The 66,809-nt window shown below is 43.4% G+C and overlaps 1 long non-coding RNA gene across 1 annotated transcript; it reads left to right on the top strand.

Moving 5' to 3' along the window:
- The first annotated feature begins 18,842 nt into the window (after window positions 1–18,842).
- Window positions 18,843–24,273, top strand: LOC116970664. The gene is made up of 3 exons (XR_004411246.1): window positions 18,843–19,066; window positions 23,170–23,173; window positions 24,119–24,273. It is a non-coding gene; the product is annotated as an uncharacterized LOC116970664 (long non-coding RNA).
- The last annotated feature ends 42,536 nt before the right edge of the window (window positions 24,274–66,809 follow it).

Here is a 66,809-nt window from a genome sequence, read left to right as displayed (position 1 = left end):
GCAGCCTTCGTGGATCTGGTCCATGTCTCCACCTGTAAGGTAAGTGGAAGGAATGCAGAGTCTCCTTACCTGCTGTTCCCGGCTTTCAAATTCTGCCGCTAAGGGGAACATCGTTCCCCCTGCTGTGACTCGTTGCAATGCGTGTAGCGATATGGCACGCATGCGTCCTGGCAGGGTTCTTCACGTAGTCACTCACGTGACTCCAAAGTTAAATGGAGTTTAAAGCAAGTAAGAGCATTTTGGAAAGTCAACCCAGGGTAGAAACTTCACAGTGAATGTCAGGACCCTGGGAGTAATCTCGGAGTGCAGGCATTGAAAGTGACATCACAGGTAGATTGGGTGGTCAAGATATAACATTTAAGGATGTTATATGAATTTAAAACAATTAAGTATTTTTATTTTTGTTAGTTTATCAAAAGTTTCTTGTTAGTTTGTGAAAAGTTTATGTGTGTTGTTTCTCTCTCTCTCTCTCTCTCTCTCTCTCTCTCTCTCTCTCTCTCCTCCCCTCTCCTCTCCTCTCCTCTCCTCTCCTCCCCTCCCCTCTCCTCTCCCTCTCCTCTCCTCTCCTCTCTCTCTCTCTCTCTCTCTCTCTCTCTCTCTCTCTCTCTCTCTCTCTCTCTCTCTCTCTACCTCCCTCCCTGTGGTGCAACCTTCAAGGAACTATGTATCTGCACTCCTAGATCCCTCTGCTCTGCAACACTTGCCAGAGCCCAACCATACATTGTGTGGGTCTTGCACTTGTTAGGCTTCCCAAAATGCAACACCTCACATTTATCTGTATTAAATTCCATCAACCATTCCTCAGTCCACCTGGCCAACGGGCCAACGGGCCATCATCCTGCTGCAAATTTTGACAGCCATCTTCACTATCTACTATATCACCCACTTTTGTATCATCCACAAATTTGCTATTCATACTTTCTATGTTCTCATCCAAATCATTGATATAGATGACAAATTGCAATAGGCCCAGCACCAAACCCTGTAGCACAACACTATAGTCACAGGCCTCCAGTTGAAAAAACAACCTTTCACAGTAACTCTTCGCTTCCTTCCATGAAGCCAAATTTTCTATCCAATCAGCTATCTTTTCTTGGATCCCACGCAATCTAATCTTGTCAAATGGCATGCTGAAATCCATACATACAACATCTACAGCTCTGTCCTCATCACCCTTTTTGCTCACACCTTCAAAAAACTCAATCAGATTTGTGAGAGACCATCTCCCATGTACTGGGAGAAACAATATACAAAGAAGAATTCACATCAGAGTTGGAGGGCAATTCACACCAGGAAGCACTGAGTCACATTTTTGGAGTGTTATGAAATGACCTGGAAAGTGGTCATCATCAAATTTCACTTTGTTCATTGTGAGTGCATGATTTTTAGCCCATAGTTCTGTTTCCTCAATCTAAAACTTCCCATCTTTGGGTTCTCTGTTCTTTCCCACTTGCAGATTTCATTCTGGTTGAACTGTTCCACGAATCACCTCACTCTGTATCATCTACCTTTCTAAATATTTTCCTTTGTCTGCCATCTTCTTTTCTACCTCATTCTTTTTTATTTTTCATCCGCTTCATTTGTTCATTTCTTTTTCATCTGTTCTGTTTTACTGTTCCACCTGTCACTGTCTCCGATTTGTTCCTGTCTCTCTCACCCTACCTCTAGTATGGATTTCTTTCTTTCTTTTCTTCACACTTACTTCATTTCCCACACCGATCAATTAAATTCCCCTCATTGTATTTGGAAGCATTTCCGCACAATATATTTGCATGTTCCAGCTAATAATAGCATTATAACACAAAGCCTGCCATGTGGAGAAATGTATGTGTTCCACTCGGCTTTCTAGTCCCCTCTGGTTATTCTATTTAACAACAAATGATTATAAAAGTCATAAAAGTTCTGTAAGAATTATCAAAAGAGAAACAATATATTTGGATCACGGTGAGCAAGGAAAGAAGACCAAGGTAAAATAAAAGAAACACCTTACATAGTTCATATGTCATGCTTTCCAAAGTGTCTGAAGTAATGTGTTTACTTCACTATTATTTAACTGCCAGAACAAGGTATATTGAGTCAAAAGCTAGATTTTTACAAGCATCTGCCAAACCTGTGCAGATTAAATCAAAGTGGCATTAAAATTTGCAGCAGTTCAAACTTGTTGGTATAAATTATCTTTGTTGCTTGTGAAGGGCTTTGAGATATTGTGGTAGGTTCTGAAGAAATGTGTGATGTGTCTGTATTTTTCAGTCAGTGAATCTCATTTATTCTTGCTGTTGAATAATGCCATGTATATTACCAATTATAATATAACATTCCTTCTAAAACTAAGCAGAATTTCCTGTTAAAAAACAATATTTAAATATCACTGCGTCCTCAAAAATGTCTTGAAATAGTTGCAGCTAATGAAGGATGACTAATTAATCTGTCTTCAGTGATGATGAGGAATAAATATTAGCCCAGTGAGAAGAAATATCATAACCTTTCAGGTTTTCATTTTGAAGGGAAACATGATTGATATATTCCAAATATGCACGGTTGCAACAGAGTTGCATGGATGACACAGGCACAACTGTAGAGTTGCTACTTAAGGGCCTGTCCCACCAGCATGCGATTGCATGCGTATAGCGCAACCAAACGTGGTGGCTTGAGCCGTAAGGCCTCGCAGGGCCGGTCCCAATTCCAACCGCGGAGACGTATGGAGTTGTGCGGGGCTGGTCCCGACATCATACTCACCAATCAGCTGGGCAGGAGGCGGGCCGACTGAATTTGGACATCACACAGTGTCGGGCGGTGACGTCATCACGCAACGGCACGCCGGGCGGTGACGTCATCGCGCAACGCCACACGCTAGGCGTACACCATCAAGATGCTGCGTACAACGTCGAGACGCTGCGTACACCCGTCGAGGCGCTGCGTACGGCCTCGATGCGGCTGCGGGCCGACAGGCCGTTGTCGCGCGGGATTTTCGGACAGTGCAAGATTTTTGGAGCCCCGTGCGATGTCGGGACCAGCCTCGCACAACTCCATACGCCTCCGCCGATCGAAGTGGGACCGGCCCTGCGAGGCCGTACGCCTCAAGCGTCCACGTTTGGTCGTGCTGGACGCATGCAGCCGCATGCTGGTGGGACAGGCCCTTTACAGTGTCAGAGACCCAGGTTTGATCCTAATTTGGGTGCTGTATGTACAGTGCTCTGGTTTCCTCCCACGTTCCAAAGATGTGCGGGTTTGTAGGTTAATTAGCTTTCTGCAAATTTTTGCCAGGATGTAGGACAGAACTAGTGTATGGGTGCTCATTGGTCAGTGTGGACTCAGTAGGGTGAGGGGCCAGTTTCACGCTGCATCTCAAAATTAAACTAAATTAAAAAAGTTAATAGGGAGAAGCCATTTGCTTGGCAGTAAGAAATGGGCACATGTTGAGATATCCAATGAAAGAATCAGAGAGAACAGGAAGCTGGAATGCATAATCCAAAAAGGTTGTAAAAGTAGATTCAATGGTAACATTTAAAAAAGAATAGAATACATGCAAAAATGTAAGATATAGGGGAAAGGACAGGCGAGATTTAATAATTCTGTACTTCTTTCAACCATGGCCATATTGACATTTTTCAGAGTTGTAAGACCCAAAGGATTCTAAGACCATTGTCAATGTATCTTCCATACGCATTTTACTGCTAAAATTGGGATTTCCTTCTACGTTCCTAACCCCTGGAGATATCAGCGTCATGAAAGAAAGAAAACCATTACCAAATAACACAAGGCAATGGCAATGATGTAAGGACAAGCAGCATATACTGTATGGAGGTAGGAGCTTCCCAGGATTCCTCCATATTCTAAATCTCAGCTTAATTGACAAAGGGGAAAGAGGGTTTTTTTTAACTCCACAATGCATTCAGTGGAATTTTCTGCTACAATGGCAGGGTTTGCTAGTGTTTGTCTTTTGCTGGCACCTGACACCAGATTTGTAAGTATCTTAGCATTCTCTTCCTTTATAAACAAGTTTCTGTGCAGAGAGACACACAGTACAAGCACGGAGAACATGCCAATACATCTTGGCAGGAGTGACACATTGAGAAATATTGTGAACAGTCATAAGACTCTGTGTTCTCTGAGTCAGGAAATATCAGAGCTTGGCTAATAAATAAAAGCTGTTCAAGCATCTGCAAATGCAGGCTTCTTGACCATAGTACTTGAGCTCCACTTATTCTTGATATATTAATGAAAATCATGATCTATGTCTACATAATTAAAGAATTAATGGTAATTGTAACCACCAGTTGTTCTTCGATGAAGTACAATAATCTTTTGCAATAGATACATTTATAACGGATCCACATGACATAACAAATAGACCAGTATGTTTGGCTTTTATCTTGGGCATAACCCAACTATCCTACAGCATTGTGGCCTCTGGCAACGTTTAACATAGTTTTTAGTGCCAACATATTCTTCCTGGCAGTTAAACCAAGGAAATATTGGTAATGATATCCTGTAAAATCCATTAACTGTGTGGAATGGTGGATTGTACAGTTAAATTATTTTAGAACCAACGAGATTATAATTTTTGATTTACTTAGCTATAACAATCCTCGGATTATCAATGTCACCAAGCAGATATAAAAATGATTAATTAGGATGTTCTTAATGAGGAATACCAGACAAGTTTTCCAAAATGTATCTGGTATCCATTATGTTACATAATTGGAATAATATAAAAACACATAATTCATTCTAATTAAAAGAACCATCTGTAGCACTAAATCTCCAGCAAAACACAAAATGCTGAGTAACTCAACAGGTCAGGCAGCATCTGTGAAGGGAACGAATAGGCGATGTTTGGCTCGGGACCCTCAGATGTCAACAAGTCAACTTTATATTATCATTGGAAACATATATGAAAGCAATGTTAAAGAGGCATTAAGACAGCCTCATGAACAGGCAGGGGGAGGAGAGATATCGACCATGTTTTTAAATTGGCATCATGGTCGGCACAGACATCATAGGCCAAAGCGGCTGTTTCTGTGCTGCACTGTCCTATGTTTTATGCTCTTTTCCATATTTTTATATATAAAATAAAATATTTTTCTCTCAGCCTAGAGAGTGTCTCAAATGAATGAACTGTAGTCAACTTCCTTTTATCAATAGGAACTGGAAGTCCATTTACACCTAAAATTAGCCCCTAACCAGGAGACAACTAGTCCTTGGAGAAACAAGGAAATGCAAATGCTGGTTACGAAATAAGACACTAATGGCTGGTTCTCACGGTGCGACCTGACGCAAGATGTCACCAGAGTGAAGTGGTCGTGGTCCAGCACGAGTTCCGCACGATATAAAGAGTTCCCACGGTACTCGGCAATTCTGTCATTTGTGCGAGTGACTTGTCCGTCTCCCGATCTTTCCCGTTAATCGTGAATGAACATCGTGGACTGTAGTGTAGTTAATCACGTGGCACAAATGATGTCACTTTTTTTCACACACTATATAAATATCCTCCGTTCGTAGAATTGGCTCATTTGCAGACATGCCTATACAAAGTTGGTTCGAGTACAGGCTGGTTGTTATTTTCATTGACGCGCTGTATGCATTAGCGCAACATGTGCATTGAAAACGCTTGCGTGAAGGCAGAAGGGTGAGATTAATTAAAAAGAGAATTAAGAGAAAGTCTCACTGGGTTAAGCCCATGTTTCAACGGAGACCTCAATTTGGACAATATGAGCAACTGCTTAATGTGCTGTGCGAAGAGGATAAAAGTGCATTCAAAAACTGACCCGAGCTCTTTAATGAGTTAAAGAATAATTTGGGACCTCTGCTGAAGAAGACTGACATTGTAATGAGAAAGGCACTGGAACCAGGGTTGCGCATAGCAATCACCCTCCGCTACTTGGCCTCAGGCGATTCTTATAAAAGTCTATCTTACAACTTTCTTGTCGCCACCAACAGCATCTGTGGTATTGTCTGAGAAACCTGTGAGGCGATCATCCAATTTTATTTACCTTGGGTGCGCTAGTCCTGGTCACTGCACGCACAATATGCCCTGATAGGAAACGCCACCTCTCCTCTATCCACCTATTCCTCTCTGTCTGTCTGTTTCCAGCTGACCCTGATCTGGTCCCAAGTGCGGTGATTTTTCCGTAAATGGTCCTCTGGTTAGCGAACCATTGCAAAAGTTGGTCATCTGCATTAAAGTATAGTGCTGGAATTAAATAGAACTTCAAGCATTGGATCTATTCCGTTAAATTAAAGTTTTGGTCAGTAAAGAGAGGCCTGTTTAAGAGCATGCCCTCCGCATTTAATGTGCTATTTATTGTTCTTCTTGGATAACAGAGCACAAGTTGGTAAATACAGATGGCCTTTTTGAAGACAAGCATTACAAGTGAAAATTGCCTGCCCTCATGCATAATTTATTTTATGGCTCTTAGAGACATGATTCCTACTTCAAACAAAGAGGGTGTAAAAGCTGTCTGCCACTACTTTTACATTGCAGCTGCAGGGAACAGACAGACTTATAAGATAAATTAAAGGTAACTGCAAAAACAGCACTTTTACATTTGTAGCATTGTATGTTTTTAAATCATGGATAACATTAAATTGTTCTCCTGTACATAAACTAATATATTGTTATAGATACTCACATGAGCACCCGGGATACTCCGCAGCCTTCGTCTCCAGCAGGTTGCGCTTTCTCTCCCTATTTCTATAATCCTCTCTGGATTTGTACTTCCGGTGGCGCTGGTGCCAGCAGCCTCCACCTTCAGCCTTTTGTTTTTTTGTTTTTTTTTGTTATGTTGAAGTGTGTTTTTTATGTTTTTTTTAATGTTTTAATGTGGGGGAAGAGGGCACGGTAAGGGGGATACCGTCCTTCAGTCACTTCCTGGAGAGGACGCGACTATTATTCGAGTCGCGTCCTCGCCCCCCCAGCGGCCTACCTACTGGATAGGCGCGGCCTTTCCTGCCTGGACCGACCAGAGCTTTAGCAGCGGCGGGACAGCGCTGATACATCGCGGGGCTGGCGATGCCTTACCAGGGATCGCCGTCTGGAGCCCGGAGTGCTGGGCCTGTGGCACCGACATCATGGAGCTGCGGTTTGCGGAGCTCCCAACGCGGGCGGCGCTGATCAACAACGCGGGGTCCTGCGACACTGCCCGGCTCGGCCGCTGCGGGCTCGGCCGCTGCGGACTCGGGAGCTGCGGACTCGGGAGCTGCGGACTCGGGAGCTGCGGACTCCGGCTGCGGGAGGCGGCTGATCAGGAGGTCCGGGCCGCTGAGGAGGAGGATGTTCACCGTCGGGGATCGGCGTCGGCGTTCCATCAGCCCGGCGAGATGGCCTGAACATCGGGCCGCCCGGGGTGGCGACTGCGGGTGCTCGGAAGGCCCAGACCATGGGTGAACATCTGGGAAGATCGGAGGGGAGGCTGGCTGGACTATGGTGCCTTCCTCACCAACTTTCTGTGTTTGTGCTTTTTTTTAAATTCTATTTTATTTTTAATATGTTTTATTATTTATTATTTATTTATTTATTTTTATGATACTGACTGTAAAGGGAAATTCATTTCGTTGTCTCTAATTGAGACAATGACAATACATTTGAATACAATACAATACAATACAATTTGTCATAGAGAATCTCATTGCATTGGTACCACTCCACCAGTTCCCCCTCTTGTTCCCTGTTGAAGTTATATGGCCTTACCTTCTGCCATTTTCCCTTTATGTTATCGTCTGCTGAGGCTATTGGGGAGGCAACAGCTACTGGGGAGGCAATCTCAAATCCACCTTGATCACCCTCTCCCTGCTCCAAGGAGCCCACAGGCAGTGGTATCTCTGGCATCTCCTCTTGCCTCTCCACCTGTCTCTCTTGCTGAGTCTCCTCCTCATTTACCTGCATGGCTAAAAACTTTCTGACTTTCTTTGACCCCTTTCTTTGCGCTTTTCTGAGAGGCATCTCTGCAAGTCTTACTGTGAAAAAGATTCTCAAACAATGACAATTAGGTGGGACGTCCTCGATGGACACATGGTCCATTGGCGATTTTGAGACCACCTTTTTTACTCACCTTATGTCCCCTCTGTCAAGCTTCCAGGTTTACCGTTCGCAGGAGTTCCCACGGTACCCGCAAGAGTCATTACGGATATCGCACGGATATCGCACTGGCATCTGCGTTCATACAATGTTGCAACGCTCACCAAAAAGTGCTCAAGTCACTCTTGGAGAAATTCAAAAATGTTTGAATTTTCTCCCGACCTTACAAAGTTACACGACTACCTGCCGTTAGCGCCACGGAGGTCCTCGGTGGTCCACGAATGCCGTACTGTTATCGCAGGAGGTTCCCACGATGTTAAACTCTTGTTAAGTCTTGCGTCAGGTCGCACCGTGAGAAAGCCCTTTAAGTACTAGAGTAACTCAATGGGTTAAGCAGCACCACTAGAGGACATAGATAGGTGACCCTATTTATTAGAGACAGACACAAAAAGCTGGAGTAACTCAGCGAGTCAAGCAGCATCTCTGGAGAAAAAAACTGATGTTTCGGGACGAGACACATCTTCAGACTCAATTCCGATTAGGCTGTCTGAAGAAGGGTTCCGGTTGTTTGGGGAGTCCAGAACCAGGGTCCCAGTTTTACAGTCTACCGTGGGAACTCTTTAACTCAGTAAAGTAAAGTAGCCTTTATTGTCATATCAGCGCACAGGCAGCAGTTGACTGTTGCTCTATTCAGTTTCCCAGGGGGTCGGGACGGACTGGAGTTGGGAGAGAAAGTTGGATTCGAGGGAGGAGGGGGAGACAGATGGGGGTGTCTTCATTTACTGACGGCGGGTGTCTGTCACTGAAACAGGCAGGTGAGATTTCACATCCACCTTGTGTGTGCCTCTCTCTCTCTCTCCCTCCCTCTTACACAGGCTGAGAGACTCTGCCTCTGTGAGTGTACGTCTCTTTCTCCCCTCTCCCACACACAGTAAGACCGAGGTACTGTGCTCAGTCCATCTGTGTCTCCCACATACACAGTAAAATATGTCTCCAAATGAGCCAATTCAACCAAGGGAGGATATATATAGTGTGTGAAAAAAAAAGTTACATCATTTGTGTCACGTGTAGTTCACGATGTTCATTCAAGATTTAACGGGAAAGGTCGGGAAACGGACAAGTCACTCGCACAAATAGCAGAAATGCCGAGTACCGTGGGAACTCTTTATCTACTGCCGTTATATCGTGCGAGACTCGTGCTGGACCACGACCTCTTCACTCTGGTGACATCTTGCGTCAACTCGCCCCATGAAAAGGCCGCTTAACACTATCCTACACAGACTAGGGACAGTTTACAATTTACAGAAGCCAATTAATTTACAAACTTGTACATCTTTGGAGGGTGGGAGGAACCCGGAACTCCCAGAGAAAACCCCCCACAGGTCATGGGGAGAAGCCGTGGTCAGGATGGAACCCGGGTCTCTGTCGCTGTAAGCAGCAACTCTACCACTGCACGATGATGTAGCAAAGCTAACATGATGCTGAGATCTTCTTCTACTTTCATACTGACACCTGGTCATTGAGTCATTGAATGATACAGTGTGGAACCAGGCCCTTCGGCCCAACTCGCCCGCACTGCCAACACTGCCCCAGCTACACTAGTCCCACTTGCCTGTGCTGGGTCCGTATCCCTCCAAACCTGTCCTATCCATGTACCTGTCTAACTGTTTCTTAAATGATGGGATAGTCCCTGCCACAACTACCTCCTGTGGCAACTTATTCCACACAACCACCACCCTTTGAGTGAAAAAGATATCCCTCGGATTCCTATTAAATCTTTTCCCCTTCAGGAATTTTCATCCCAAAAATAGACACTTTATGAATTTGGATATCTGCCCCTTGTCTTTTATCCTCTCAAATATATATAATTTGCTAAATGCCAGCATGAGAATGAGAAAAACTCAATTTTCCATTTCACTTAGATAGACACAAAGTGCTGGAGTAACTCAGCGGGTCATGCAGCATCTCTGGAGAAAAAGGATGGGTTCCGGGTCCAGACCTGAAAGTAGTGGGCGGTGGGGAGGAGGAGGGAGAGGTGAAGAGCTGGAGGCGAGGACAGGCTGGAAGTTAGTGGTAATGTTAATGAAATCACCGAGTTCTGCACAGTGCAGGAAGCAGCCTGATGCAATCGTCAATGTAATGGAGAACGAGGTGGCGATGATACCAGTATACATTTGGATTCATGACTGTTCGACATAACTGACAAAAAACCAGGCATAGCTGGTGCTCATGCTGGTACACCTTTAACTGGAGAAAGTGAGAGGTGTCGAAAGAAAAGTTTTGAGTTTGAGGACAAGTTCCACTAGGGCGGAGGAGAGTGTTAGTAGAGGGAAATTGATTGGTGTCTCTGTTGAAGGAAGAACTGGATGTCCTTGAGACCTTCCTGGTGTGGAACTGAGGTGTAAGGGACTGGGCGTCTGTGGTGAAGATGATGCAATGGGGCATAGAAATTGAATGTTATTGAAGATGTGAATAGCATGTGAGATGACTTGATATAGATGGGAAAGGGACAGGACAAAAGGGGATAGGATGGAGTCAAGGTATTTGGAGATGAATTCCGTAGGGAAGGAAAAGGCAGAAACATGGTTTGCGTGGCAGTCCTATTTGTGAATTTTGGGGAGGAGAAAGAAGTGGTCAGTGGAAGGATGGTGAACGACAAGGTTAAAGGCTGTGGTGGGAAGATCACCAGAGGTGATGGCATCAGCAACCGTCTGGGAGATGATGACCTGGTGATCATGATGACCTCTCTTTTTTTCACCCATCTGTCCCCTGTGCCCCACCTAGACTGGCTCCTATTTCTCCCTCCCCCTCCACCCACAATCCTTCCTCTAGCTTCACAATTTGTAACTCTCCAATCCGTTCGCCTCACACATTCTGTCTTTCATCCCCTTTCAAACATCTGCCTATCAACCCCACCCACCCCAACCCCCCCACCCACCCCACCTGTATCTACTTTTCACTTGCCAGGCTTTTTCTGGTCCCCCCTCTCCTGAAGCTTTTCTTCCCCACCCCCCACAATTGGTCTGAAGAGTCCCACTTCAGAATGTCACCTAACCATTTTCTGCAGAGATGCTGCCTGCCATGAGTTACTCCAGAACTTTGTGTCTGTTTTCACATTATCTTTCAAAACCTGCCCCTTTTCTCCATCTTTCACACTGTTCAGAGTTGCAAGCCCGCCACCAGATGAAGCAGCAAATTCCCGTGCTTCACTATATTTTTGATGTTATTGTGTATTGGGAAATCAAACAAAAGATAGGCTTGCAGAGCACCTTCTGGCCACGAGATTAACCCCGAGGTTCCGGTTACCTGCCACTTTAATCCAAGGATCGACATCCCACTCCCAACCTGGTTGATTACAATCTTCATGGATGCACCATATTCAATAATTCCAGACACTATCCAATCCATTATTAGATCTGTACATTTCCAGCATTCAGCCACTTTGAAACTCAATTGGATAAGAATGTCCTTATTTTCTCATTTCTCCACAATTGTTAATGTATGCAGCAAGGCAGACTATTGCAATATTAATGACCATATACAAATCATCAATGCATGAACAATGCACACACAAAATGGCATCAAAATGTTAACCACAAAAACCTCTAGAAAATCTAGGATTCTATCAATAATGTTTTGTCACTGAAGCTGTGTAAATAATCATTCCCAAAATCATCTCACTTTTGTTTCATCTCCTTGGAGTCAAAACACTTCTATTAAATGTTCCTGGCCCCCAATGTTTATAGCTTCTATGCTTACCACAGATTTTATACTGAGTGTACAGAGTATACTTCCTTTTAATATATTTTTTCATGTTAATTTGAACTAGTAACGAGGAACTGGGGGAGATACAGCCACAGTCAATCTGCTGAAGGAATGCTAAGAGGAGCAGCTGGGAGGAATTCATTATTACTGTTAGGTAACAGCTCACTTCACCAGAAAATACAATTTATTTCATTGGCTTTGCAAGTTGTCATGACTTATTAAACCAATAGATAAGAATGATTGATTGTTCTATTGGACTGCTGAAGTTGATGCATTTCTCTACGGTAAATGATTATTTCTTTGGAGTTTGTTCCAAGAGAAACTGCAAGGAGCAAATAAACAGCTTTCCAAATTCTTAATTTTCCCAAATATTTTTTTGTGATCTTTTGTGGGTCTTGCCTCTTGTGAACCTGAGGACGAATTTCTTTAGCCAGAAGGAGGTCAATCTGTGGAATTTATTGCCACAGACACCAATGGAGGCCAAGTTATTGAGCATTTTTTAAAGCAGAGATTGATAGGTTCTTGATTAATAAAAGTATCAAAGGTTACAGGAAGAAGACAGGAGAATAGGATTGAGAGGGAAAAATATGTCAGCCATGATTGGTTGGCGGAGTAGACTCCAGAGGCCAAATGGCCAAATTCTGTTCTTATGTCTAATGGGGCTTTTTCACGGGGAGAGTTGACGCAAGATGTCACCAGAGTGAAGAGGTCGTGGTCCAGCACGAGTCTCGCACGATATAACGGGGGTAGATAAAGAGTTCCCACGGTAATCGGCATTTCTGTTATTTGTGCGAGTGACTTGTCTGTTTCCCGAGCTTTCGCGTTAAATCTTGAATGAACATCGTGAACTACACGTGACACAAATGATGTAACTCTTTTTTTTCACACACTATATATATCCTCCCTTGGTTGAATTGGCTCATTTGGAGACATATTTTACTGTGTATGTGGGAGACACAGATGGACTGAGCACAGTACCTCGGTCTTACTGTGTGTGGGAGAGGGGGAGAAAGAGACGTACACTCACAGAGGCAGAGTCTCTCAGCCTGTGTAAGAGGGAGGGAGAGAGAGAGAGAGGCACACACAAGGTGGATGTGAAATCTCACCTGCCTGTTTCAGTGACAGACACCCGCCGCCAGTAAATGAAGACACCCCCATCTGTCTCCCCCTCCTCTCCCTCGACTCCCCCACCTTTCCCTCCCAACTCCAGTCCCGTCCCGACCCCCTGGGAAACTGAATAGAGCAACAATATAGATATAGAAACTGAAACAATATAGAAACTGAATAGCGCAACATGGCAAAAACATCTCTGACACGCTTTACCCCCTTTCTTTGAGATTTTCTGGGAGCCATCTCTGCAAGTGTTCCTGTTAAAAAGATTATCCAACAATGACAATTAGGTGGGACGTCCTCGAAGGACACATGTTCCCTTGTCGATATTGAGACCACGTTTTTTACTCACCTTCTGTCCCCTCTGTCCAGCTTCCGGGTTTACTGTTCGCAGGAGTTCCCACGCGCTATATCTCTAAAATCTAAAGTTAGGTAATGTCTAAAGGAACTGCAGACGCTGGTTAATGCTGGTTAATACGCACAGAAGGACACAAAATGTTGGTGTAACTCAGCAGGTAAGTCAGATCTGGGAAGAAAAACATAAAAAACTGGAGTAAGTCAGCGGGTCAGGCAGCATCTCTGGAGAAAAAGAATAGGTGACGATTCGAATCGGAGCCCTTCTTCAGACAGCCTAATCGGAATTGAGTCTGAAGATGTGTCTCGTCCCGAAACATCAGCTTTTTTTCTCCAGAGATGCTGCTTGACTCGCTGAGTTACTCCAGCTTTTTGTGTCTGTCTTCGGTTTAAACCAGCATGTGCAGTTCACTCATTACACGGGTCTCTGTACAACATTGATTGGTAGCGTTCCGGACCCCTGGACCCGAGGACTCCGACCTGTATCTCTCAAAGAAGTACATGTGAAAAATTTCTCACAGACCATAAAAATGCGTAACCTTTCAGTAAAGTCCCTTTTAAAGTCCCTTTTAAAGATTATAGTTATTTTCTTGAATCTCATTAACATAACTCATGAATAAGTTGATGTCCATATGCGGATGCAAATCTTTATTTTTATTTATTTTTTTAATTCAATCCCACAGAAGATAATTTTAACTCACCTTCTGTCCCCTCTGTCCAGCTTCCGGGTTCACCGTTCGCAGGAGTTCCCACGGTACCCGCAAGAGTTATTACGGATATCGCACTGGCCACTACGTTCATATAATGTTGCAATACTCAACCACAAGTGTACAAGTCAATCTTGGAGAAATTCAAACTTTCTTGAATTTTCTCCCGAGTGACCAAGTTACACGATGACCTGCCGTTAGCGCTACGGTGGTCCACGGTGGTCCACGAATGCCGTACTGTTATCGCACGAGGTTCCCACGATGTTAAACTCCGGTTAACTCTTGCGTCAAGTCGCCCCGTGAAAAGGCCGCTTTAGGGTCTTTGGTCTTTTGGTCGAACCATTATTGTCATATTTCACCTTTTTGATGTCTCCAAGCACATTAGGTGTTTCCAAGTTCCCGGGTGCTACTGTCAATGCTGTCAGATACCAGAAATATAGCAGAAAATGTTGGAAGCGTTCTGTAGGTCAGACCAGCATCTTTGCAGACAGAAATAATCTTGATGTTAACGCTCTATAGATGCTGCCTGACCTGCTGAGTACATCCAGATTTTTCCCTGTGGGTTTCGATTTCCAGAAATTGATTTTGTTTTTAGATCCTGCAATTACCCAACACGAGCTAATCCAGTATTCACCCCTTTGTCATTTACTGTAGCTCCAGTCTACCATCTCATGGACAATGAAAAAAAAACCCCAGTTAAAACAAAAGATCAACTGTTTTTACAAATGTAAAACTGATCATTCTTTTATTGAATTTGTTGCAAAAAGACATGGGATATGAATAAAAAATGAACTTAGTCCCAGTAAATCAATGCTCAAGCATTCTACTTGTTAATGATATGGGCATTGTAATGGTGAATGCTGTTGCTTCTAGTCTCCAAGTGTGGGATTGTCCTTGTTGCCTATCCATAGTTGTTCACAAGGTGATGGTGAGCCCTCTTCTTAAAGTGTTGATGGAGCTGTCTTGATGAAGCTAGGTGAGGTATTTTCAGGATTGACCCAATGGTCATGAAGGAAAAGTAGTGCTTCCCAGCAAGATAATGCATGGAGCAACATGGAGGGAAGTTTGTAAACAAAGGCGTTCTCTAAGGATGAAACCAAAAAAATACTGGAAATGCTCAGCAGTCCGGTGGCATCTTTGGAAAGAGAAACAGAATTAACATTTACAGTTAGACAGAAATGCTGGAGAAACTCAGCAGGTGAGGCAGCATTTATAGAGCAAAGGAATAGGTGACGTTTTGGGTCGAGACCCTTCTTCAGACTGATGTGGGGGGGGGGGGGGGGGGGGGGAGAAGAAAGGAAGAGGCGGAGACAGTGGGAGAGCTGGGAAGGGGAGGGGAAGGAGGGAGAAAGCAAGGACTACCTGAAATTGGAGAAGTCAATGTTCATACCGCTGGGGTGTAAAGTACCCAAGCAAAATATGAGGTGCTGCTCCTCCAATTTGTGGTGGGACTCACTCTGGCCATGGAGGAGGCCCAGGACAGAAAGGTCGGATTTGGAACAGGAGGGGGGAGTTGAAGTGCTGAGCCACCGGGAGATCAGGTTGGTTAATGCGAACTGTGCGGAGGTGTTGGGCGAAGTGATCGCCAAGCCTGCACTTGGTCTCACCGATGTAGAGCAGTTCACATCTAGAACAGCAGATGCAATAGATGAGGTTGGAGGAGGTGCACGTGAACCTCTGCCTCACTTGGAAAGACTGCTTAGGTCCTTGGATGGAGTCAAGGGGGAGGTAAAGTGACAAGTTAACATTTACAGTTGATGACATTCACTGTTATTCTCTGGACATTGCTGTGCTTGTCCCTCTTGTTGCTAGAGATTATAGGTGGATATCATAATCCCTGTGAGCAGGTGGATTTGAGACCAGCTAAAAGGTTAAAGGCAAGAAACCCACTGATCTACTAATTTTGTCATTTGTCCAATGGGTCGGATTTTGTGAGGAGAGAAAGTTGCATTACAATTCATTTGAAGCAATATTGTAGGATTTGTGACTTTAACTTGGTGAGCAAAGTTTCCTGTAACTCCACAGTGAAAGGAAGGTGCGAGTACAGGAGCTGTATAAACAAGTAAATGTTGAAAAAACACAAGTAATATAAATGAAGTCACCTCACATCTGTTTCCTCTATTGATTCTGCCGCTTTCTTCTCAAATGTCGCATTTTGATTTTATTTGAGAAACCTCCTCCAAAGTTTTTGTCTGATTTCAGCTAAGAATGTGAACGTGACACTCTGGGGATCCCACTTTATGAAATGTTTTTTAATTCTCCATGGCCACATTAGCATGATGCTGATTGTGTTGTGAAAGTACGGGATCGAGAGAACATAATGAAAATGCTCACTGAGTTAGAGCCACAAATCCTACAATATTGCTTCAAATGAGTGGCATTGCAACTTTCTATCCTCACAACTCTCTTTCTTCTTTCCTACCCATTGGACAAATGTGGATTAGTGGATCAGTGAATAGTTTCTTGCCTTTAACCTTTTGTGGGATTGAGAGAACATAATAAAAAAATATGGGTTTGAGGTTCCTTAACAGCAGACAACTTTCAGTTGCCTGCAGAGGAGAGTGAGCATCAAAGTGGTCCAGTCTTCAAGAGGCTATTACTTGCCCACTAGATCTACATGCATTCCCGATCAACAGTATCTGAGGAGAATCGGGGTACTGATTGGGGATGATCAGCCATGATCACATTGAATGGAGGTGCTGGCTTGAAGGGCCGAATGGCCTACTCCTGCACCTATTGTCTAATGTCTATTGTGGCACTTGTTGGCAATCTATTGGAACATGGCCTGTTGTCTGACAGCCACAAACTCTCAGTTGTTGTTAAATTGACCAGTGCTTCTTCTCCTCAAGATGCCTGCAAAATTCTTCCTGAGTGGGAGGACGAGATAGATCAGCCATAATTGAATGGCGGAGTAGACTTGGTGGGCTGAATGGTCTAATTCTGCTCCTGTCACTTATGACCTTATGACCTTATGAGTCCGATACAGTATCTTATAGCTCACTGCACAACCACCAGGCAGGTAACTGATGTCTTATTTCCAGGACATTAAATCACACCCGCTTTGCTACTGATGGAGCCAGTCATTAACTAATGCTGGAGTTTGCACCACTGAATGGCTTCTCACAGGGAAGGGCGGCGCTGTGGCGCAGTGGTAGAGCTGTTGCCTTACAGCACCAGAGACCTGCGTTTGGTCATGACTAGGTGTGCTGTCTGTACGATGTTTGTACGTTCTCCCCGTGACCTGCGTGGGATTTCTCCGGGAGCTCTGGTTTCCTCCCACACTCCAAATATGTACACGTTTGTAGGCTAAGCCATAAGGTCATAAGTGATAGGAGCAGAATTAGGCCATTCGGCCATCAACTCTACTCCGCGATTCCATCATGGCTGATTTATCTCTCCCTCCTGACCCCATTCTCCTGGCTTCCCATAACCCCTGACACCAGCATTACTCAAGAATCTATCTGTGGAGGCAGAGGAACTGAAGGAAATCCACATTAGGCAGGAAATGGTGTTGGGTAGACTGATGGGACTGAAGGCTGATAAATCCCCAGGGCCTGATGGTCTGCATCCCAGGGTACATAAGAAAGTTGCTCTAGAAATCGTGGACGCTTTGGTGTTCATTTTCCAATGTTCTATAGATTCAGGATCAGTTCCTGTGGGTTGGAGGGTAGCTAATGTTATCCCACTTTTTAAGAAAGGTGTGAGAGTGAAAACAGGGAATTATAGACCAGTTAGCCTGGCATTGGTGGTGGAGTCCTAATTGATGAAATAGCGGCACATTTGGATAGCAGTAACAGGATCGGTCTGAGTCAGCATGGATTTATGAAGGGGAAATCATGCTTGACTATTCTTCTGGAATTTTTTGAAGATGTAACTAGGAAAATGGACACGAGGGAGCCAATTGATGTAATGTAACTGGACTTTCAGAAAGTATTTGATAAGGTCCCACGTGGGAGATTAGCGGGCAAAATTAAGGCACATCGTATTGGGGATAGAGTGCTGACACGGATAGAAAATTGGTTGGCAGACAGGAAACAAAGATTAGGGATTAACAGAATGGCAGGCAGTGACTAGTGGGGTACCACAAGGCTCGGTGCTGGGATCTCAGCTATTTACAATATACATCAATGATTTAGATGAAGGGATTCAAAGTAGATTTACAGATTTGCAGAAGACACAAAGCTGGGTGGCAGTGTGAACTGTGAGGAGGATGCTATGAGAATGCAGGGTAACTTGGACAGGTTGGGTGAGTGGGCAGATGCATGGCAGATGCAGTTTAATGTGGTAAATGTGAGGTTAAATGTGAGCAAAAACAGGAAGAGATTATTATCTAAATGGTGTCAAGTTGGGAAAAGGGGAAGTACAACGGGATCTGGGGGTCCTTGTTCATCAGTCAATGAAAGTAAGCATGCAGTTACAGCAGCCAGTGAAGAAAGCAAATGGCATGTTGGCCTTCATAACAAGAGTAGTTGAGTATAGGAGCAACAAGGTCCTTCTGCAGTTGTATAGGGCCCTAGCAAGACCACACCTGGAGTATTATGTGCAGTTTTGGTCCCCTAATTTGAGGAAGGACATTCCTGCTCTTGAGGGAGTGCAGCGTATGTTCACAAGGTTAGTTCCTGTGATGTCGGGACTGTCATATGCTGAGAGAATGGAATGGCTGGGCTTGTAATCTCTGCAATTTAGAAGGATGAGCGGGATTCTTATTGAAACATATAAGATTATTAAGGGTTTGGACATGCTAGAGGCAGGAAACATGTTCCTGATGTTGGGGGAGTCCAGAACCAGGGGCCACAGTTTAAGAATAAGGGGTAATAGCCCTGCTTCACGGTGCGAGTTGACCCACGAGTGACCCCGAGTGAAAGACTTGTGGTTGTGTACGAGATTCCAAGTTTATGATCAAGAGTTTAACCGAGTTCCCACGGGTATGACTAAGTTTGCCGTTTACTTGTAATTTCTGTGATGTTCCAAGTTCGTCTCCCGAGTTACTAAGTTCCTCTCCCGAGTTACTCTAGAGCCAACAACGTCTACCGACGTGTTGAAAAATCATCACATGGTAAAAATGACTTTGTTTTATTTAACTTTAAGTGTGGATTTATTTTTTCATTTTAGTGTAAAGCGGCTTTTTCACGGGGCGAGTTGACGCAAGATGTCACCAGAGTGAAGTGGTCGTGGTCCAGCACGAGTCTCGCACGATATAACGGGGGGTAGATAAAGAGTTCCCACGGTACTCGGCATTTCTGTTATTTGTGCGAGTGACTTGTCCGTCTCCCGAGCTTTCCCGTTAATCTTGAATGAACATCGTGAACTGTAGTGTTGTTAATCACGTGGCACAAATGATGTTACTTTGTTTTCACACACTATATTGGGTTTTTTCACACACTATATTCCTCCCTTGGTTGAATTGGCTCATTTGGAGACATGCCTATAGGGTGATTTCACGAAAGGTCACTGGAGCGTAGATCCGCACACACGTGACCGAAAATTTTAACTGGAGTACATGCGTCATTTCCGGTACAGTTCGTGAATGGGAAAACACGCACTTTCACACCCGTTAAAAACATCGAAAACGGCCCGTTTTTGAGCTGTAATTAACTGTACCGGTCGGGGGGGGGGGGGGGGGGGGCCGTGAGGAACAGCTACCTAAATTTACAGTCCAAAAAAAAGATAGAAACTAAAGTAAATTCAAGAGGGAGCTGAAGGTGTAAATACAGCGGAAGTGCTAGCGGACATTTGCCGTGGAGATTTAAAGATCGAAAATATCGGGAATTATCGCGTTTGCTCGCTGCATTTCATCAAAAGTAAGGCATTATTGACTTTTTATCTTTATTCATTTGTTATATGAAAAGTATTAAAAGTTAAAAATACTTCAGTAAAATTGCAAAATCGCCCATGGTTCTCAGGTGGGTTTTAACATGCAAAATGAAAACGCTTCTGAAGCTCCATTTACCATTTAAATAATCGTAAACTATCAATGCGTTTTGAAATAAATTTTACTGAGATGCAAGCTGTCAGCTGTTAGTTGGACAAAAGCAGGACATTTTATTATTTGCCAAAATATATTTCTCAATGTTTCTTGTTTAAAGCCTGCACAATCACCCAAACTACTTATTTATTTATTTATTTATCATCTAATAACAGACAAGCCTGCAGCATGGAATGATGTCAACAATCCTGATTGGGCACCCACTGTGAGCAGGATAGACAATGTGCACAAGAACGCCATCAACTTGCAGAGCTATAGATGCTTGAGCTGCGACCAAAACTGCTTTAATACTCTCTTGTTGCATGTGCATGGCGTTCTTGTGCACATTGTCTATCCTGCTCACAGTGGGTGCCCAATCAGGATTGTTGACATCATTCCATGCTGCAGGCTTGTCTGTTATTAGATGATAAATAAATAAATAAATAAGTAGTTTGGGTGATTGTGCAGGCTTTAAACAAGAAACATTGAGAAATATATTTTGGCAAATAATAAAATGTCCTGCTTTTGTCCAACTAACAGCTGACAGCTTGCATCTCAGTAAAATTTATTTCAAAACGCATTGATAGTTTACGATTATTTAAATGGTAAATGGAGCTTCAGAAGCGTTTTCATTTTGCATGTTAAAACCCACCTGAGAACCATGGGCGATTTTGCAATTTTACTGACGTATTTTTAACTTTTAATACTTTTCATATAACAAATGAATAAAGATAAAAAGTCAATAATGCCTTACTTTTGATGAAATGCAGCGAGCAAATGCGATAATTCCTGATATTTTCGATCTTTAAATCTCCACGGCAAATGCCCGCTAGCACTTCCGCTGTTTTGACACCTTCAGCTCCCTCTTGAATTTACCTTAGTTTCTATCTTGTTTTTGGACTGTAAATTTAGGTAGCTGTTCCTCACGGTCACCCCGACCGGTACAGTTAATTACAGCTCAAAAACGGGCCGTTTTCGATGTTTTTAACGGGTGTGAAAGTGCGTGTTTTCCCATTCACTAACATGTACCGGAAGTGACGCATGTACTCCAGTTAAAATTTTCGGTCACGTGGGTGCGGATCTACGCTCCAGTGACCTTTCGTGAAATCACCCTATACTAAGTATTTTCGAGTACATGATGGTGGTTATTTTCATTGACGCGCTGTATGCAGCAGCCCACTATGTGCATCGAGAACGCTTGCGTGAAGGCAGAAGGGTGAGATTAATTAAAAAGAGAATTAAGAGGAAGTCTCACTGGGTGAAGCCCATCTTTCAACGGAGACCTCAATTTGGACAATATGATCAACTGCTTAATGTGCTGTGCAAAGAGGATAAAAGTGCATTCACAAACTTTGTCAGAATTTCACCCGAGCTCTTTAATGAGCTGAAGAATAATCTGTTTTTTTTTAGACAAATGTTGTTTGGTGTGATGCACCTTCTCTCAATATGTGCAAGAAGTCGTCTTTTTATTTTGTCAAATAGGAATAAAGACTTTGTCTCACATTGACCGTGATGGTTGTCTTATTTTATTATCTACTGAGAGGTGAAACTTTCAAACGTTTAACCAGTCAGTAGACAGACAATAAATAGTAACAATCGAGCCATAAATGGTGTATACATGGTGAAGGGAACAACACTGTGTGCAAGATAATGTTTAAAATCATGCGAGGAATCGATCGGGTAGATGCACAGTCTCTTGCCCAGAGTAGGCGAATCGAGGACCAGATTACATAGGTTTAAGGTGAAGGGGAAATGATTTAATATGGATCTGATTAAATACTGTCAGTAGTAAACCCGATCAAAAACAACATCAGGACGTCTATTAAACACCAGAGATCCCAGTAAACACCCAGCCGAGACTTATTACAGGTCTAGTGGAAAGACACAAAGCGCTGGAGCAACTCAGCGGGTCAGGCAGCATCGCTAGACAACATGGATAGATGATGTTTCGGGTCGGGACTCTTCTTCAGCGCTGAGTTACTCCCGCATATTGTGTCTTTCCAATGCAGATTAGTGTTTGCGATTCTTTGCTCCTGCATTACGGGGTCTATCTCGATTCCCGATAAAGTCTAAAACCCATCCTCCAGAGTTCTCAGCCCAGGGCGCCCATAAACAAGCCCTTAACTCCACACTGGGGACAGAGGCTGAGAGGTGTACAAAACCATGAGACGAACAGGCAGGGAAATAGACAGAGTCCAGGGTAATATATATCCTTTGCCCACAGAGGGGATTCGAGGACCAGAGGGCATAGGTTCAAGGTGAGGGGGGAAGATCTAATAGGAATCTGAGTGAGGGGTAACATTTTTGCACAAAGGGTGGTGGGTGTATGGAACAAGCTGCCAGAGGAGGTAGTTGAGGCTGGGTCCATCCCTACATTTAAGAAAGATTTAGACAGGTACATGGATAAGACAGGTTGGGAGGGATATGGACCAGATGCAGGCAGATGGGACTAGTTTCGATGGGACATTTTGGCCGGTATGGGCAAGTTGAGCCGAAAGGCCGGTTTCCACACTGTAACTCGATAAAGCCAGTGAGTATACGATCTAAGATAGTCCGAGGGTCTCGAATGAGGTAGGTAGTAGTTCAGGAATGCTCTGTGGTTGGTGTTAGGATGGTTCAGTTACATAAGTGCTCAAATGTAGGCACCGTTTTCGCAGTGGAAGCTCCGAGACTGTGCAGCGGGCGATTGTCGTGTTGGCTGGGACTCCTGTTATCCATGCAGGGGATTGACCTCAGTCTGAAGAAGGCTCTCGACCCGAAACGCCACCCGTTCCTTCTCTCCAGAGTTGCTGCCTGTCCGGCTGAGTTGCTCCAAGCAACTGGTGTCTATCTTCAAAGGACTGACCACCGGGCTGGATGTCGGGGCTGGCGTGTTGCGTTTCACAGACCGAACTGTCCAATTAATGGTAACAGATGGGCACGGAGGGAAGTCCCCCCGCCCTCTCTGTTTATCTGCCCTTTCTTTAACTTTTGTGCCTCTATGCAAGTATCTCGCGAGCCATCCCAGACTGCCCATTTCTGCTCCCCCTCGTCTTTAATAACTACATTTCCCTAACAATTACTATCTTTGTTAGTTATAGGAGCAAAATTAGGCCATTCGGTCCATTAAGTCCACTCCGCCATTCAGTCGCGGCTGATCTATCTCTCCCTCTCAACCACATTCTCCTGCCTTCTCCCCATAACCTTCTGACAGCCGCACTAATCAGGAATGTATCTATCTCTGCCCCTATTCTTCACCCTTTTGACAGTAGTTTTGTTTTATTGGAGACGCGGGAAACAGCGGATGCTGGAATACTGAGCAAAACACGAAATGCTGGAGGAACTCGGTGCATTTGTGTTTAAGAAGGAACTGCAGATGCTGGTAAATCGAAGGTACACAATAATGCTGGAGAAACTCAGCGGGTGCAGCAGCATCTATGGAGCGAAGGAAGTAGGCAACGTTTCGGGCCAAAACGTTGCCTATTTCCTTCGTTCCATAGATGCTGCTGCACCCGCTGAGTTTCTCCAGCATTTGTGTGTGTGGGTGGGAGTAGGGGGGAGGGGGGGGGGGAGAGAGATAAGGCAGCCTGAAGAAAGGGTCGCCTGTCCATTTCCCTCCTTACATGCTGCCTGGCCCGCGGAGTTCCTACAGTCTTAGAAACTGCTTTAGACAAAAAGAGACACAAACTGCTGGAGTAAAATAGCTCAGCAAGTGAGGTACCTGAACACTCAAAAATGAAAAAGAATGAAAATGTGATTATTTCACCTCCCTTCAACTATTTTGTGTTTCAGCATGAGAGGGATTATAACATTAGAGACATTCATCTTGTAGTGATGTGTTAATGAAGAATTGCAGACATCAATCTGATAGTAAAAAATATATTTATTTAACAATGAGGTAAAACAAGCACTGACAATCAAACTGCTCAGTTACTCACCGTTCGCAGGAGTTCCCACGGTACCCGCAAGAGTTATTACGGATATCGCACGGATATCACACTGGCCACTATGTTCATACAATGTTGCAATGCTTACCCACAAGTGTACAAGTCACTCTTGGAGAAATTCAAACTTTCTTGAATTTTCTCACCGAGTGACCAAGATACACGATTACCTGCCGTTAGCGCCACGGTGGTCCACGAATGCCGTACTGTTATCGCACGAGGTTCCCACGATGTTAAACTCTGGTTCACTCTTGCGTCAAGTCGCCCCGTGAAAAAGCCACTTAATGAATTTCATTGCATCTGTCTTTTCTTTAAAAAGTGGTTATCATGCATCTGCTTATCTGATGGTAGATCTCAAAACATGCCATTGAGTGCATTGCATTGTCTATTTTATTGCCTGAATTTAGGCTTGTGCTCCATTTCTCAGCTGAATGAGAGTATGCACTGGAAATACTGGAACTACTTATTTGTGCTTCATTTGTTAATTTGCATGTTTGAGAAGCCCTTTTTCAGACCACTGTGTTGTTTGCTGTGGTGCTCCTTTTCTCAATATGTGCAAAAAAGCATTTTTTTATATTGAACAAGATGAATAAAGACTTTGTTTCACATTCACCGTGCTGTTTGTCTTATTTTCTGATCTACTGAGAGGGGACAATTTTTAACATTTAAAAAGCATATGAGGCACCTGAGTCCTTAACTCTCACAAATGATTGTGAGAATCAAGATGTGAATATATTGTGCCACTTCCTCAATTTTGTGTTGTATGATGAAAGGAATATTACATTCAAGTCATGAGACTTTGTACTGATATTAAAATGAAGACTTCCGGACATCAATTTGATCTTGATAACAAATAACTCTCTTTTATTGTCCCACGAGTTAACACGGTAGACTCAAGAGTCACTAAGTTTAACTCACGGGCCACCAAGTTCTTCCAACGAGTTTAAATGTTTCAATTTTTAACTTCAACAGTAAATTTGACTCGTGGAAAACTTTAAACATGTTTGAAATTTTTCAAGAATTATCAAGTTTCACGGGTACCTGCCATTAGCGCCACGAGTCGCTAAGTTGCGTCCACGAGATCCGACGTTCCCGCTACGTTAATTGTACGTGATTGCCACCAGTTAAATTTGTTTTAAACTTGGGGTCACTCGTGGGTCAACTCGCACCGTGAGACATGGGTTTAAGGCATTTAGAACGGAGATGAGGAAACACATTTTCACACAGAGAGTTGTGAGTCTGTGGAATTCTCTGCCTCAGTGGGCGGTGGAGGCCGCTTCTCCTGATACTTTCAAGAGAGAGCTTGATAGGGCTCTTAAAGATAGTGGAGTCAGGGTATACTGGGAGAAGGCGGGAACAGGGTACTGATTGTGGATGATCAGCCATGATCACATTGAATGGCGGTGCTGGGTCAAAGGGCTGAATGGCCTACTCTTGCACCTATTGTCTATTGTCTATTTTCTATCTCTGCCTTTAAAATATCCATTCACTTGACCTTCACAGCCTTCTGTGGCAAAAAAAGTCCACAGATTCACCACCCTCTGACTAAATAAATTCCTCCTCATCACCTTTCTAAAGGAATGTCATTTAATCCTGAGGCTCTGACCTCTAGTTCTAGACTCTCCCATTAGTGGAAACATACTCTCCACCTCCACTCTATCCAAGCCTTAATTGGCTTGGTATAATTGTAAATTGTCCCTTGGGTGTGTAGGGTAGTGTTTGTGTGTGGTGATCGCTGGTCAGCACGGACCCAGTGGGCCGAATGTTCTGTTTCCGTGCTGTATCTGTCATTGATAAATGATATACTGTCTGTACAGAGTTTGTATGTTCTCCCTGAGACCTCGTGGGTTTTCTCTGGGTGCTCTGGTTTCTTCCCACATCTCAAAGACCTGCAGGGTTATAGGTTAATTGGCTTCTGTAAATTGCCTCCAGTGTGTAGGGTAGAACAAGTGTACAGGTGATCATTGGTCGGTGCAGACTTGGTGGGCTGAAGGCCCTGTTCACACGATGTATCTCTAGACGAAACAAAACTAATCTAAACTAAGATGAAGTATTTAAGTGACAGTGCATGCATGTAAATCAAGGCATGCGTGTAACTGGAAAGGTTTCCCCCAGCAGTGGCAGTTGCTTTATAAGTAAACAAAGACCTGGGAACTGTTTATTGGGAAACAAGGGACATTGATTCAAAACATAGTTTGCAATCCCAATGACGAGCCTGAAAAGTGATGCCCGCAGCCACACGTAAACCAGAAATCTCACTGAACAAGGTATGGTTATCTCAAAAGTACAGTGAGGTCTCTCATCAAAGGTCTTTCACTTCTCTGCATTGACCTTGCTATCACCACTGTAGAGGCATCTTTCAATGTGCCACAGCCACGGTCTCGAAAGAGTGGGACTGCTCTGTTCTGTGAAATTTTGAGGAGAGCTGAGTGCTTGGAGTACAGTCTGGAGAGCACATAGCCCCTTAAGATAAAGAGGAAAAGGGGTCAGAAGAGGCAGAAGGGTGAGATTCAGACAGCAACACATGAAATATGCTTTGCTGCCAGGAAGGCCTTCTACCTGCGCAATCTTCTCCTGCAAACAGCCAGTCATTGTTTCCCAATCTCATTGCTCAACATCAAGCCATGTCTCATCACTCCATATGACTTAACAGTTTTCTGCACAGTCACTAACCACAAATGTTCCAGAGTAGAAGTTTAATAATCTTTATGAGAATCCAATGATTTCAGACTTAACGTTCTAATATTGTGTAAAGCACCCATGTGAATATCCTTGTGCAACCACCAAGATGCATTCTTCCTCTTAATGGAGCTTTCATGCAACTCCTGCAACGAGTGGAAGTTGAGGCAAGTTATTCAGCTCCTTATGCTGACAGCTAACAAGCTCGACCGACATCCTCTGGGCAATGGACCCTGTGAGTATTTTCCATTGTCTGTCACAAGGTCACTTGTAGAGAGGCGGTCCCAGCCACTGAGGCAGAAGGCAACATGAAGGCTATACCCTCAGGGGAATAAATTGAAAGACCTTTGATCAGAGATCCATTGCCACAGTCTACCTCCAACATGATTCTCTGCCCAAAACAAGTTTGCTAATGTCTTCACCACAGCTCAATGGGGCAGTGAATGGCCAAGTCTAAGGTATCAAGTGGACACCAAGTGGTGTTATTAATGAGGATGAGTGTGCTGAAAGTCTCCATCTGTTCCTGCGATTGCTGTGTTTGATGCGTGAAGGAGACCAGTGGGGTCAATACTCAACATGGACTCTTCTGAACTCTATGAGTGTATTGTGCACTGAATAGTTCCCAGAATCTCACAACCAGAAGCATTCGCTTCTTCAATGGCCCCCTGCCTTCAACTGACATTTGATGCCCTTTAGCTACAATCAAAGCCAACACAACTGCATCGTACATTAACTATATCTAAAATTTGAAGGTCCCTCTCAGTTGGCTAAAGTTGTAAGCGTTATTAAAACAGTGTACAATAATTCAGAATCCCTACCCATAGCTCACTACCTGCATGGTGAACTAACTCCACCTGCAGCACACACTTCCTACTGCTATCCCTGTCCCCTCAGCTCATGCTTATTTGTAATATGAGAATTGGCAGTGAAAGCACAACCCTTTCTTCGCAGCCACAGGAGATGGGCAAGGCCTTCAATGGATATTTCTCCTCTGTTTTTACTGTGGGGAAAGACATGAACACTAGAGAATTTGGGGAAAGTTATTGGAGATGCCTTGAGGACAGTCCATATTACAGTGGAGGAAGTGTTGGACAACCTAAGATGTATGAAGGTAGATAAATCACCTGAGCCTGATCAAATATATCCAAGGGCACTGCTTGAGAAGCTAGAGAAGAAATTGAAGGAGTCCTGGCTGAGATATATGAATCACAGTTGGACATGGGTGAGGTGCCTCTATTTAAGAAGGGCTGCAAAAAAATGATAGGAATTGTAGACCAGTAGGCTTAACATCTGTAGTAGGAAAGTTACTGGAGAGAATGCTGAAGGAAAAAGTACATATACAATTTCATATACATTGGGGAAGACTGGGGTTGATTAGGGATAGTGTCTATACGTAATTTGTATATTCTCTCCGTAACCTGCGTAGGTTTTCTCCGGGATCTCTAGTTTCCTCTCCAAACTACATACTCCAAAGGCATACAGGTTTGTAGGTTAATTGGTTTGGTAAAATTGCAAATTGTCTCTAGTGTTGTAGAATAGTGGTAGTGTGCGGTGATCGCTGGTTGGCATCGATTTGGTATGGGGCAAAGGACCTGTTTCCGCATTGTAAAAGAACATTCGAGATCTATCACCATCACACTCCTCTCTGAGATAACCAGTGATGCTTGAACCATACTTGAGTCATAGAACTGTACAGTATGGAAACCGGCCTTCCGGCCCACTTGTCCATAGACAAGTGGGCCAGTCCCATTTGCCTGCATTTGGTGCATAGCCCCCTAAATCCTTTCAATCCATACATTTGTCTAAATGCCTGTCATACCTCTTTACATGCCCTGACATCCACTTTAGTATCATGTACTGCCACATGCAGTATTTGGCAGCCCCAACTCACTCCATTTCACACATGGCACCTTAACAAAAAGCTAATTTGCCTCTTTCAGCTGTCAATGTTTGCCAGTCTCAACAGTTCTTGGAAACAAAAGCTCAACCCTTTAATTTGCTCTGACCTCATTCAAGCTCAATTCAACTGGAACAACAACACCTCATATTCTGCTTGGATAGCCTACAACCTAATGGTATAAACATTGAATTTTCCAACTTCAAGTAATATCCTCCTAGCTCCCCCACTCTTTCCCCAACCCTCGCCCCCACCAGGGGTGCACATATCTCTCCCACCATCTCCAAACACCCCAGTCACCCTGCTCCTTTCCCCTCCTCTACATGCTCATCTCCCACCCCTTCCACTCCTGAGTCCTTGGTTTCCATTTTATCCATCCTCTTTCCCTTATCCCTTGTCTCCTTCCACCCAAATCAATCCCTCCAGTATGGAGAGAAGGCAGGTACAGGATACTGAGTTGGATGATCAGCCATGATCATATTGAATGGTGGTGCAGGCTCGAAGGGCCGAATGGCCTACTCCTACACCTATTTTCTATGTTTCCATGTTTCTATATGTCACTCCCCCTGTTCTTTCCTTATCTGACGCTTTTGTCTCCATTTCACCTTTAGCCATTATTCCACCCATCTGCCATACACATCATATGTATCCACCTGCCACTTATTCCCCACTGATATCTCTATTTTCAATTTTTCTCTCCCTACTCCATCTTGAAGAAAGGTCCTGGCCCATGAACTAATCTGGCCATTCCCCCCCACAGATGCCTGACCTGCTGAGTTTCTCCAGCAATTGGTGTTTTTGATGATGATTCCAGCATCTACAGCTTCTTGGGTCGCGGTTCAATTTCATTTGTGTTTCCCCAATCAGTTCCTATCTTCTATCAACGCATCAGACCACTGCTTTATTGCCTTTATTCCACCAAAGGACTTTAAATAACAGGATGTTGGTCTCTTCTTCTTCTTTCAGCGCACTGGACTTGTGTTTGGTGAGGAATCCTTCCCTGTTTAGCAGTCATCGTGTTCCACCTTCAGAATTCCCAAATGTAAAGTCACAGTGTCATCGGGTCATAGAGTTGTACAGTACAGGCACAATTCATCCATGCTGGTCAAGTTGTCTTAATGAGCTCGTCCAATTTGCCTGCACTTGGCTCATATTCCCTCTAAACTTTTCCATGTACCTGTCCAAAATGTATTTTAAATGATTTAAGGTTTCACATCTTGTACAATTATATTTTAAGCAATATAAAGTGGCCACATATCTGTCTCTATTTGCACCACTGCATTCCATATTGGCAATATTATAGTTGCATAATATTGTATGATATATTGTTGTGTACATTCTTGGATACACCTTTCACTTAACAACAGAATTGTTTTCTGACATTAGCAATCATCACCATCACCAACCATTCAGCATACTGTTAACTAACACCCCTTCTATCTTCCCCACATCAAGGGGAAAGCTCCCCCAAGTTATGACAGCTTTGGAGATTCTGATTTTCCTTGGTTCTGTATATTAAAGTCCCATTTATTAACCATTGAGTAGCCTATCTGTATCTTCGGCTTTTGGTTTTGTCTCAGGCTTTAGGAATCTACCTGCTCTCTCTCAGTGCATCCTCTCTCACTGATCTCCTACCCTTTGGCAAGAGTCAAGAGTGTTTTATTGTCACATCTCCCGAAACAGAACAATTAAATTCTTACTTGCAGCAGCACAACAGATATGTAAACATAGCAATGCACTCTGTGAACGCCAGAAGAAACAACATCAAAAGAATGAAAATATATATTAAAAAAAAGAACCAATCAATAATAGTGCAAAGCCACAAATAATGCCCCCAAACCTATATAGATCGGAGCTTATTTGGAGGTTGTAGTTTTTAATTGCCTGATGCTGCTCCTGAACCTGGCAATTACAGTTTCAGGATCCTATTTCCGAGGTAGGAGTGAAATGAGTGTGCTGGCCCATCTTTTTGAGGCAGAGCCTCCTGCAGATTCCTTCGATGATGGGGGAGGTCTATACCAGTGATGGACTGGGCAGTGTTCACCGCTTTTTGCAATCTTCTTTGTTCCTGGGCGTTTAAGTTGCCAAACCAGGCCATGATGCAGGCATTCAATATGCTCCTCTCACTTGCCAGGCTTAGTCCTGCTCTCACCTCGCTTCCAGCTTTCTCTCCCACCCCCTCCCCTCCCGCCGCCTCCCATCACCATCAATCTGAAGAAGAATCCCACTCTGAAATAATTCCTATCCTTATTCTACAGATGCTGCCTGATCTGTTGAGTTACTCCAGCACTTTGTGTTTTTTTCTGTTCAACTTTGAATGGTTTATCAGAATTAATAAGATTACCAACAATGATCAACATTGTCTCACTTAATAATTTCTTGTGAGGCTAATCCTCCCATACCAGAAATCCACCTTGATTGCACTCCCACAAGGAAAAATCATTTCCTGGACAATGGGATTTGACATTTAATAAAGATGATGGAGACACAAGTAACTGCAGATGCTGGAATCTTGCATAGCAAACAAAGTGCTGGAGTAACTCAACGGGTCAGGCAGAATCTGCAGAAATTGAATTATCGTGCCTTAGAAATTGATAGGGACCAGAAATGATCTCAACCATAAAATACTGTTGAAGAGTAAAGACGCAGCCAATCTTCATCGTTCACTGACACTGACGCGGTCTGATGACAATTGCAGCACATTTTGAGAAATGAGACAGCTTATCTCTCTCTAATAATCTCAATTTGTATGAATATTTGGAATAAATATAGTTTTATATAATACTGAAAGCTAGAAATAATGAACGCTCTGCAAAGATATCAATAGCAGCTTGAAAGATAGGAAAGAATTAAAGCAAATGAGAAAAATAGCCCAAGAATGGAATACTGAATCGATTAATGTCAGAAAATATGAGAGAAGAATTTAAATCAAAGTTAAGAATCTGTGCTGTGAGGAATCCATTAATAAGAGAAGATTGGATTTTTTCAGTAATCTCATTAAATAAACTGAAATTATTTATCTTTTTGCTCCTGCGCTCCCATTTATCATAAAGATGAGCTTCAATCTGTTCCTTTAAAATGTCCTGAAATAAAAAAACATGGTGAAATTGATTTTTGTTACCATTTAAGCCTCTCTAAAAAGTGAGTTACAGGTAAGTATGTGTTGACTGTGACCTGTCAAGACTGTTGTGATCTTTATCTATGAGGTGATTGACTTGCAGGGTGAGTTGGAATGAGGACCAATCTCTGGGTTTTGTAATAGCTTTAATCTTCTAGGTGCTATTAGTCTGCCAAGGTGGCTGGTCAATTATTAATAGAGTCCTGGAGGACTGCCATGAATCAGGTTAATTTCCAATCTTTCACCATCAGAAAATGCTTCCCAGAAGCCAATTAACTAACAGATTTCAAAGAGATCAATGTTAATTATCGAGTTACGATTAAAACATGTAGCCTCAAGTTTGTCAAGGCAGGAATTGAGCGGGTTGATTGTTGTGTAGAAGGGAAACTGATGGCAGCAGAGGAGGTTGGAGATTCAACCATGATAAAGGCTGCAGACCGAACAACAACATTAATGAGATTATTTACTATGTTCAGAATCCAATGGAGTGTCATCTGAAACTTTGTTCATTTACTGATGGGAAACTTTGTTTGGGGCCTTTTCAATATTGTAGCAGAGGAGTAAATCTGAAAGGGGAAATGGTGATTGAACTACTGAAGTTCCATCTGGTGAAGGTCCTGGTGGACAGCTCCAATATTAAGAGAAAACATTGATGAAGGGATGGGGATATAATTGCAAGTCAAGATGGTTCGTGACTTAAAGGTAATACTGGAGAGGAGATCGTAAAGAGGAGATAGAAAGGAGTGAAGAGAATGGAAGAGATGGAGAGTGGAGACATGGGTAAGAAGGAACTGCCGATGCTGGTTTAAATCGAAGGTAGACACAAAATGCTGGAGTAACTCAGCGGGATAGGCAGCAGCTCTGGAGAGAAAGAATGGGTGTTTCGGGTCGAGATCCTTCTTCAGACCGTGGAGTCATGGGTTTGGCAGATGCTGTCAAAAACAGCTTGATGAGGTGCTTCAAGGCCTTGTATTGATGATCACACTGCCGTCACAGCAGTGGAGGGACTGAATGTTTAGCATGATGCAGGTTGCTTGAATGGTATCAAGTACCTTGAGTGTATTGAAACTGTGTTCAATCAGACGAGTGAAGAGTATATATTGATCTGTGTCTTGCAGAGGACGGAAAGCGTTAGAGAATCCAATGATTCTCTTGCCGCAAAATACATGACCGCTCCAACGATATGTCCAGGAAAAGATGACTTCCAGGCTATTAACGTTGAAGGACTCAATAATATCAATTCAAATAAATGTAAAAGTGTCAGGTGATAGTTATACTCTGGCATGTATGACACAATGTTAGATTTTACCAATCAGCTCATGTCAAAATGTTGTTAGATTTTGCTTCATACAAGCATGGCTTTGTTCATCATCAGAAGAGCTGCAAAAGGAATACAGCTTAGTGCAATCATTACATTAAATCTCAACCTCTTCTAAATGATCTGACCAAGGGCATTTATGTCATCTTTGTTTAAGTGTGCTTCATATATTGTACGCTTTCTTCCTGGAGGTTGACTGAAAGTTTTCAAACCCTCCAAACCAATCTGTCCAGTCTTACATTTAATTACCTAATCGTAGACCCAGGGTTTCAATCCTGACCTCGGGTGCTGTCTGTGTGGAGTTTGCACGTTCTTCCTGTGACCACATGGGTTTCCTCTGGGTGCTCCACATCCGCATCCTTCCACATCCCACATGTGTGGGTTTACAGGCATAACTGGCCTCTGTAAATTGTCCATAGTGTGTTGGGAGTGCATGAGAAAGTGGGATAGCATAGAACTAGTATGAACGGGTGATTGGTGATCAGTGTGGACTCAGTGGGCCAAAGGATCTGTGTCCATGCTGTATCTCTAAATTAAACTAAACTAAACTAAATTAACAATGTTGACAATTTAGTAAAAGTCAACATAATATTTCGTAGAAATGTCTTCCTGAACTGTTTTCAAATCATTATTCAGATTGTTGAATGCCATTCTGAAGGATCTAATATGCCAGATCATGCTAATACTTAGTCAATGGTTCTGTGATGAACAGACTAGCTGCAGTGCGCTTATCAGACGACACTGGATCTCAGTGTCTATGCACCAGTGCAGAAAGCTTTGATCTCTCAGCTGTATTCCAGTCATTGCTGGTACGTCTGTGATGCTCCCATTCATTGGAATGGTTCACTGGCTTTTATCAAAAATGAAGGTTAAGATAAGCTTTATGTTATACTTTATTTTAATCATTATTAATAGTTAAAATCAAATTTTGTTTAGTTTAGAGATACAGCAAGAAACAGGCTTCAGCCCACCGAATCCATGCCGACTAGCGATCCCCATACACTAACACTATCCTACACACTAGGGACAATTTACAATGTTTACCGAAGCCAATTAACCTACAAACCTGTATGTCTTTGGAATGTGGGAGGAAAAAAGATTGGAGCACCTGGAGAAAACCCATGTAGTCAGGATGGAACCCGTGTCTCTGCCGCTGTAAGGCAGCAACTCTACCGTTGCACCACTGTGCTGCCCATAGTTGTACCAGTAAAACCAATTTAAAGTATTTCTGTCATCGTGAGAGTCAGTAATTTTATTTATTCTTTAGGATGTGGGTTTGAATGACAAGACCAGCGTTTATTTCACATCCCTATTTAACCCCAGGAAGATAGCGGTAAGCCAGTACTCAAAACCAATGTAGTCCTTCTAGTGATGATTTTCCCACAATAAGATTTGATAATGAGTTCGCGGATTTAGACCCAGCATTTGATTGAGGAATGCTCCTTCAGCAAGGACAGCACGTTTCTGTTAGAGTGAAGGGCAAGGCTGGCAGGATTAGGGAATTTTGGTTGATCACACTCAATCACAATCACAATCACAATCATACTTTATTAGCCAAATATGTTTTGCAACATACAAGGAATTTGATTTGCCATAGTCATACTAATAAAAGCAACAGAACACACAAAATACATTTTAATATAAACATCCACGACAGTGACTCCTCCACATTCCTCACTGTGATGGAAGGTGAAAAAAAGTTCAATCTCTTCCCTTCTTTGTTCTCCCGCGGTCGGGGGCCTTGAGCCTTCCATTGACGGGATGATCTTGACTCCCATAGCCGGTGGCTGGCCCTCCGCATCGGGGTGATCAAGCTCCTGCATTGGGGGGGTCTCAGCTCCCCGCGCTGGGCAATCAACCCTGGGTTGGGGCTAGTCGACTTTGGGGCTCCCGATTCGGTCTCTCCCAAGACTGCGAGCTCCGCGGTGTTAAATTCCGCAGGCCATGTCGATCCCATGCAAGCAATTGGCTCTGATGGTAAGCCCACACCCTGCGGTGGGGCTCAAAGTCAGTCCAAGCAAGGCCTCCAGCTGCAAGATGTTAGGCCGCACAGCGACCAGAGGTACTGTACATATGCTGGGGTTTGGAAATGGCAGGCTTCTGTGAAAAAGGTCAAGCTTTGCTGAGGTGACAAAGGGATACCAGGTGCAGGAGTCCCATGTAATTAAATGTTGCCATCAAGTCTGGATTTCTAAAGAAGCTCACAACTGTTTCTATTCCTATGAAGCCCTAGGTGCCACTAAGTCTAGTTTTCTGTTAAACAGACGCTAAACCCAGGTCTGTGGTTGGGTAGTGAATTTTGTGTTTATACATAGTATGTGTGTTAAGTGTTTTTTTGTATATATTGTTTGTAAGTAAGCAAAGTAAATGCCTCTTAATGTGATCTCTTATGTGTAAGAAGTGATTGACATGTAAGGATGGCCATCCCATTGCATTTTCGCGCCTTTAGTGCCCCCGCCTCCGTTTAGGGGTATAACAGTGCATGTAAGTCATTTGGGCATGCCGTTGTCTCTTTCTTCTGTTCTGTTTACCCGGCTGGTGAGGGCTCGAGTGATTGGATCTGAGTCCAGCCCCACAATACCGTTTACAAATAAAGAAGAGTTTGGATTCCAGTGTTCATTTCAGTGATTGACTGAACCAGATTAAGGGGATAGTATTATATCCGGAATCAATAATATGACCTGGAAAACAATCGCATGTCCGGCTAGGTAAGTGATTGACAAAAATGTTTCCCCCTCCCCCACCACCGACTGAAAACAAACCAGAGAACATTAACACACTAAAAATACTAAAAAAAAGATGAAAGGACAGACAGACTGTTGGCGAGGCTGCCATCGCGGTGCCACCCGGAGGTAATTGGGCATTGGGCCACAGGTCGAGAAAAAGAAGGGGGTGAATGTCAGCTGTAGGCAGATAGGATCAAACAAGATATGTACAATAGTATACTTAAGAGGGAAACCATTATTTAAAAAGGCAAAGAGAGGACATATGTTGGTATGGTAGAAAAGGTAAAGGAAAAGCAATTCTACAAGTATATTAGGAACAGAATGAATACAAGGGAAAGAATAGGTTCTCGTAAGGATCAGTCTGGTTGTCTATATTTGGAGCAACAGGAGATGGATGCATTTGCCAATGAGAAGGTCATGGTGATGATATATTGGGACATATCCACATTACAGCAGATACCTCATCAGTCTGAAAAAGAGTCTCAACCCGAAATGTCACCTATTCCTTCGCTCCATAGATGCTGCCTCACCCGAGTTTCTCCAGCATTTTTGTCTACCTTCACATTACAGCAGAGGTGGCTTTGGTGAATTTAAAGAACATGATGGTGTGTAAATCCGCAGGGCCTAATCAAGTGCATCCATGGACATTGTGGGAAGATTGGCAGATTGGAGAGTGGCTTATGTTGTACATTTATTTAAGAAGGGCTGCAAGGATAAACTAGGGATTTACAGGTCAGTGAGCCTGACATCAGTGGTGGGAAAATTACTGGAAGGGATTCCGAGGGACAGTTTCGGCTTTGTAATCTCCATGTGAGTGCCCTTCACCATTCACAAACAATGTGGCAGGACAGCAGCTCTGTTGATATCATTAAAAAAGGACACAAATTGCTGGAATAACTCAGCGGGTCAAGCAGCATCACTGGACTACATGGATAGCTGCGTTTCAGGGTGAAACCCTTCTTCACTGATTTTAGGGGGGAGTGGGGAATAAAGGTGGAAGTAAGGAGGGGCAGGACAAAGCCTGGAAAGTAATAGGTCGAGACAGATGAGGAGGGGTTTGATAGGCAGTTGATGTTTCAAAGGTCAGAGATGAAAAGGCAGAAGGTGTGAGACAAAGGGATTGAAGAGATGTGAATTGTGAAGATAGAGGAAATAGATGTTGGAGGAAGAGAGGCAAATTAGGTGCAAATCCAGTTGTGGCATGAGAACGAGTGTGAAGAGTCGAAGGAGGGGTGGGGGGTGGGAGGAGAGGGAAGGGAGGGCAGTTGTAGTTACCTAAAACTGGAGAATTTATGGTTTGTTATTCTTACAGTTGGGTTGTAAGCTACCCAAGCCAAGGAAAGAGCGCTCTTGTCACGGCCCTGTTTCAACCAATCTTCCCACCACCACGCACAAGAAGCACAAGAAGCGACAAGACAGACACCATCGTATGCAGATGCCGAGAAGTGTGTTCAGCTCTGGTGAACAACTTCTAATCTTGTGAGTGGACTCGATAAGAACAAGAAGCTACCCAAGCAGAATATGATGTGTGACCTCACTCTGGCAATGGAGGAGGTCAGGACAGGGTCAGTGTGGGAATGGGGAGAGGAGTTAAAATGGTTAGCGACCGTGAGATCCAGTGGGCCTTGGCGGTCCGAGCGCTTCTTACTTCCATCAAGGGCGAACGTTGATTCATCAGCTGAGGTAACAGAAGTAATTGTCGTTAGGCTCATGTTTGACCAGATATCAGGAGACTTAATTAAATCTAGAGTCAATGTTAAGGTTCTCCTCTTGCCTTTGTACTTCTGTACTTGCTCCTTTGGTGGGTCTGTCCTATCTGTGGGACAAGATGTACCCATGGATTGTGGTGGAGAAATCTGGAAATGAGTTCATAGGATATGATTCTGTAAGTGTGACCACGTGCCACTGTTGCTTGAATAGTTTGTTGGACTGCCATTTCAATTTGAACACTGGATGCCAGATGTTTGTGAGGAGGATGTTAGGCCACATTGCTGCTTCTTAATTGGGTGCCTAGATCAATTCCAGATGTTGTACTCGTTTATTCTTATCCTGCTTTAAACAAACTTTCAATGGACCCGCTAGCTTGTGCTTTTCAATTGGCATTCAGAAGTCAATCACATTCCTATATCTGCAGTCACACCCAGGTGAGACCAGATTTCCTCTCGCAATGTGTTCCTGTTTATACCATGTCTGGGTGTTGCAGCAGGCACAGTTGAACTCTCAACCAGCTATGTCTCCTGTACTCCATCAGTCTGAAGAAGGGTCCTGACCTGAAATGTCATCTGTATATTTCCCTCCACAGATTCTGTTGGACCTGCTGAGTACCTTTAACACATTGTCTTTTGCTCAAAATTCCAGAATTTGCAGTTTCGCATGTCTTTCTTCTTTGGATTGTGTTCCGATGTTCAGACTCCTAGTTTGCTATCCCAGTAGTTTGGAGTAGTCCAGTAGTCCATTAGTCCACTACAAGAGAGCCGTATCTCTCATTGGAAAATTTGTAGATGAGACTTTACTTTATATATCCTATAGCTTAGTCTCCATAGGACGCAAACAATCCTCGCAAAATGTCTATCGTTTTGCTGGATGTCGTTTTGTTCATTTGACCCATGTTCCAGTCTGCCTTCTGAAATTACCCAATTTAATGACAGTGGCAGATCACAATGGCCTATGCTGCTACATATGATCAATGTGGTTGTAGGGCTAACACAGGAGGGGCGGGGGCAGTGTGGGGGTGTAATGGGGAGGAGCTGTGATTTGAAGGTCCAGGCTGTATCAAGTGTGATCAGGCCAAATACTCTCTCCAATATCTGCTTCACACTGCCCTTAATTTAGCATTGTGATGTCCTTCCAAATTGTCACTGGTCTATTCAACCTGTTTTTATTACTGCAGTTCTGAACATCACTGAAGTGTAACTCCTAGAATGCTGCCCCAAAACGTAGATGGTTACAGATGAATTGATGAACTCATAATATTGTTTTAATAGTTACAAGAGACTGCAGATGCTGGAATTTTAAGGAAAAGTGCTGAAGGAATCCAGCAGGTCAGCTAGCATCTGGGAAGGGAATGGACTGGCAAGGATTGTGGTTCATCAGTGATCAGAGTGGGGGGAGAAAGCTGGAAAAGAGAGGTTGGAGCGGGACAAAGCCTGGCAAGTGATACAGGTGAAGGGGTGATTGGCAGATGGGCTGAGGAAGTGACAAATGTTAGATGAGTTGTTAATGAAAAGGAGACACGAGTGTCAGATAAGGAGAGGAGAGGAAATGTGAAATGTACAATATATGGCAGATCTTTTTTGGAAACGGTGGACACAAGAATACTTGCCTCAAGAATGATAATGATGGCCAAGGGATAGAAGAAATTTTATTCCAGGTGATATCGTTTTGATTCAACTGCACCACGAGGTTCTTGGTTGATGGGAAGACTACTGAAGATCATGCCGGACGTTAAAGCTTTGATATCTTGTGCTCAGGCACAGAATACGAGTTGACTCACTGGTGACCGGAAATTGACTGCACAGTGTACTGAGGTTTATTCAATCATTTACAATCCTCCGACCAATGGAGGCGCTATTACAACTCCTCCCACCTTAATGAAAAAGTTATGAATTCAGAAGATTTTCTGTTACGACAGACAATAAAGTTTTCTGAATCTGAATCTGAATCTGAATCACCTTGTTAACATTTTTGAATATAACATTGTTGACATTTTTGAATATAATAAAATGGTATGAATTTATTACAATCTTGTCTGATAGTTTACTTGTACATAACCTGAATAAAACGAGGGCATCATGCATATATGTTGCATATACAATGATATGTGAATTTCACAAAATAAATTTCACAAATTAAACTTAACCACTGGGTTTCTCTTTCTTTCTGGATATCTTCCCTGACCAAAAGTTTCTGACTGTTTAGAATCACATGGATGCATTTTTGATCGAGTCAAGTCTTCCTTTTGACCTACATTCATGGTTCCAGTGCATCAGTCAATTTTGTTTGACCGTCAACCACATTTGAACCACATTTGAACCTCCATTTTCAGGCTGGTTCAAACTCTCACTATCTTATGTACCTTTTTGTACCATTTTGAGGTGTGTTTCGATATGTAATCAGAAAGTTAGCCAGTTTATGAGACAGAGACAACTGTCTTTTCTTTGGATTTGGATCTAGCAGTTGTTTGACTAATGTACGCTTCTCAATTTGCACTGTGCGTTCTGCTGCTCCATTTGAAGCGGGATGGTGTGGAGCGACGTGACTGTGTTTTATCCCATTCCCTTTCATGAATTGTGCAAACTTTTGTGAACAGAATTGAGGTCCGTTATCAGACACAATTTCCTCTGGAAATCCATAGGATGCAAACAATCCTCGCAAAATGTCTATCGTTTTGCTGGATGTCGTTTTGTTCATTGGACACATCAACCCACTTGGAGTGACTATCAATCACAAGGAACAATTGTTGTCCATCTAACTCTGATGGGGCTTTTTCACGGGGCGAGTTAACGCAAGATGTCACCAGAGTGAAGTGGTCGTGGTCCAGCACGAGTTTCGCGCGATATAACGGGGGGTAGATAAAGAGTTCCCACGGTACTCGGCATTTCTGTTATTTGTGCGAGTGACTTGTCCGTCTCCCGAGCTTACCCGTTAATCTTGAATGAACATCGTGAACTGTAGTGTTGTTAATCACGTGGCACAAATGATGTTACTTTGTTTTCACACACTATATTGGTTTTTTTCGCACACTATATTCCTCCCTTGGTTGAATTGGCTCATTTGGAGACATGCCTATACTAAGTATTTTCGAGTACAGGATGGTGGTTATTTTCATTGACGCGCTGTATGCAGCAGCCCACTATGTGCATCGAGAACGCTTGCGTGAAGGCAGAAGGGTGAGATTAATTAAAAAGAGAATTAAGAGGAAGTCTCACTGGGTGAAGCCCATCTTTCAACGGAGACCTCAATTTGGACAATATGATCAGCTGCTTAATGTGCTGTGCGAAGAGGATAAAAGTGCATTCACAAACTTTGTCAGAATTTCACCCGAGCTCTTTAATGAGCTGAAGAATAATCTGGGTTTTTTTAGACAAATGTTGTTTGGTGTGATGCACCTTCTCTCAATATGTGCAAGAAGTCGTCTTTTTATTTTGTCAAATAGGAATAAAGACTTTGTCTCACATTGACCGTGATGGTTGTCTTATTTTATTATCTACTGAGAGGTGAAACTTTCAAACGTTTAACCAGTCAGTAGACCGACAATAAATAGTAACAATCATAGAAACATAGAAACATAGAAAGTAGGTGCGAGAGTAGACCACCAGGTCCGTCGAGCCCGCACCGCCATTCGCTCATGGCTGAACACTAAACAGACACACTTACCCACAAACAGTAGACACAAGACAGAACACAAGACACTACCCTCCCCTTTATACCGCTATTACCCCTCTCCACCCCAAGAACCTCGTGATCTCCTGGGGGAGGCAAAAAAACGGATAAAAACCCAGGTCCAATTCGGGAAAAAAATCCGGGAAATTCCTCTCCGACCCCAATCCAGGCGATCGACACTTGTCCAGGAGATCACTCAGGTCTTACTATACTAACCATACCTAGGTCCATATCCCTGCCCTCTCCCCGTAGCCCCTTATCCCCTTGGCAGCTAAAAAAACATCTATTTTAGTCTTAAATATATTTAACGTTTCTGCTTCCACTGCTCCCTGGGGCAGTGAATTCCATAAATTAACCACCCTCTGGGTGAAGAAGTTCTTCCTCATCTCAGTTTTAAAAGAGCCCCCCCTTATTCTGCAACTATGTCCCCTAGTTCTAGTTTTCCCGATCATTGGGAACATCCTCGGTGCATCCACCCGATCAAGGCCCCTCACGATCTTATATGTTTCAATGAGATCGCCTCTCATTCTTCTAAACTCCAAAGAGTAGAGTTCCAGCCTACTTAACCTTTCCTCATATGTCAATCCCCTCATTGCAGGAATTAATCTTGTAAACCTTCGCTGCACTGCCTCCAGGGCTAGTACATCCTTTCTTAAGTATGGACCCCAGAACTGTACACAGTATTCCAAATGTGGTCTCACTAATACTGTGTACAGCTGCAGCAAGACCTCCGTGTTTTTATACTCAATCCCCCTAGCAATAAAGGCCAAAACTCCATTGGCCTTCCTGATTGCTTGCTGCACCTGCATACTAACTTTTAGTGATTCATGTACTAATACCCCTAGATCCCTTTGCGTTGCATTACAACGCAGCTCCTCCTCATTTAGAAAATAACTTGCCCTATCATTTTTTTTCCTAAAGTGAATGACTTCACATTTATTAGTATTAAATTTCATCTGCCAAGTTGTTGCCCACTCACCTAGCTTATCTATATCCTTTTGCAGACTCTTCCTATCCTCCTCATCCCCTACTTTTCCTCCCATTTTTGTATCGTCCGCAAATTTTGATATATTACACTTGGTTCCCTCCTCCAAATCATTTATATAAATTGTGAACAACTGGGGTCCCAGCACCGACCCTTGCGGAACCCCGCTAGTTACCGGTTGCCATCCTGAGTATGAACCATTTATCCCCACTCTCTGCTTCCTATTTGTTAGCCAATCCTCTACCCATGCTAATATATTACCCCCAATCCCATAATTTTTTATTTTTAGCAATAGTCTCTTATGTGGCACCTTGTCAAAAGCCTTTTGGAAGTCCAAGTATACCACATCCACCGGTTCCCCTTTATCCACCCGGGTTGTTACTTCCTCAAAGAATTCGAGCAGATTCGTTAAACAGGACTTCCCCTTCACAAAACCATGCTGGTTCTGTCCGATGAAGTCATGTTTATCCAAGTGCCCCGTTAGTGTTTCTTTAATAATTGTCTCTAACATTTTACCCACCACCGATGTTAGACTAACCGGTCTATAGTTACCCGCCTTCTGTTTACTTCCTTTTTTAAATATAGGTGTTACATTGGCCATTTTCCAATCCACTGGGACCGTTCCTGCCTCCAGGGAGTTTTGGAAAATTATCACCAATGCATCCACAATCCCCACCGCTATCTCCCTCAAGACCCTTGGATGTAATCCATCAGGCCCAGGGGATTTATCCTCCTCAGTCTCATTAATTTCCCTAATACCACCTCCTTGGTGATCTTAATAGTATTTAGCTCCTCCATTCCTACCGCCCCCTGTTTATCCAGCGTTGGAATATTTTTTGTGTCTTCTATGGTGAAGACTGATACAAAATACTCGTTTAATGCCTTTGCCATTTCCATGTTCCCCACCAACAACTCTCCAGTCTCACCCTCCAATGGACCAACGTTCACCTTAGCCACCCTTTTTCTTTTTATATAGCTATAAAAACTCTTACTATTAGTTTTTATGTTGTTCGCTAAATTCCTTTCATAGTCTATTTTCCCCGTCTTAATTAATCTCTTAGTTATTTTTTGCTGACCTTTAAATGCTTCCCAATCCTCTACCCTCCCACTATCTCTGGCTACCTTATATGCCCTTGCCTTCAGCCGAATACTATCCTTTATAGTTTTACTGAGCCATGGCTGACTGTTCTTACCCTTACCCCTTTTTTTCTTCATAGGAATAAATTTTTCTTGAAGGTTATACAGTAGACCCTTAAACGTACACCACTGCTCATGTACCGTCTTATTCTTGAGTCTGCTATCCCAGTCAACTTTGATCAGCTCAGTCCTCATACCTTCATAATCCCCCTTATTTAGACTAAGCACCCTAGCCTGAGTTTCAACCTGCTCCCCTTCTATTTGAATATGGAATTCGACCATATTGTGGTCACTTGTTCCCAACGAGTCCCTAACTATGACATTTTTAATTAATCCTGCTTCATTACACAGGACCAGATCCAAGATTGCCTCCCCCCTTGTCGGTTCTGTGACATACTGTTCTAGGAACCCGTCTCTAATACATTCTATAAACTCTTCCTCTAGTCTACCCTGCCCAGTTTGGTTTGCCCAATTAATATGAAAATTGAAGTCCCCCATGATTACAGCAGTTCCCTTTTTACATGCGTCGAGCCATAAATGGTGTATACATGGTGAAGGGAACAACGCTGTGTGCAAGATAATGTTTAAAATCATGCGAGGAATCGATCGGGTAGATGCACAGTCTCTTGCCCAGAGTAGGCGAATCGAGGACCAGATTACATAGGTTTAAGGTGAAGGGGAAATGATTTAATATGGATCTGATTAAATACTGTCAGTAGTAAACCCGATCAAAAACAACATCAGGACGTCTATTAAACACCAGAGATCCCAGTAAACACCCAGCCGAGACTTATTACAGGTCTAGTGGAAAGACACAAAGCGCTGGAGCAACTCAGCGGGTCAGGCAGCATCGCTAGACAACATGGATAGATGATGTTTCGGGTCGGGACTCTTCTTCAGCGCTGAGTTACTCCCGCATATTGTGTCTTTCCAATGCAGATTAGCGTCTGCGATTCTTTGCTCCTGCATAACGGGGTCTATCTCGATTCCCAATAAAGTCTAAAACCCATCCTCCAGAGTTCTCAGCCCAGGGCGCCCATAAACAAGCCCTTAACTCCACACTGGGGACAGAGGCTGAGAGGTGTACAAAACCATGAGACGAACAGGCAGGGAAATAGACAGAGTCCAGGGTGATATATGTCCTTTGCCCACAGAGGGGATTCGAGGACCAGAGGGCATAGGTTCAAGGTGAGGGGGGAAGATCTAATAGGAATCTGAGTGAGGGGTAACATTTTCGCACAAAGGGTGGTGGGTGTATGGAACAAGCTGCCAGAGGAGGTAGTTGAGGCTGGGTCCATCCCTACATTTAAGAAACATTTAGACAGGTACATGGATAAGACAGGTTGGGAGGGATATGGGCCAGACGCAGGCAGATGGGACTAGTTTCGATGGGACATTTTGGCCGGTATGGGCAAGTTGAGCCGAAGGGCCGGTTTCCACACTGTAACTTGATAAAGCCAGTGAGTATACGATTTAAGATAGTCCGAGGGTCTCGAATGAGGTAGATAGTAGTTCAGGAATGCTCTGTGGTTGGTGTTAGGATGGTTCAGTTACATAAGTGCTCAAATGTAGGCACCGTTTTCGCAGTGGAAGCTCCGAGACTGTGCAGCGGGCGATTGTCGTGTTGGCTGGGACTCCTGTTATCCATGCAGGGGATTGACCTCAGTCTGAAGAAGGCTCTCGACCCGAAACGCCACCCGTTCCTTCTCTCCAGAGTTGCTGCCTGTCCGGCTGAGTTGCTCCAAGCAACTGGTGTCTATCTTCAAAGGACTGACCACCGGGCTGGATGTCGGGGCTGGCGTGTTGCGTTTCACAGACCGAACTGTCCAATTAATGGTAACAGATGGGCACGGAGGGAAGTCCCCCCCCCCCTCTCTGTTTATCTGCCCTTTCTTTAACTTTTGTGCCTCTATGCAAGTATCTCGCGAGCCATCCCAGACTGCCCATTTCTGCTCCCCCTCGTCTTTAATAACTACATTTCCCTAACAATTACTATCTTTGTTAGTTATAGGAGCAAAATTAGGCCATTCGCTCCATTAAGTCCACTCCGCCATTCAATCGCGGCTGATCTATCTCTCCCTCTCAACCACATTCTCTTGCCTTCTCCCCATAACCTCCTGACAGCCGCACTAATCAGGAATGTATCTATCTCTGCCCCTATTCTTCACCCTTTTGACAGTAGTTTTGGTTTATTGGAGACGCGGGAGACAGCGGATGCTGGAATACTGAGCAAAACACGAAATGCTGGAGGAACTCGGTGCATTTGTGTTTAAGAAGGAACTGCAGATGCTGGAAAATCGAAGGTACACAAAAATTCTGGAGAAACTCAGCGGGTGCAGCAGCATCTATGGAGCGAAGGAAGTAAGCAACGTTTCGGGCCAAAACGTTGACTATTTCCTTCGTTCCATAGATGCTGCTGCACCCGCTGAGTTTCTCCAGCATTTGTGTGTGTGGGTGGGAGTAGGGGGGGGAGAGATAAGGCAGCCTGAAGAAAGGGTCGCATGTCCATTTCCCTCCGTAGATGCTGCCTGGCCTGCGGAGTTCCTACAGTCTTAGAAACTGCTTTAGACAAAAAGATACACAAACTGCTGGAGTAAAATAGCTCAGCAAGTGAGGTACCTGAACACTCAAAAATGAAAAAGAATGAAAATGTGATTATTTCACCTCCCTTCAACTATTTTGTTTTCAGCATGAGAGGGATTATAACATTAGAGACATTCATCTTGTAGTGATGTGTTAATGAAGAATTTCAGACATCAATCTGATAGTAAAAAATATATTTATTTAACAATGAGGTAAAACAAGCACTGACAATCAAACTGCTCAGTTACTCACCGTTCGCAGGAGTTCCCACGGTACCCGCAAGAGTTATTACGGATATCGCACGGATATCGCACTGGCCACTATGTTCATACAATGTTGCAATGCTTACCCACAAGTGTACAAGTCACTCTTGGAGAAATTCAAACTTTCTTGAATTTTCTCCCGAGTGACCAAGTTACACGATTACCTGCCGTTAGCGCCACGGTGGTCCACGGTGGTCCACGAATGCCGTACTGTTATCGCACGAGGTTCCCACGATGTTAAACTCTGGTTCACTCTTGCGTCAAGTCGCCCCGTGAAAAAGCCACTTGAAAAGTCAACGTGTAATCTTTGCCACACTCTAACCAGCCATTTCCATGGCTGCAGAGGTACTGTTGGTGGATTCTTTCCCACTGCTTGACATGTGCTACACTCTTTCACCTTTTGGTCTATGTCCTTATCTAGACCAGGCCACCATAGATAGCTTCTAGCACCATAGATAGACTCTTTGTTAGACACATTCCCAAATGCTGATCATGAAAATCTCCTAGCAATTTTACTCCGTATCTTTCAGGGATTACAACTCTCGCTCCCCACATATAAGGGATTACAACTCTCGCTCCCCACTTATAATGTTGCAACAAGGTTTCTTGTTGCAACATTACCTTACGGAGCGTCCTGGTGGAGCTGAGACTTCTGCATCGCATAGGTCCACGGAGGTGCGCAGGCCCACGGAGGTGCTCAGGCCCATGGAGAGCCGCGGCTGCACCCGCACCTGGAACAACGCTGGTGGGGAAACATCGCAAGCGGTGTAGCAGGGGGCAGAAACGGGGGAAGCGCGGAGGAGCCTACGCTAGGCTAAACGCGAACTCTCACAAACTGGCAGTGCCTACAGTCATGTTGGCAAATGTCCGCTCCCTCGACAACAAGATGGACTACCTCAGAGTGTGGAGAGCCTCCCAACGGAGCGTGAAGAACTGCTGTGTCTACGTCCTAACGGAGATCTGGCTGAATCAGAACATCACAGACGCTGCGATCCAGTTAGAGGGACTTATGCTATACAGAGCTGATAGAGTAGCTTCGCTAGCTGGTAAGGCAAGAGGAGGGGAACTGGCTGTGTATGTGAACAGATCATGGTGCCAGGATGCTGTGGTGATTTCCACTTACTGCTCACCCCACGTGGAGCTAATGACTGTGAAATGCCGACCCTTCTACTTACCCAGGGAGCTAACGGCAGTCTTCATAACGGCCGTCTATGTACCACCGAGCGCGGACGTGAAGGATGCTATGACAGAGCTCTACAACAGCATCAGTGAGCAGCAGAGGGAACATCCAGATGCTTTCTTCATGGCAGCTGGGGATTTCAACCAGGCAAGTCTTACATCTGTTCTGCCTAAATTCTACCAGCATGTGAACATTGCAACCAGGGGAAAGAACAAACTAGATCTAGTGTACACCAACATTAAAGATGCATATAAAGCAGCCCCCCTCCCCCATATCGGCAACTCTGACCACCTAGCGGTAATGCTCACACCTGCATACAGACCCAGGGTGAAACAGGACAGGCCAACGGTCAAAGAAATCAGAACATGGCCACAGGGAGCTACCGCAGCACTACAAGACTGTTTCGAAACCACACAGTGGGCCATTTTCAGAGAGGCAGCAACAGATGACAGTGGCAGCAACCTCCAAGAATACACAGAATCCGTCATCGGATACATCAATAAATGCATTGATGATGTAACGGTGGTCAAAACCGTCAGGAGGCGTGCCAATCAGAAACCTTGGCTAACTGGGGAAGTGTGTTCCCTACTGAGAATCCGGAATGCTGCATTCAAATCTGGGGACAACGCAGCATACAAACTGGCAAGGAGTAACCTATCCCGGGGGATCAGGGAAGCGAAGAGGCTGTATGGACAAAAACTTAATAGCCACTTCGCAAATGACAAAGATACACGTCGCTTGTGGCAGGGATTTCATACCATCACTGACTACAAGCTCCCCCCGCTGCGGATATGCCAAAACGACCCCTCTCTACCAGATGAACTGAACGAGTTCTACGCACAGTTTGAGGTTAAAAACAGCACCCAGACATGTGCACTACTGCCATCTCCCAGTGACCAGTCACTCAGGCTGTCCGCAGCCGGAGTTAAAAAGGCCTTTGCCAGCATCGATCCACGCAAAGCTGCAGGGCCGGACAACATTCCTGGATGCGTTTTAAGTGACTGCACCGAGCAACTGAAAGATGTCTTCACAGACATTTTTAACATCTCACTCAGCCAGGCAGTAGTGCCCAACTGTCTTAAGAGTGCCACCATCGTTCCTGCCCCGAAGAAACCAAACCCAGCCTGCCATAATGACTTTCGACCAGTGGCACTAACACCCATAGTAATGAAGTGTTTTGAGCGACTGGTTATGCAGCATATCAAAAATAGTCTACCTGCCGACCTAGACCCACTGCAGTTCGCCTACAGAGCCAACCGATCCACAGAGGACGCAGTCTCAACAACACTGAACCTCGTACTGTCACACCTTGATCGGAAAAATACTTATGCCAGGATCCTCTTCATAGACTTCAGCTCTGCTTTTAACACAATCATTCCGCAGCAGCTGGTGGAGAAGTTGGAGCTATTGGGGGTTGATGCTGGCACATGTAACTGGGTCCTGAACTTTCTATCGCAACGGCAGCAGACAGTCAGGGTGGGCAGTAGGACATCAAAAACCATAGCCGTGAGCACTGGCTCGCCCCAAGGCTGTGTCTTAAGCCCCCTGCTGTTTAGTCTGCTTACACACGACTGTACTGCTAGACTCAACAACAACTTCATCAACAAGTTCGCTGATGGCACAACAGTGGTGGGCCTCATCAGTGACAATGATGAGTCGGCGTACAGGATGGAGGTGGAGCTGCTCACAGGATGGTGCAAATCCCACAACCTCATTCTCAACGTGGGAAAAACTAAGGAGATGGTGGTTGACTTCAGGAGGGCGGGAAAACAACACCATACACCTCTGCACATCGATGGAGCTGATGTGGAAAGGGTCAGCAGCGTGAAGTTCCTAGGACTCCACCTGTCAGATGACCTGACGTCCACGACCACAGCACTGGTCAAGAGAGCCCAGCAGCGACTACACCCTCTCCGAAGACTACGGAAAGCAGGTCTCCCCACTACACACCTACGAACTTTTTATAGGGGGACAATCGAGAGCACATTAACCTACGGCATCACTTCCTGGTTCAGGAGCTGCAAGGCGTACGAACGGCACCAACTAGACAGGATTGTGAAGACCGCCAGCAGGATTATTGGTGCTCCACTCCCTTTCCTGCTGGACATATACAGGAAGAGATGTACCAGCAGAGCCATCTCCATCATCAAAGACCTCTACCACCCATCGCATCACATATTCTCCATCCTGCCATCTGGGAAGAGGTACAGGAGCATTAGCTGCAAAACCAGCAGGATGCTCCTCAGCTTCTTCCCGCAGGCTATAAGACTGATAAACGGACTTTGCCCCCTGCCAAAGTATCGCGCACCAACCACCAACCTGGACACACTGCAGCAGAGCCACTGTTGTGCAGCTGCCAATCGGAACGCCTGTTGATGTTTAGTAGAGAGTAGAGCGTTTAATTTGTCACGATATATGTATTTTTATTTCTATTTATTTTTACTGCACACTGAATGGACACTGGTTGAGCAATGTTTTTTCGTTTCCTCTGGGTATGTGAGTACTCAGGAAAATGATAATAAAGATATACTATACTATACTATACATGACATACCCTTGGTCTACTGAGAGTTCATTCCTACGTTTAAAAAATGGTTTCAGTTCTGCCTCTGAAGCCGGCAATTTGCTTGGCTATCCATTTGTAACATACTCCTGCACTCTTGGCAAAAATCTATCAGTGCGAGTAGCCTTCCGAATGTCTCCTGATGTGATAGGTAGCTTATCTACATGAGAGAAATAAAACATGTCCTCTCTGTTTGGGGTAACCTCAGATTCCAAAGGTAATCTAGACATGGTGTCAGCATTGCTGAGCTCTGCTGCCTTAAGATACTGAATATCATACTGGTATGCAGACAATATCGATGCTCATCTTTGCATCCTGGCTACTGCCAGAGTTGGTATGTGTGCTTTTGGATTTAGGATCACTGTCAATGGCTGATGATCTGTCTCAATTACAAACCTTCTACCATACAAGTATTTGTGAAACCTCCTCACGCCAAAAATCAATGCAAGAGCCTCTCGCTCTATTTGTGCATAATTTCTCTCACTGGCACTGAGTGTTCTAGATGCAAATGCTATTGGCCTTTCCTCTCCATTTTCTAGCACATGAGAGATCACAGCACCAACACCGTATGGTGAAGCATCACATGCTAACTTCATTGGCTTATTGACATCGTAATAAACAAGCATTGTATTCTCTGCCAACTGAAATTTACGTGATTTCAAAGCTTGGTCATATTCACGTGTCCACTTCCATGGTACATCTTTTCTCAAGAGCTCATTCAAGGGATGTAAACAGGTGGACAGATTTGGCACGGACCTCCCATAATGATGCCCTAATCCTAAAAAGGATCGGATCTCAGAGATGTTTCTGGGAGTGAGCTAATTCTTGATCGCATCAACTTAACCCTTGGTGGGGTGTGAACCATCCGTGTCTATCTTATGACCCAAGTACTCTACCATGTTCTGAAAGAACTCACACTTCTGTGCCATCACTCTTACACTGTGTGTTTCAAGGCGTTTGAGTCCCACTTCCAACCTTTCATCATGTGTCTGCCTGTCAAGGGCTAAGATGAGGATGTCATCCAAGTAACATACCACACCTTCAATTCCCTCTAGAATTTGTGTCATCACCCCTTGAAAAATCCCTGGGGCTGATGATATGTCAAATGGGAGCCTATTGAACTGAAACAATCCCAAATGCGTGTTGATAGTCAGCTTGGATTTAGATTCATCATCTACACCTAACTGCAAGTAGGCATTTGTCAAGTCCATTTTTGTGAAGACTTGGCCGCCTGTGAGGGTGCAAATCAAATCCTCTGCCGTTGGTAGGGTATCTGGTATGCTACCTTCAAGTACCTGGTTTACGGTTACCTTATAATCCCCACAAAGTCTAACACTACCATCAGGTTTAAGTACAACTACAATGGGTGTTGCCCATTCACTACTTTCTACCTTACTGATAATGTTCTCAGCTTCAAGTCTTTTCAGTTCATTCTCAACCTTGTCCTTAAGTGCATATGGCACAGCCCGGGGATTGCAATGCACTGGTGTCGTATCCTGCTTCATGCGTACTTTCGCTTTGTACGCCTTGATAGGCTCTCCCTGGTCGCTGAACACCTTCGGATGTTGCTCGATTACATCCTCCGGACACCAACTTCTTCGCAAACGAGGAATATCTCGTTCCAGTTGAGCTTCAAGATTTGCAACCAATTCTTACCTAGCGAAGCATACTTATCTCCCTTTACAACTACGAGAGGCAACTCCGCCTGTTGCTCCTTATACCTAACTGGTACCTGTACGCATCCTAACACTGGAATCTTCTCTCCAGAGTAACCACGTAGCTCGATTTGTTTCGATTCCAAAGGAATTTGACTCAACTTCTCCCAATGCACAGATTCTGGAATCACACTCACAGATGCTCCTGTGTCGACTTCATGCGAACATGAGCTCCATTCAACTGGGCTTGCACGGATACACTCTTTGTCTTCCGGTTCACTAGCTCATTGCTGCAGATGGTGTATATGTCGAGAGGCTCTTCCTCTGCCTGCAGTTGATCCACAGAACGCAGCGACTGAAGATGCTTACTTGTTGTTGAACCTTTGCTCTGCTTAGCCTTGCGACAAGCCTTCGCTAGATGTCCCGTCTTGTGACACGAGTAACACTCCGCCTTGAAGAATGGACAAGACTGTGCTAGATGTGAACTGAAACAGCGATAGCATGACTTTGCAGTAGTCTTGCTACCCTTCCATGGATAATGATTCTCTGACGTCTTTGTCAACTTATGTGTCTGGTTTGCTGGACTGCAGCTTGTTCAACTCTTCCGCTGGTTGCCTAGAAGTTGTCCTGACTCCTCTAGAACCTCTCTCTGCCGTATCCATTGACAAAGAAGTTTTACAAGCTGTTTAAAATGTCATGTCATACACCGTCATCAGCTTACTTCAGATCCGCTCACTTCTCAGTCCACACACGAAACGGTCTCTTAACGCCCGATCTTGGAAATTTCCAAAATTACAATGAATTGATAACCTCTTGAATGCCACAATAAAATGACTAATGGAATCTGGAATTTGGCATCTCATTCCAAATCGATAGCTTTCAGCTATTTCTAAGGTCTTAGGGTCATAATGTTCTGTTAACTTCTTAAGAATATCCTTCAACAGCATGTCCTTTGGTTTGGCTGGAGCTAACAACATTTTTTACCATATCATAAATATCGGGACCCATTTCAGTGAGGAAAATTACTCTTTTCCTAGCTTGAGTTGCTTCATTAAAACGTCTTGATTCCTCATCAGAAGCTTCTACTTCAGTAATGTTATTCACAGCAAAGAACATCCCTAAACGTTCGATTTACACACTGAACGTTTCCCGGCTTTGCTGGAACTCACCCGATATACCCGCTGGGCATCGCCATTTTGGATCTCTAACAGTCTCACAGAATTCAAACTTTTTGACCGGATTTTCAGCTTTCTGTGACCCTGAAAGTTATACAACCTTCTCCGTGCCTCTGTAGAATTCCTTATCTACACGAACAATTAAAGCTGGGGAATCCGCGAACCCATCCTCGTCACCATTTTGTGATATCTTATGCTCAGACACAGAATACGAGTTGACTCACTGGTGACCAGAAATCGACTGCACAGTGTACTGTGGTTTATTCAATCATTTACAATCCTCCGACCAAAGGTGGCGCTATTACAGTGGACACGAGAATACTTGCCTCTAATCCAAGAATGACAACGATGGTCAAGGGTTAGAAGAAATTTTATTCCAGGTGATATCGTTTTGGTGGTTGATTCAACTGCACCGCAAGGTTCTTAGTTGATGAGAAGAATACTGGAGATCATGCCGGACGTTAAAGGTTTGGTGCGTACAGTACGACTTCAGACTAAGAACAACATCTTGGTAAAACCGATAACCAAGGTTATCTGCTCTTCAAAGCCGAAGAACAAGATAGAAGAATCGCCGAAGAAGTCTGAATGCTAACATATAGTGCAGATTTATTTTGTTTTTGATATAGGTTATGCTTATAGCTCCTATTAATATCTATTGGTAATTGCTTCGTTATATACGTACAACAATTTGGGGCCGGTGTGTAGGAGCCATTTATGCTTAAGTTTGTTACTGCTAGTATTTCTGTACCTTTTTCCCAAGCTTATGGGCGAGATTATATACGTAGAAGGGGGTGTCTACATTTTAGGAGGCTAGCGCAGACTCAGGGATTGGGATTTTAGTTCAGCCTCGAGGGATGGTGAGAAAACAGTTTTTACCATGAGACGCCACACTCTTACAAGAAGACACTCACACGATTATATACAACACGGATGGAACAGCTAGTAAGAACGGAAAGTTATGAATTATGTCTTTGTTTGGTATTACTTCAATAAAAGACCAATTTTACTTCAGAGTCACGTGAGTGACTACGTGAAGAACCCCGTTAGGATGCATGCTTGTCATATCGCTACACGCATTGCAACGAGTCACAGCATGGGGAACGACGTTCCCCTTAGCGGAAGAATTTAAAAGCCGGGAACAGCAGGTAAGAAGACTCTGCGTCTTTCCACTTACCTTACAGGTGGAGGCATGGACAGATCCACGAGGAACAAGAAGGCTGCGAAAAAGCTGGCGGGGGAGAACCGCGGAGTTGCGGGCAGCCAGCAGCAGCCAACGGCACACCAATCTCCCGTAATGGGAACAGCTGTGCCCGACTTCGCTCCCGCACCGGCCAAATCAATACCACGGCCGGGCGGCAAAGCGAAGCAAAAAACAGACAGAGTCGTTGACTCCGATGAGTCCGACTTTGAACAGCCACGAGCGGCCAGTGCCCGTGAGCATTGGGGCCGGTTGGAGCGGCTTCAGGAGCAGCCGCGAGCGGCCAGTGCCCGTGAGCATTGGAGCCGGTTGGAGCGGCTGGGGGAACAGGAGCAGTCGCGAGCAGCCAGTGCCCGAGAGCATTGGAGCCGGTTGGAGCGGGTGGAGGAACAGGAGCAGCCGCGAGTGGCCTGTGCCCGAGAGCATAAGAGCCAGTTGGAGCTGGCTGTTGGAGGAAATACTCCAAAGTGGCAGGCTCCGGGAGAGGGAGCCTAGTCACAGTGGGCAGTTAGTAAGTCCTACAGCAGTACCTCTTGTGGGGCTGCACAGTGTTTCTCCCTCATCAGAGGGGAGTACGGGGGGTCAATTCTGGGCTGACCCTGAAGAGGGGTGTGCAGAACATACCCCTAGTGTGCATGGGGTGCAAGAAAACCTATTGGATATGGTGTCCCAGTTTATTCAACCCGACCAAACTGGCCAAAACCTGGACCCCAAAATAGCTGCAAGTATTGACTACATGTCATTCAACCAGCTACAAGGACAGGCGTTATTGGACACCACAGCAAGACACTTACCACCAGGGAACTGCAAATCACTAAATGTTCCCAGTGTCAACCAGTGTATTTGGAAACATGTCGGGGCATCAATCAGAGCCAGGGACTTGAAAATACAAAAAGTTCTGAAAGTCCTAACAGCGGGAATTACGGCTTTCGCCCGCACATTGAACGAACAAGACATGACACAAGATCACCAAGATGCACTGGCTTTATTTTGCAACTCCCAATATGAGTTAAATGGTATTAGAAAGAGTGCTATCCAACCGGCTTTAGACCCCAAATTTGCAGGCCTCTGCAAACCTGGAACCTCCAAACCACCAATACTACTATTTGGAGGGGACTTATCCAAACAGGTAAAAGAACTTGACGAAGAGGCTAAAACCCTGGGGCTCATTAAAGCAGCGACCAAAAACTACTTCGGCCAGAAACAGCACCCCTACGCACCCACCAGTCGGCCAAGACAAACTGGTGAAAGCTCAAAGGCCAGGAACACTCAACATCGGTCTTTTTTAGGCCATGGCCCAGACCGGCCTTCCTGGAAAATGCGCAAACCCTCAACACCAACCCAACTACAGACCCAGACACCGGCGCCTCAACGTCCATGGAGGATGCCGAAAAAGTAACAAACCTACCACTGGTAACCATGGAGGTAGGTGGGTCTGGTTCCTTACGAATTGAAGGGAGCATGGAGGTTGGTGGGAGGTTACACTTCCATCTGGATGCATGGAATAAGTTAACTACCGACACTTATATTTTAAGCAGTATCCAGGGTTATACCATAGAATTCATACAAAAACATTACCCTCCAGTTCAGCATGTACCGAACCGAATGTTCGTGCTTACAGGCAAAGAAAAATCAAAAGCACATGCTGAACTACAGCGGCTTTATCAAAAAAGGAGTAATTGAGAAAACCCAACACGAATCACAGGAATTCGTGTCCAACATCTTTATCCAAAACAAGAAAGATGGTGGTTGCCGCATCATCGTACAATATATACATTTCAAGATGGAAACCTTTGTTACTGCTAAGTAATTGATTTCCAAAGGTTACTACATGGTAAGCATCGATTTAAAAGATGCTTACTATACAGTACCCATAAGAGGTGACCACAGATGTTATTTAAAATTCAACTGGATGGGTCAGCAATGGCAGTACAGGGCACTACCTAATGATCTAACATCAGCCCCCAGGCTGTTCACTAAAATTTTGAAACCAGCCCTAGCGTTTCTGCGGAAACAAAAACACATGGCAATGGCATATCTAGATGACATACTTATTGTGGGCAAAACTTTGGAATTGGCTAAACAAGCGGTAACAGCCACAAAACAATTATTTGAAAAACTGGGGTTTATCATCCATCCAGTTAAATCTAAATTAACGCCTTCAACCACAATGGATTATCTGGGGTTCACCATTAACTCAGTTCACATGTCAGTGACTTTGCCGAAAGAAAAGGTTACAGCCTTAATAGAGGCTTGCAGCAAAATCATTGACATCACTAAACCATCCATCAGACTGGTAGCAAGAATAATTGGCAAAATAGTGGCTGCGTTTCCAGCCACACAATTCGGACCTTTACATTATCGAAATTTACAGAGGGCGAAAATAAGAGCACTCAAAATTAATGGTGGTCATTTTGACAGACCAATGAAGCTACCAACAGAAGCCATAATGGAACTAAAATGGTGGGAAGATAACATTAGGCATTGTTCCAATCCAATCATTATCAGCAACCCGTCTATGCTACTACAAACTGATGCCAGTGCACTTGGTTGGGGTGCTACCAATTCCATCTCCAGCTGTGGAGGGAGATGAAATGCACAGGAGGCATCATTATTACAAACACTGGGCATAAACTACCTGGAGATGTTAAGTGCATTCCATGGCCTTAAGTCATATTGTTCTGGGTTATATCACCAGCATGTTAGACTACAAATTGACAACACCACCATGGTAGCATATATCAACCATATGGGTGGAAACAAATCGACATCATGTGACAATCTGGCCAACACAATTTGGCAATGGTGTATCCAGAAAGATATTTGGATATCAGCTACCTACTTACCAGGTAAACTAAATTTAGTGGCAGACACCAGGTCACGCAAATTCAATGAAAACACTGAATGGATGTTGGATAAAAATGTATTTGCTGAAATTACAGCACGGTATGGAACACCAGATATCGATCTATTCGCACCCAGGCTCAATCACCAGTTATTGAATTATGCTTCATGGGAACCAGACCCTGGGGCAGTGGCAACAGATGCATTTTCGCTGCATTGGGGGAAATTGTTTATTTATGCATTCCCTCCTTTCTGCCTCATCGGTCGGGTATTAAGGAAAATACAGCAAGACACTGCATCTGGTATTTTGATAGTACCCGATTGGCCTACTCAAACATGGTTCCCGGTGATACTCGACATGGTATTAGAACCATGCATCACCATCCATCATAGACCTAATTTACTGGTTCATCCCGTAACAAGGGAAAGTCACACATGTCATAATTATACAAACCTATTCATTTGTAGAGTTTGAAAGCACCTCTACTACACCTGGGACTGACGGACCGAACAGTGGATATTATTTCAGCGGCCCACAGACAGTCCACCAAAAAACAGTACTTGGTGTACATCAAGAAATGGGAAAAGTACTGTCACGACAATAACATCATCCTCAGATCTATGAACATCCCGTCTGTTCTGGAATTCCTGGCAAGCCTCCATTACGATAAGGGGCTCAGTTATAGTGCCATCAACTGCGCCAGAAGTGCTCTGTCAACATACCTGTGGCAAGGAACAGAGCGGCATTCTGTTGGGACACACCCCCTGGTAACCAAACTCATGAGGGGCATTTTTAATGTTAATCCTCCAAGAACCAGGTGCTTCCAAATATGGGATGTGAGCATTGTACTGACCATGTTAAGAAAATGGTCTCCACCTACAGCTCTGTCCCTACAGAAACTGACTATGAAAACAGTCATGCTGATGGCCTTGGTCACGGCACAAAGGGTCCAGTCACTACAGAAACTAAGGCTGGACAACATGACTATTTCATCTGGAAATTTAACTTTTCACATCAAGGAATTAGTCAAACAGAACAGACAGGGGTCAGCAGGCCTAAAAATAGAATTCAGGGCCTACCCAACAGATGATCGTCTCTGTATTGTAACACACTTACTATTATATATGGAGTATACTAAGATCATCAGAGGCAAAGAAATGACACTTTTAATCAGCTACAAACAGCCACACAAATAAGTGACAGTCCAGACCATCTCGAGATAGCTAAAACAGGTCCTAATAAAGGCTGGAGTAGACACTAACATTTTTAAATCTCACTCCACCATGGCTGCAGCTACATCGGCAGCTATGAAGTTGGATGTTCCTATGGACCAAATCCTCAAGACAGCAGGATGGTTAACGGAGAAAACTTTCCAACGATTTTATAACAAACCAGTAATTGAACCTGGAACATTTGCAGAAACAATTTTAAGTTCTGTAATATGATTTTACCTCATAAATAGGGGCTATAATTTGGTGTTAATAAATTTATCATTGTTTTTCAATATCGTATTGATGTCTAATGATGTTAACACTATTCTCCCCATAATCAAGGCAGATGTGATGCATGGACTCGTTTCCACGGCATGAAATCACAGAGCTTTAAAATCTTCACGTAGTCACTCACGTGACTCCGAAGTAAAATAGTAAGATTAAACGAGAACTTACCAGTTTGAAGTTTGATCGTTATTTTATGAGGAGTAACGTTGAGGGAATACGTGCCCTCCGCTCCCACCCTTGATCATATACTCAACTGGTATCTCTTCTCTAATCTTACTATGTTTAGTCATTACAGTTATCTGTGATTTCACACCGCTGCTTTGAAGAATGACACGCATGCGTCCTAGCGGGGTTTTTCACGTATTCCCTCAACGTTACTTCTCATAAAATAACGATCAAACTTCAAACTGGTAAGTTCTCGTTTAATCTTACTATTAATCTAGAAACAATGACTGGAAAATTCATTTCTGCTATTGGCGAGTGCGGTGAGTGCGTAAACTATATCTTCACCGCATCCCCGAGTAGTAACAGTAATTAAAAGTTGGACATTGAAAAGTTTAGAAATTGGCGTTAAGTGAGAGGGAGGGATGTGGGTGGAATGGGACAGGATGGTGGGGAAAGAAGGGGAAAAAGGGCAAATGAGGGATTTTGGGATTGCAGGTGAGTGTACAAAGGAGGGGGAAGGAGTGGGATGACTGGGAAGGGGTGGGGGTGGGAAGATGCGACTGGTGGTGGGATCACATTTAAGGTGGCAGAAATGTTGGAGAGCAATGTGCTGGATGTGGAGACTGGTGGGGTGAAAGGTGAGGATCAGGGAAACTCTATCCTTGTTCCGCCTATGGGGACTGAGAGCAGAACCGCAGATCACAGGAGACATAGGTGAGAGCTCCATCCACAACTGCAGAAGTTAAAGTACATTTATCAAATTTTTTTTTAATATATGTATTTTATATCAATGAACGGCAACAAAATATCATTCATGTACCATCATGTTATCAAGCTTCTGAGTAACTGTTTGTTAAATTGCTATGTTTGGAACTATTGCTGACTGAGTTAATGCCAATAACCAAGAGATCAAAGCTCTGGCTTTTCATTGTTGGATTCATATGCAGTAGGATTCTTATGCCTGGTGGGGATAGAGTGGCGACTCACTCATTGCAATTGGCAGTTCTTTTGGTAGGAAGTTATGAGTCAGGCTGATGACTTAGCCACATGAAGAGGGACAGCTTGGCAAACATGCTAATGGATTATCCATACAAAGAGGGCTGCTTGATAAAACACTATCCAGAACATAATCTGTTGGACTAAAACCAGAGGAAGAAATGGGACATCTTCTGTTCAGGGGGCATTGGAGGAAAATAAGAAATAAGATGAAAATGTAACTGAGCCACTGAAAAACTGGTTAGGCTAAACGGGTCTCAAAACCACACTCAGCACATTCAGACAGCTGAAACTATTAAACCTTTAAAATGCTTATAATAGAGGTAACAGGAACAGAAATTCAACCGAGAGCCCAATTCGTGGCTGCACTAAGTGATCTGATTTCAATTCCTGAGCAGTAGTTGGCTTAAGCAGCAGCAATTTCCTAATGTTAGCAGACATTAATGGTAAATATGGCTGGAATCTGATCTGACTCTCTTGAGCCCAGACGAATGCAGAATACAAAGTCAGAGGACAGTTAATGAGTCAACACGTACACCATGTTCCTAACACTGTACAGTTGTAGACACTGAGTCAAAGAAAACATCATAACTATCTTTTAATGTTTTCATATTTCATCCTAACATTGAATAAATGAAATATTTGTTGTTTATTGATGTCCTCATTCAATATCATAACTTCCAGTGATATAATATATGACTATTCATGTTTATAACAAAATCTGTGCTTGTTTGTTTTATATAATAGCTACAGGCTTAAAACAGGATCACAGGAGCTGCAGCGGAGTGAAATTATGGCAATCTTGAAAAAGATAAAATCACACAAACTTTGATTTTAGATCTGGAGCAAAATTGGTATCAATTGTGTAAAGGTGATGGTATCCACAATTATAACAAAATATACATTTTAAACGTTCTTCCTCCTTTGATGTTTCTTTAATATACTTTCTACATTTATAACATTCTAGGCTTTGACAGTTGAGGAATTGATTTGCTAATCTAACCTTTCTTGTCTCTTTTCAGACCAGCTGGAATGTCATTCCTGAGAATGTCAATAAGGTGGGGAGGCACAAGGAAGATTAATAATCGGTGGTGGTGACAGGCCTGAAAGGGAATCAGTTTATAAAAGCAATATGTGTTAAGGTAAAGGCCTAGCACATGCTACCACATGCTAGCTTCAAGTATGAGTGGGTCGGAATGTACAATGCAGGTTTATGATCCAGCCCACCTGCCCGATTGTGAGTCTGACACGTATGGCACTCATTTCTATTTAATTATGGGTTCCTTTGTTGGGTTTTTATTTTGCAGACAGCCGTTCATAAATCTAAATATTAGAAGGTTTATGCTTATCAACACCAAATAAATTAAAGCTCCTACCACAGAATATTATAATATTAGGTTGTTTTCAAAGATACAGAATTAAATGCTGGCACTCCAGAATTCACCTTTCCCTTGAAACTAATTTTAAATTTAGTGTCTCTTGTTTAAATACTTATGGCCTTTGCCTAATTACATTTAAACACATTAACACCATTCTATTGTCTAGTGTCTATAAAATATGTTTTATTAAAAATTGTGCATGGATAGTAGTGTTTGTTAACTTCAAGTGCTTGATGCATTCTGTCAAAGGATTAAACTTTCACAGAGAAAAAAAAACTTTCGAATTTGACATATCTAATTGAATTTGATTATGAATGAATAATTCAAGTTGCCATAAAAAATAAGGCTGAAGAATTTGATCCTTTTCAGAAAAATCTAATAGTGATTAAATGGAAGAAATATGATTGGAACTGTGTAAATAGATTTGTGTAGGTTTGGCATAGATCATGAAAACATTTCTGAATTAATGCCATCCAGTGAATTTTAACTGTTACCACACCTAAGGAAGTCAACACCCTAACTCAACAAATTGTGGCATTATAAATCAGATTATAAAACCATGTCCAATTTGTCATAATATCTGTTGTCAATAAAATGGAGCATATTTAATTTCAAAATCCAATATTAAAATGTAAACACATAAATATGTTGTAGCTCATGGAAACAAATCATAGAGCGTACAGCAGGGGTTTATGGAATTTGTTTCCCAGTTACAATCATATAATCAACTAATTTATAGAGATTTAGAAATTCCACTGAGTGAATAAAACACAAAAGTGCTGGAGTAACTCAATGGGTCAGGCAGCATCAGTGAAGGGAATGGATAAGCAACGTTTGGGGTTGGAACCCTTTTTAGACTATGAAGAAGGGTCCTGACCCGATTGTTGACTATCCATACCCTCCAAAAATGCTGCATGATCCACTGAGTTTCTCCAGCACTTTGTGTTCTGCTCAAGTTTCCAGCATCTAATTTCTTAGTTTGCAAAGAGGGTGTGACCTAAAATTAACTTGTTTTCTCACGTTTCTAATTTTGACAAAGGGTCTGCAACCTGAAATGTTAACTCTGGCCTTCTCCTTCCACTGATATGCCTGACCCGCTGAGTGCTTCCAGCATTTTGTCAGTTTATTTTAGATTTCCAGCATCTGTAATTCCCTTGATTTTCAGCATTGCGTAGAATTTCTCAACAAAAAGGTGGCACAGCGGTAGAATTGCTGCCTTGCAGCGCCGGAGACACGGGCTCGATCCTGACTATGGGTGCTGTCTGTAAGGTGTTTGTATGTTATCTCCGTGACCTGCGTGGGTTTTTTCTGAGATATTTGGTTTCCTTCCACACTCCAAAGACATACAGGTATGTAGGTTAATTGGCTTGGTGTAAAGTATAAATTGTCCCCAGTAGGGTAGTGTTAATGTGCGGGGATCGCTGGTCGGTGCGGACTCGGTGGGCTGAAGGGCCTGTTTCAGTGCTGTATCTCTAAACTAAACTAAACTTTCTCTGCTGAAGGAGACAGAGTAGGATCTTTGGCAGACTTTCAATGCATTGATGAGCCACATTGATTTGTTGAGCATTTGGTCACAATGGAACTGGCACAACAGCAACTTTGCTACTGTGAATACCTTCCAGTGAAAGAAAATAACATAACTATTTCCTTTCATTAGGATTCAGATGCCCATTGATGGTTTTACAATCGTATGTTAAGTGAATGTTTTAATATACTCAGAACTAAAGGGACGATATAGGTCTTCTAGAGCTGGAGCCCGCAGTTGGAAATACTTCCAACATAACAGTTGCCAGCTTTCGTTACTAACTTCCCTCTGGGACAGTTTAGGATGAAGCCTTTTCTGGTACTTTACTTGGGAAGATTAATTGGGAAAGGATGAGCAGGAGCAGGCAGTGGTGGGAACTTGTTCATTGCTTCCAGCTAATAAGGGAACTGCTGATGTACACACCATAATATAAATGCCCACATATGGTGTCTGCGTTCAGCAGAAAGGTTACAGTTTGGAGCACTTCAAGGCTTCACTACTTCAGAGTCAAGGGCCCATGGATGTTTGTGTCAATTCACCTACTATTATTAAAAAAAATACAATAAGTGCTGGAGTAACTCAATGGGTCTGGTTGCATCTTTGGAGACCATGGATATGTGGTTTTTCGCATCGGAACCCTTCTTCAGATTTATTCGTGTAAACCAGCATCCGTACTTCCTTGTATCGCCTTCTATTATTGTCTGATTACTTTGCACTCTGACTATAGACTACGATTTGAAAAACACACAAGGGAAAATTGGAGACTATTGATTTTTGGTTCCTTAATTTAAGGCGAACCTCCCTGTATTTAAAAAAAATCTTTTAATGTTCAGTATAAAGCAAATATATTATACAGCTCAGGTGGCTTTGCTTCTTAACTGTCCTATAAAATATGAATGGCACAGTTTTGTCCAATAAACAATTTAGTCATTCTCGAGAGTCACAGAAATAGTCTGCTATAAAAAATATTTTTTTTGCTGATCTCTAACAATTGATGAAGAAATACAAGTTGATCGAACTGTATAACCTTATTTAATCAATTCCACAGCTGCTTTCATTAATTTAATTTCAGAAGCCCAACTGAATTAGAGGCATAGGCCATGAATTATAACTAATCCAGAACAAGTGCAATAAACCTGGGCTCTCATGTGCACTTGTGGGAGAGTGGGCCTCCCTCCAGAATCAGTGGACCTGCATGGATCAGGTGGTTCCTCTTGCTTATGTGGGTATCACAATAACACCTAGTTTGATCCACTCAATAATATAGAACCCACACATAGATGGAGTTTGTGCACAGTATTTAGCTTCAGACTTCCATTTTACAATCAAACAAAAGGTGATTAGCTCCTTTACTGGAGGTTTACAGCTGTCAAAAGGATTAAACTTGTCTCCTGCCAATTCTGCGGTGGCAAGCACTTCCTTTGGAGTTTATGATGGTAAATGGATGGTATAATCTAGTTTGACCTTGCTAGCCAGCTGGCACGGTGTGCCAGAACTTGGAGGAGTTGAGAGGGGTTGGAGACAAGGGTGACTAAATATTTGAATTATTCTTTCATTCTTAAAAGGAGCAATCTAATCTGGCATGAATTATAACAAAAACTAGATTTTGTGAACCAAACCTTACATTCGACCCGAAACACCACCTATTCCTTTTCTCCAGAGATGCTGTCTGACCCGCTGAGTTACTCCAGCTATCTTCGATTTAAACCTGCATCTGTAGTTCATTCCTACACATTCCAACAGATATTTTATACATTCTAGAATTCTGGAATACACTTCGGGAATTTCAAAGGCAACTGTAATTAGCATTACATGTCTCATCTCTTTAACCTTCAATTCTCTAGATACAAAGACACTCCTCCAGCTACTTTTGCAGGTGTTAGTCAAAATATCATTTATTACATTTGATGGTTGACTATTCAATGGATTTACGATTCCTTGATTGTTTTCATGCTCCAATCACATTGCCTCCCATTTAAGTGCCCTGCATAATGTTTGGGACAAAGACACATCATTTATTTATATAAAACTGTGAGAGACAGCAGCCAAACCTTAGGCTTACCAAAATCAACTGTTTGGAACATCATTAAGAAGAAAGAGAGCACTGGTGAGCTTACTAATCGAAAAGGGATGGCAAGCCAAGGAAGACCTCCACAGCTGATGACAGAAGAATTCTCTCTATAATGAAGATAAATCCCCAAACACCTGTCCGACAGATCAGAAACACTCTTCACTCTGTCCACAGAAGACTTCATGAACAGAAATACAGAGGCTACACTGCAAGATACAAACCACTGGTTAGCCGCAAAAATAGGATGGCCTGGTTACAGTTTGACAAGCAGTACTTAAAAAAGCAACCACAGTTCTGGAAAAAAGGTCTTGTGAACAGATGAGATGAAGATTATCAAAAGCATACCACCTCATCTGTGAAACACGGTGGTGGGGGTGTTATGGCCTGGCCATGTATGGCTGCCAAAGGTACTGGCTCCCTTATCTTCATTAATGATACAACTGCTGATGGTAGTAGCATAATGAATCCTGAAGTGTATAGACACATCCTATCTGCTCAAGTTCAAACAAATGCCTCAAAACTCATTGGCCGGCGGATCATTCTACAGCAAGACAATGATTCCAAACATACTGCTAAAGCAAGGATTTTTCAAAGCTAAAAAATGGTCTTTTCATGAGTGGCCAAGTCAATCACCTGATCTGAACCCAATTGAGCATGCCTTTTATATGCGGACGAGAAAACTGAAGGGGACGCCCCCAAAACAAGTATAAGCTAAAGATGGCTGCAATACAAGCCTGGCAGAGCATCACCAGAGGAGACACTCAGCAACATGTGATGTCCATGAATCGCAGACTTCAAGCAGTCATTGCATGCAAAGGATATGCAACAAAATACTAAACATGACTACTTTAATTTACATGACATTGCTGTGTCTCAAACACTGTTCCCCCGAAATGGGGGGATTATGTATAAACACTACTGTGATTTTTACATGGTGAAACCAAAATGTATAACAATGGCCTTTATTAAAATCTGACAATGTGCACTTTAACCACGTGATTTTTTCTATTACAAATCTCAAATTGTGGAGTACAGAGGCAAATAAATAAATGATGGGTCTTTGTTCCAGACATTATGGAGGGCACTGTAGCTATCATGCCTTTCAGAAGGATAGACTAAATCCTTTTCTTCGCCTTTTGTATTCAAAGAAAAACAAGTTTGCTTCTTATCTCATAATTTCACGGTGTTTTTAGCCCTAGTATTATTCCTTGGCAACAGATGACAAGTAGGAAGGGCAACATTGAAGTGAATAATGGAAGTGAAAAATAGACAGGTAGTTTATGATAATTTATGGGCCGCAGCAGCCGGCAAAACCATCCCACCTCAGAATTAAAGGATGTTTCTTTTGGAAGGAGATGAGGATGAATTTATTTAGTCAGGATGGTGAATCTGTGGAATTGTTTGCCACTAAAGGCTGTGGAGGCCAAGTCAATGGATATTTTTAAAGCAGAGATAGATAGATTCTTGATTAGTATGGGTGTCAGGAGTTATGGGGAGAAGGCAGAAGAATGGGGTTAGGAGGTAGAGATAGATCAGCCATGATTGAATGGCAGAGCAGACGATGGGCCGAATGGTCTAATTCTGCTCCTATCACTTATGACCTTTTGATGGTCTTGATCATATATGTACAAAGTGCAAAGTCAGGAATTTATAGCCTGGGATGGACTTGTAAATGGTGTAACACTTTAAAATCACTATAGAATTCTACTGATTCTTCATAAAACAAAGTGCCTCTATATACTGTAAGGAAGATGCCTTTTTGGTCCATTGGTGACCCGGACTTGTTCCATTTTGCCCCTTCCTCTCGGTTCTATCTCTCGTATCTGAACATCACCACTGTCACATCATGTGGTTGATTCATGATGCTTCCTGAGCACTGAAATGATTTAACTGGAGAGCTTTGACTGCTTAAATTTTTGCTAATTTTAAGCTGAACTTTAACAATTAGCTTAAATACCAGTTATGTATTTGCCAACAGTAAACAAGAGTACGTGCTGGAACCGTAAAGCCAGCTAACAATGGCTTGCACGAGAAAGGTATTTAAAATTCAATGTGTAATACTTCATCAGAACTGCTGTAATAATGTCCTGGATGAGATAGGAAGAGGAGCCAGACTGTGACCATTTGACTGAAATACTTTCAACACACAACAGTGCTATTGTCGTCGGCAGATTTGATGACATTATCAGCACTGGGAAGAAAGGGAATTTTTGACCTTTCAATGGAAATGTTAATGTGATTGCATCAATTTGTTGCCAGTATTATTTTTAGACAGACTCTAATTCATTTGTCAAGCTGTATACAAGCATTCAGACTAACTGCTGCTTAAACATTTGAATCTTAAGGCACGATCTAGTGAAATGCTTATTTCATCATATTTATTGGCATCAAGCCAAAATATAATAACAAAGAGCCTACTGTTCAGTCCTCGGGCTCACTACCAATCTACATTAACATTTAATAATACAAATTTTCAAGTAAAATGTCATCAGTTTGTTGTCACCATTTCACATCAGGCCAAAGAATCATCTTCAAAGGCCGCAAAATCCCAAAGCATTGTACAATAGAAACATAGAAACACAGAAAATAGATGCAGGAGTAGGCCATTTGGCCCTTCAAGCCAGCACCA

This window comes from Amblyraja radiata, chromosome 3 (genome assembly GCF_010909765.2).
Source record: "Amblyraja radiata isolate CabotCenter1 chromosome 3, sAmbRad1.1.pri, whole genome shotgun sequence".
In the NCBI taxonomy this organism is placed as follows: Eukaryota; Metazoa; Chordata; class Chondrichthyes; order Rajiformes; family Rajidae; genus Amblyraja; species Amblyraja radiata.
Note: the sequence above shows the minus strand (reverse complement) of the source record. Positions and strands in the feature narration are given on the sequence as shown.